Source organism: Miscanthus floridulus, chromosome 19 (assembly GCF_019320115.1).
Source record: "Miscanthus floridulus cultivar M001 chromosome 19, ASM1932011v1, whole genome shotgun sequence".
NCBI classification, from domain to species: Eukaryota; Viridiplantae; Streptophyta; class Magnoliopsida; order Poales; family Poaceae; genus Miscanthus; species Miscanthus floridulus.
The window spans coordinates 86,259,232-86,329,346 of record NC_089598.1 but is presented as its reverse complement, the minus strand read 5'-3'; the positions used below and the strand labels follow the sequence as shown (position 1 = coordinate 86,329,346).

The following is a 70,115-nucleotide window of genomic DNA, read 5'->3' as shown; positions in this document are numbered from 1 at the left end:
CGCGGGAGCGGGGCTCTACTAGCTACTAGCTACGACCGGCCGATGCGGCGTCGCCGTCGCGCGAGCTGCCGCGCGCCGTGCCCTACCTGTCGAGCTAGCTCGCGGCCAAAGCTCCTGTACGTATGTTTCCCATGGCTAAATGTCTACTAGTATATGCTAGTACACATCTCATGCCAAAATTCAGCAGGTGCCAGATTGGCAACTTGCATTGCATGGCGTTTTCATTCATTTTGTTGTTGGTTGTGGACTTCAAAGTTTGAGTGCTAATGAGTAGTACTAGATCTTATTGATCCCACTTTTGCTGTTCAGCCAGCTGCTTAACCTGTTGTCACGTACAACAAACTTAACACCTTGAGACTGCAACCAAACACATCCATAAATCGATCGCGGTTAGAAGAGAAAAGGTCACTATTCCAACACCAAGGTACCAGATGAATACTATATCCGTCCATAAAAGAATGTAATTCTCGTTTTTCGAGAAATCAAATCATATGAACTTTAACTAAATTTATATAAAAAACTACTAGCATTCATGGTACAAAATTAGTTATAAAATATATTTTTATAATAAGTTTATTTAAAGACATAAATTCTAATACTATTTACTATAAATTTAGTCAAACTTAAGCCAGTTTGATCGGCACGGATCCTATAATTATATTCTTTTGTTGACGGGGTGAGTATTACATATCGACATCCGTAAACATGGCATTGACGATCCATCGTTCTAACTAAACTGTGCTGAATAGTCTTCAATTTTTTCTTGTATCGTTGAAGTGAGTCACCGTACATCGCTACATTGAGTTTACATAGCTCCAAATGCAAGGCGACATTGTTTTTGAAACGGTGATTACGTGCGTGGGTCCATCTGCTGTGTGTACGTCCGGCATCACACCCTGGCCTACTACCACCTGCACCTGGCCACCTACTCTACTGACCTAACACTGCAGCTACCCATGGCGGTCCGGTGCCACTGTATATAAGCAAAGCAAATAAAGCATGGTTCGATCGCCTCCAAGCAAACGCATGTACTACTGCTCTATCTGATCACCAGCGCGCTGTAGTGGCTCTGCAGAAACGGCAACAATCCATGATCCGTCAACAGGCGAGCTGCTACGGCCGAAGGATAGGCGGCCGCTGGGGGCTGCGAGTGCGCCATGGCGGCGTCCGGCTGCGCCTGCTGCTCCGGGTACGCCTGCGCTTCTCCGGCATCGTCGGACTGCTCCTCCGGAGCGTGGAGGAACTCAGGTGCCGCCCCGGAGGCAGGGCCTGCAGGTGGTCGGCGCCGAGAGCGTCATCAGGGCCTGCGCCGTGTCGCCGCGCCCGGATACCCGAGAGGGACCAGAGCTCCTTCTACGCGGAGGCCATCGCCGACTGCCTCGAGTTCATCAAGAGCAGGTCGTCCTACCGTCCTGTGAATGATGGTAGGGTTTAGACTCTGTCACTTCATTTGTCTATCTTGGTTGGTATAGCCTTACTAATTGGTGTGATAATTGTACCTAGATTTCTATGATTGATATGAAACAACAATCATTTCATATGTCAGCCAATGAAGTTTAGGCTGTGATTGCCCCTGATGCGTGTATATAAAACAACAATGTGTGATGTCCTTGCCTTTAGTCTTTTCTATTGTTTTCTCTAACCTAATGGTTTCTTAAGGGTGGTAAAATGAATACATTTTTAAAACAAATTCCAAAACCAAGGTAGAAGCTCTGCTATACATTTTAACAATCAGAGATCCTTTCATGATGTTATATCTAACAGAGGCGAAGTCAGACAACAAAGCCATTGCGGTCAACTCCACTAATCATCACCTAAATACGTACACTAGCTAACAGTACATAAGGTTTGTCAAACTTTATAGGGGGTCAGCTAACCCTGATAAGACCCCTAGCCCCGCCCTTGATATATAATACTATCCTAATTTGACTAGCATAGCATTAAATATATGTGTCAAACCAACTTATACACAATATATTGAATTGTATTATTGTTTCCTAGGTCACTCAAGACAATTATCTGTTCTATATCATGTCTACGAGAGTAGATCCAATATGTGAGCACGATTTAGTCTTGGATTTTGAGTCCAAGCTATATCTCCACATTTTTCTCGTCTCTCTCTCTTCCAAGTCACTAAAAGAATCTATGTCCAGTTTGGAATTTTTGACCTTGATCGGGGCATGGACCCTAGCTAATTTCTAGTCTTGAGAGCGACAGAAATCAACCAATCTACAAATTTGACCAATGAAACTTAGATCTAGGGTTACCACAAGTGTAGAGGGGTGTGATAAGCATATTCCACAGGTTGAAACACCTTTGCAACTTCACAACACGTAGATCGAGCAAGAACAAGTGAAGAACAAACACAAACACAAACACAAACACAAACACAAGAACACCCGATTTAATATGAGATTCGGCCACACCACCAAGGCGTGCCTATGTCCTCCTTGTTTGAGGAGACGACAAAGGTCTTGAGTCTCTCTAAAGTCCCTTCTTGTCAAAACGACCACGAAGATCGAGCTCAGCAAAACCCACTAGAAATATTGAGTGATACAAACTTCATGGAACTATACCACACGAGTTGTTGGGAGTTTTAGGACAACACCTAGCCATCTAGGATCCGAGAAATCCAAGAGTAACAAATTAAATCAAAACCCAAGACTTAGCTATGAGAGTGCTCAAAGATTAGATGAAGTCCACGATCACCACGGCTCAAACCATCTCAAAAATCAACAAATCCAAGCACTAACTGAGATTGGAGAGGAAATGAGGAGCTCTAAATGTTTTGATATGAATTAGATCTATTGGTGGGTGTAGAGTGAATGAGGGAGAGGGTGTGGGCATATAAATACTTCCCCTCTCAACTAGTCATTACAATGAGCAACAGTTATGGACTGAACATTTCGACGGTCACCAAAATTTCTGACTCCTGGGAATATTATAGTGTATGTGCAAAGACACACGTGAACAAAACAGTCCCAACATCTCTTTTTTTAGTTCGTTTCTTTTGAGAAATTATACAAATAAGTGGTTAGATTTCGATTCCTCTTTATTATAGCTTTTCAAGTAAATTAAAAAAGAATCTATAAAAATTCCCTTATCGTCGTACCTTTATCATATATGAATTTTGGGGTCCTTTTTTCCATTTGCACTTTTCACCATGACAAACACTTAAATACTTCATAAATCTTATTAGACCTTTATTTGTATTATCGTTAATTCACCAAAGCACATGATAGGATTAGGTGCACTTTCACTATGCTTCTATATCACGGTTTACGCCATTTGGTGCTTTAACCTTGTAATACAACTTGTTATGTTTTTTCAACATGTTTGAAACTCAGGTAAAAACACAACAAGGTGAGGCTTTTCTGGCACAAGCAAGAAAAAGACCGCGAAGGCTCGCATATTTAGAGAATTTACTAGAAGTGACCGAGCCAGGCCACAGCATGGCTTCCAGGAGAGTTGTAACGACCAAATGGACCAAGAGGCGGCGGCTCGGGCGTGGGGTGGCGGGAGGTTTGCTAGAGGGGCCACAGCCCGGGCGTGGGGCGGCGAGAGCCTTGCTAGAGCAGAGGTAGCTCGAGCATGGGGGTAGTGGCAGCCGGTGGCTCGACGGGTGCTAGAGCAACGACAGCGACGAGCAGGCTTAAAAAAAACTCGGACTGCGAGGGGTAGATACCCCCGAGCTATTTTAGCTTAAGGTAGAGGATTTCTCAGCTTGGATCCATGTTGTTTTTCTTTTTATTTTTTTAAGTCCCATCACTGCTCGTTGTAGGATCAGTAGTGCTAGCCCTCACCATCTTTGCTGATTTGAGCACACAATAGAGCATCTCCAAGAGTACCCCATATGTTGTTTCCCAAAACATGGTGTTTGTCAACTCCTAAATAAAGTATGGGGAGGAATAAAAGAGACCATCTCCAAGAGTACCCTATATTTGACTTCCAAATTATCAAAATTGTAGACCCACACACTAATTTACTGCGTGTTTTTTCCGTCACGAGGTCATGACCCCCGTCGCATCTAGGTCACCACCGCTCGCCTTCACCCTTCTACTATACAAGAAAATCAGACCACGCTCTGAATGTCTCGTGGTTGTTCCAACTCACCCTGGTCGATATGGATGCCGAGCGAGTGCACGATGTGGGACGCGTGGCCGCCGCCTCTTCGCGGAGAGCTAGAGCTGTTGCCCCAGAGGCGCACCACCTCCGCGTGTTCTAGCTCACCACCGCCCTCGGCGCCGCGCTCTTCTCTGCCTCGACGGTGGTTCACGGCGCGGACGGCTAGCAGCTCTTCCCCGATGACATCCTCGCCTTCGCTGGTCTGCTCGTCTCGCTGCCTCTGGCATACGTGTGGCAGAACCGCTCGAAATAACACACCTTCGGAGGCGCTCGTCTTCTACCAGACACTGAGCACCCCGACAGCGAGATACTTCAAGCAGTTTCGTCGAGCACACCCCAAGGGAGAACTCGAATAATCCACGTTTTCCTCTAGGATCCAATAATGAGAACGAGTTTATAACACTTAGTCCATTTCATACAACCAGCGTTCTTAAAAATATATTATTATAGTACCAAGTTCAGAGTGCGGAAATTAAATAGCGGAATTAAAATAAACATCTAATGGTAGAATACAAGGATCTATCTATGCTCACCAAAAGAATCCTCCACACAACAGCTACTCTTCAAGCTGCACCTGCAACAGGGGTAAATAAACCCTGAGTACACAATGTACTCGCAAGATTTATCCGACTAGTGGGAATAATTTCCCGACTCCAAAGGATATGATAAGCTTTATGGTTTGCTGGATTTCCTTTTTAGCGGAAAGCAATACTAGTAGTGAATCCTTATGTATGTTTCTTATTAGCAGTCATGATTAGTTCATTATCTAGCCATTCTAGGTAAGCACCTGTTCTACTTTCAAGCAAGAGTTGAGCAAACAGATCCATTTCACCATCTTTCATCTTCTAGTTCTTACTATGGTGCTAGATTATAGACAAGTCGTACCGGATTACCCGGCGATTCGTGAATCAATGTGCCCAGCTAGGTACCCCGAAACACATGCTCCTCTTGTACCCCAGGCACAAGCAGGACCAACCCATCACTCTCCTATCAAGGGGTCCAGGTCCCTGTCCAAACTTGGACTCCAAGCCCCCACACCTGAGTCTCAGACTCAGTGTGGTGCTTAGACCTCCACCATCCCCGCCTCCAATCAGTCGGTCTGGAAAGAGCCAGAACCCACGATAAGAGAGCAATGAGCCATACCTGCTCCCATAAACAAGTATGTGCTCAGGATAATAAATCTGTGACCTAACTAGAATCCAATGCAACGGCCGGTCCTTAACCGACACGGACAGAGAAAACAGTGTAACCAAGCTATGCCCCATTAGCCGCAGGACACAACCTCTTACACCCACCAAAACCCATACCATATCCCTGTCCGGTCTCTATTTTCCTTTCACCATTCTATCATAAGAGTGATAATAATAATCACCTATTGTGAGTAACGACACGTTACTCACGCTACCGAAAACCCTAAGCATAGCAGCTACTCGACCTATGCTAGTAGGACTCATTGGTAGGTATATCTATGCATGTAGTTTCAATATAAATCCTGTAACATAATGCACATCATATATATATTTCCAGTAAGTGTTCAAAATAATGGTTATGCACTGGGGCTTGCCTTGGGCAGGCGTGGTGTCAGCAAAGTCAGTAGCTGTTGGCTTCGGGGCTCCCTCCTGGATGAGGATCTTCGCCTCATACTCTTCAATTACCTCCTTGTACTCCTGCTTGCCCGCGTCATGAACTCTATCAACTCATTATCTACATGCATGAAATGATGATGCAACACTTACTAATACGGCAACAACAACTCTTAAAATAAGAATACATCTACCAAGCTAACTCTAATAACTAAGATGCTAAGCTACCCATCCTTTCCACTAAACATGTATGAAATATTCGAGTATTATCTTAGCAATCAAAAATGCATTCCTTACTTTATTTCTGATTTCATATATACTAAAACAAGGAGTACTTGACTACCCTATTTATCAACCGATTCTACGGCTACAAAAATTACAGTGAGCGCATAACAATAGAATGAACCTACTGTAAAAATTTCATGGTCAAAGCTATTACCAATTTGCCATAAAAATTCCTACAAATATTAAACTAAATAATGCTAAGCTTTCCTAAATGAATTAATGATCCTAACATCCTCACAGATAACTGTAAACTAACTACACCAACAGATAGCTCACATTTTTGTGAACCTAACAAATTTTGTTTCGCTATTTTTGGACACCAACATAATTTACTATAATTTTCCAAAGATCGGCTCAAAACTAAATTAGAAAAGCATTTGCTAATTTGTTGGAAAAAGAAAAACCAATCCTTGCTCAGCCCACACGCGCGTAGCGCGAGCACAACCGCGACTCGTAGACATGGCCCACGTGCGCAAACGGCCTGCGACAGGGGAGCCCACGTGCGCGCTGACCAACTTGCAAAAACACCCCTAAACTCTAGACAAACTAACCCACAGTCCATGTCGCTATTCTGTGGTAGAACCGACCGGAATAGCATACTTACGCAGGCGCTCATCTTCCACCAGACACTAAGCACCCCGAAAGCAAACTACAGCGGGCGGTATCCGTCGGGCACACCCCAAGAAAGAACCCGAAAGATCCATATTTTCCCAAGGATCCAATAATGAAAACGAGTTACAATACTTGTCCATTTTATACATCAGAGTTTCTTAAAAAGTACATTATTACAATACCAAATATCAGAGTGCGGAATGATAAACAACAGAATTTAAAAATAAACATCTAGCGATAGGGACGAGGATCCGTCTGAGCCCACCAGAAGCATCCTCCACACAAGGTACATCTCATGCATCACCTGCAATAGGGGTAAATAAACCCTAAGTACACAATGTACTCGCAAGACTTACCCGACTAGTGGGAATAATTTCCCGACTCTAAGGAATATGAGAAGCTTTATGACTTGCTGATTTATTTTAGCAGAAAGCAATACTAATAGTGAGTCCTTATTTAGGTTATTATTATTGGCCGCATTCATTTATTATCTATGCAGTCTATATAAGCACCTATTCTACTTTCAAGCAAGAGTTGAGCAATCAGTTCCATTTCATCACCTTTCGTCTTTCAGTTCTTACTACGAAGCTAGAGTTAAGACAAGTCATACCGACTCGGCGGCGATTCATGAACCAATGTGGCCAGCTGAGTGCTCTGAAAACACACGCTCCGCTTGTACCCCAGGCATAAGTAGGACTAACCCATCACCCTCCTGTCCCGGGTGTCTAGGTCCCTATCCAAACTTGGACTCCAAGCCCCCACTCCTGAGTCCCGGACTCAGTGTGGTGCCAGGACCTCCACCATCTCCGCCTCCAATCAGTCGGTCCGGAAAGAGCTAGATCCGCGACAAGAGAGCAACAAGTCTTTCCTGCGCCCATACCCAAGTATACGCTCAGGATAATAGATCTGTGACTTGCCTAGCGCCCATTGCAACGACTGGTCCTTAATCGGCACGGACAGGAAAAAAAGTGTAACCAAGTCATTCCCTGTTGGCCGCAGGACACAACCCCTTACACCCACCAGTACCCAAACCATATCCCTGCCCGATCACCATTTCATTTCCACCATTTTATCATGAGTGATTATATTTTATCACATATTTGCGAGTAACGATAGGTTACTCACGCTACCGATATCCTGAGCATAGCAACTAGTCGACCTATACTAGTAGGACTCATGGGTAGATATATTTATGCAGGTAGTTTCCATAAAATGCCTGTAACTTAAATGCACATCACACACACACACACACACACACAAAATAGGGGTTATGCACCGGGGCTTGCCTTGGGCAGACGGTGGGTCAGTAGGGTCAGCACCAAACTGCTTCGGGGCTTCTTCCTGCACAAGGATCTTCTCCTCGTACTCCTCAACGACCTCGTCGTACTCCTGTTCGTCGATGGGCACGAAATCTACCAGCTCGTGATCTACATGAAATGATGATGCAATGTTTAATAATATGACAACAGCAACTCGTAACCTAATAGTACATCTATCAAACTACTAAGTGAGGTCTACCCACTAAAGGCTAAGCTACGTACTGTCACCATTAATAAGTATGAAACATGACATACATTCTTATAGCAACTACATGTATTCTTACTCCTAATGTTGATTTACGCTATATACAATAAAGCAAGGCTAATAGCTACTCTACTTATCAACCTACCCTAGGGCTACAAATTTTACAGCAAGTACCTACCAACCTAGCAAGCCTACTATAAAATTTTTATATCTACAGCTATCACCAATCTCCCACAAAAATTTCTACAAATATTAACCTACATAATACTAAGCTCTTTAGTTTGAATTTATGAACCTACCATCGCCACAGCTAACTGTAATCTAAATACACTAACAAGTAGATGGTATTTTTGTGAACCTAACAAACTTGGTTTTACTATTTTTGGACATCTACAAGATTTACCATATATTATCAAAGTTTAGCTTGAAAACTAAATTGAATAAGCATTTACATCTTACTGGAGCTTGGAAAACGAAATCCTACTGCGCGGTCCAACCTGAGCGGCTCGGCCCAGCAAGGCGGGCGGGGTACGCGCGTGAGCGACACGGCAATGGCGAGCATGCGCGAGCGCGGCCCGGAGTGGCAGCGTGGCCCAGCAGCGGCAGGCGCGCACGAGCGCGGCGCGGGCAAGCTAGCCCACTGTAGGGGCGCGGGCCACGGGCGCAAGCTGGCCCAGCAGCGAGGGCGCGGCGTGGCTGGCCCAGGCGACTGAATGGACGCAAGCTGACAGAGCAGGCGTATTCCTAATGTATTCGGGATTTATTTTCCTACACGAAAACGGCCTTAAAATGGGTGTGACGCAGGGGTGATGTCAGGCTGATGTCAACAAGCTAACAACAACAGTACGCACCGCCGGCTACAGCTTGCTCTGCTCGATTGTGGTTTCGATTCACGTCGTTCGCCGAGAGGACGTCCCCGACGGTTTGCAGCACCGTCAGCGGAGCCACTGCACGGACGTAGAAAATGAGTCAAGGAGAGGCAACCGCCATGCCCGATTGAAACAAATGAGCGAGGAGCAGCGCCCTGCCCGAGAGCTCGTCTAGCCGGCCATGACAGCCCGCCGAGGGAGAATTCTCCCCATTACCTCACCGTAGGACATAAAACGGCCGAGATGACTCCAATAGGAAGCTAACCACTCTAGCTGCTAAGACACACGATGAATTGGAAGGTGATGGACTGGACCTCGGCCAATTTGAGAGCGACGGCGTTCGGCTAAATGGATTCAACGGCGGGGAAAACACCAACTAAGGCCCCCGACAGCGTATGACTGCAACAACGGTGGGCTTGGCATGACGCAGGACATCATCGCGACCCTCAGATGTGCGCACGAGTTTGGCATTCCGGCGCGCGACCGTAGCTCCACGACACGGCGACTGTAAAACAGGGATGTTAGGCTCGGCGCTGAGCGTGGCAGCGAACACGGTCGTGATGGCACAGTGATGCAGTCGTCCCACGCGCGTGCAGTTGCACTGCATCAATGGGAGCAGTGAAGGCCGTGCAGTCGATGCTCATGAGCGCTCGGGAGAGTGGCGACATTGGTTCAGACGAGCTGAACATGCAAGCAGGCGCGGCGGTGGCAGTGTTGCAGACGGATGTGACGGAGGAGGCAGCATCCAGGTCCGATGGACCCAGTACATGTGTGTGTGCACACGAGTTGAAAGCCAGGCGCGCAACAGCGGAGCGGACCGAGCGGCAGTAACGGTCGAACGGTCGGCGAGCGATGACGTCGGGTGAGCAGCACATCAGGACTCATACGGCGTGCACGAGCTGCGCCATAGTGGGCGGAAAGGCGGCCAACATGGCAACGCAGGGCCACACGCACGGCGTGCTTGCACAGGCACAGTAGTGGGGACGCTGCTGGCGAGGCAGTGTGCTGGGCAGGCCAGCGGTGGTGCCAGGCCAAGGTGGTGACCACGCCCAGAGATGGGCAATGTGTCGTGCATGCTTTTTAAAGTGGCTCAAGAACTCGAATCCGATGCTCCAAACGCCAAACCAGTTGTTCTATGCTCCAGAGGGTATATAGGGCTATCAAACTAATGTAAAACACCTCACCACTTCTTAAGCCGATCCTCCCCTAAAAACGTCCAAACTATGCCTCGTCGACACACCCTCCAACTTAAGAAACGACTATGTTATTCGTTTGGATTCGTGTTACTTTTGGTTTCCAAGCTACCCACTAAGCTAGCTAGTGACTCACGTGCTCGACAACGGTTAATTCCCCGTCTAAGCGATACAACATGACATACCATGTAACATTCGGTTCACGTTTCAATTTCCAAAAATTGATTTATACCCTAGATTACACACATTCACATACAAGTAAGATGCTCATGCAGTGTTTTGCAAAAACAGAACAATGTAACACCGATGGTGTTACATATTCCTAGAGAGAGCAACTATGCAACAAAACCCTCGGAAAGACCCTCCTTTACAATGGCGTGGTCCTCAGCCACCCGTGCATGCGGCGGCGATGGCATTGGACGACCACGTCGGCCAGCTAAGACCCGCGCGGGCTCCATTAATAGGCTGACCCCTGTCTAAAACCCTATTGCCTACACAAGCCTAGGTTACAGGAGCGGCGGAGCTCACGCAATAGGCGACCATGGCGCGCGGCCCTATGCGACAGAGGCGCGACCATGCCAGCCACCCACAGCCACCGCGGGGAGAACTAGCTAATGCTATAGCATCACTATCGTACCCTGGTTGCGGCTGTGGTGATGGTTTGGCCAGGGATTCCCCAAACCAGGCTGGCCACGTGCGGGTGGTGGAATGCGGCGATGCTCCGAGACGGCATGGTCGAGTCAGCGGTGGGGTGGAGCTGGTAGCGACTAAACCAAGGCATGCATGACGAAGAGGAAGGCAAGGCGCACCTACAATTGGGCTTAGGTGGAGAGGTGAGAGGTCTGCTCTTGGTCATGGCCGCGGCGCGGCCTTAACGGCATACTGGTGGGAAGACACGCCGTCATCAAGATGGTGAGGGGTCACACGATGAGGGGACATGAGGGCGGAGGTGTGGACGAGTCGAATTGCATAGAGGTGACCTATCTCTTGCGCACTCATGGGCGCAAGGCGACGGCGGCGACGGAGAGAAACAGAGGGGAAATAGGAAAAGAGGGAGACAGCGCTCCAGTGAGCTTGGCTCATCCACACCTTGGCGGGACGTGAGCGGCGAGACCAGGAGGTCCACACACCGGTGCTAGCCGATAGTCGTGCATGCTCGACTGGTGTGGCCTGCGTGGCCATAGTGCCATAAATGGCATAGCGACGGCGGCGCGCCCACGTGCGTACGACATCAAACTGGGCCAGCGGCGAGGAGTGGGCGCAATAGACAGATGCGAGCTCGATGGATGGGACGGCAATGACAGTGACTGAGGCATGGCACGATGCGGTGGCAGTGCGTCAGCGCATGGAGCAGGGCAGAGCCATCCCACCGTGCGAGCGGCAGCAACGACGGCTCCATGTAGTCGTGCCAAAGCGGCCTATATTGGGTAGCTGTGGCCAACCAATCGTGGCACATGCGCGCGTGCACGGAGCGCACCTATGCGGTGGCGACACGCCCCCGAGGCACGGTGACCGCGCCCACGCAAGGAAACCGTCCGAGAGCGTGTTGTGCACGATTTTTAAAGCGTTCAAAAAATCTAAACCGTTGATCCAATCCCCAAACCACCCTTGCTATACCTAATAGGGTATATTAGGCTACTAAAACAAGCCATAATACCACACCACTCTTTAACCTAATTTCTCAATAAAAATTACCAAACATAGCTTTGTCAGTCTATTTTCAGACTTAAAAAATTGACCAAGTCTGGTGTTGGATTTGCTTTAAATTCAATTTCCATGCTATTAGAAATGTTAGCTAGTGATATAATTTTTTGACCATAGGTATTTCATCGTCATCTACTAAGTTTGTACTTCAAACTTTATTTAAATGTCACATACATGTTCTATAGCATTTTTACTTAATAAAAATTGGTTTTAAACCCTAAGTGATATAACATGACTATGGAATTAACTTTCGTTTCGCACTTCCGTTGATTGTTTTAATCCCCGACTCAAAACTACAAAGGCCTTCTTCGCTTGTCAGCATAAGTTTTTTGTTGGCTCTAAGCTGCCTTCAAATGACTCTGAATAATACTGACTTGCTCTCGAGCTTTCTTGATAAAATTAGGTCCAAAATATCCATGGTCTCCCACTTCAACCCTGTTAAGTGGTGTCCTACATTTTCTTCCATACAAAGCTTCAAAGGGTGCCATACGAATGCTTTCTTGATAGCTATTGTTGTAAGAAAACTTAGCTAAGCTCAAGCATTCATCCCACTTCTCAGAAAAAGAAATGGCACAAGCTCTCAACATATCCTCAGGTACCTGATTTACCCTTTCTGGTTGACCATCAATTTGCGGATGATAAGCTGAACTTCTGAGGAGACTAGTACCAAGACACTCCTCAAGTTGCTCCCAAAAGCGAGAGACAAAGACTGACCCTCTATTAGAGACGATAGTAAGAGGAACTCCATGCAGGGTCACAATCCGTTCAAAATACAACTTGGCATACTTCTTGGCCGAGTATCTGGTATCCACCGGGAGAAAATGAGCAGACTTGGTAAGGCGATCCACAATGACCCAAATAGAGTTATAGCCCTTGGATGTGCGGGGTAAAACCACATTGAAATCCATGGAAATATCTTCTCATTTCCAAACAGGAATAGATAAGGGCTGCAAAAATCCTAGTGTACGCATATGGTCTGCCTTAATTCTACCACGAGTATCGCACTCCATGACATACTTGGTGATATCCTACTTCATATTGGACCACCAATACAAGTGGCGCAAATTATGGTACATGTTGTTACTTCCTGGATGGATGGACAACTTGGAATTATAAGCTTCATCCAAAATCTTTCTTCTAAGCTCCTCATTTGATGGAACCACCAATCTATTCTTGAACCTTACTACACCTTGATCATCAACACTAAAATGAGGACCACGCCCTTCAGCAATTAACTTCTTGATATGTGAGATTTCTGAAACATCATGCCTTTGCTCTATAATAATTTGCTCAAGTAAATCCGAGACTAGAGCAATATGGGCTAGCACCTTAGCATGGTTGAGAGACAAGGGTGCTTCTTCAACTTGATACGACTTCTGGCTTAAAGCATCGGCTACCACATTAGCTTTTCCAAGATGGTAATGAACTTCTAAATTGTAATCCTTGATTAGCTCCAACCATCTCTGTTGCCTCATGTTCAACTCGGACTGAGTGAAAATATATTTGAGGCTCTTGTAATCCGTAAAAATGTGTACTTTATTTCCCAACAAATAATGCCTCCAAAATTTTAAAGCGTGCACCACAGCAGCCAGCTCTAAATCATGGGTGGGATAATTCACCTCGTGCTTTTTTAGCTGGCATAAAGCATAAGCTATCACACGCCCATCCTGCATAAGCACGCATCCGAGTCCAATCCTTGAGGCATCACAATACACATCAAATGGCCTGTCAATATCTGGTTGGGTAAGAACAGGAGCAGTGCTAAGAAATTTCTTCATAGCTTGGAAAGCTTCTTCATAAGCTGGACTCCATACAAACTTGACATCTTTCTAGAGCAACTTGGTCATCGGCTGAGCTATTTTGGAGAAGTCAGGAATGAAGCACTGATAATAACCAGCAAGATCAAGGAACTGACGAATCTGATGCACGGACTTTGGAGATTTCTAATTTAACACATCTTGCACCTTGCTTGGGTCTACTGAAATACCTTTAGGTGTCAGAATATGTCCCAAAAACTGCACTCGATCTAACCAAAACTCACACTTGCTGAATTTGGCATACAGCTTGTGTTCCCTTAATCGAGTCAACACTATCTGAAGATGTTGGGCATGCTCTTCCTTGTTCTTGGAATATATCAAAATATCATCAATGAACACAACTACAAACTTGTCCAACTCCGGCATAAAGACTAAATTCATGAGATACATGAAGAATATAGGAGCATAGGTGAGACCAAAGGACATGACTAGGTACTCATATAGCCCATACCTAGTAGAGAAGGTTATCTTCGATATATCTTGAGGTCTAATCTTAATCTGATGATAACCTAAATGAAGGTCAGTCTTGGAAAACACCTTAGCACCAGCTAGTTGATCGAACAAAGTATCAATATGAGGTAACGGATACTTGTTCTTAATGGTTACCGCATTGAGAGGGCGGTTATCCACACACATCCACAAGGTACCGTCCTTCTTCTTCACAAAAATAGCTAGACAACCCCATGGTGAAGAACTAGGATGGATAAATCTCTTTTCCAACAACTCTTCTAATTGCATGTTCATTTCAGCCAATTCCTTCGGGGCCATGCGGTATGGGTGCCGAAAGATTGGGGCAATGCCAGGTTCTAACTCAATGGAGAACTCCACATCTCTATCCGGTGGCAACCCAGATTGATCTTCAGGAAAAACATCCAGGAACTTACAGACCACAAGAATAGAGGCAAGATCAGGAGAATCTTCAACATGAGCAGCAACTGGTAAGGCTGGATCTGAGGGCATAAGAAGAGACATCCTATTCTCGGACGAAGGAAGCCATAACTCAACAACACTCTGCTTAAGATCCAAGACTTCCCCATATACTCAGAACCAGTTCATGCCTAGAATTGCATCAATGCCTTGCCCGGGTAGGACCATGAATTGGAGGCGGTAAGTATGAGTGGCTAGCACTAATCTAACTGTGTCCATTCGAGTATTAATGCACAATTGCGCACCTAGAGTACTGATTCTATAGGCAATAGGTATAGCCATAAGAGATATATTGTGCCTCTGTGCAAACCCCATGCTCATGAATGAATGTGATGCATCAGAATCAAACAACACATATGCTGGGTGGGAATCAATGGTAAACATACCAGCCATCACTGGTTCATTCTACAAGATTTTCTCAGCCTTAGTGAAATGAACTTGCCCAGAGCGGCTTACTAGCACCTTCTTCTTGATAATTGTCCGCTTGATCAGACGGGAGTTCGCTGAGGGCTGAGTAGACTGTGCAGGCTGGTTCTACGGACACTCTAGAGCATAGTGGCCTTCCTTGCCACACTTGAAACAAGCACCAGGCTTGTTCCCCTGCCCCTGACGAGATGGAACCTACTGTCCCTAGGGCTGCTATTATTGCACCTGCTGTCGGTGCATGGTGCTGAATGGGAGGTGCCTAGTAGGTCTGTTGAGGCTGGCAGAACGACTGCCCACCTAAAGACTGATAAGGCACCCGCCTGATAACCTATACCTTCTGAGCCTAGGGGTGACTAGAAGACCCAATAACCACCCGCTTGCGCTTCCACTCAGCCTGAGAGCCATGCTGAAGTCCCTCCATGGCAATAGCAGCATTCATCATAGCACCAAAAGTCTAGTAGTTTCCTATGTATAGCTCCTTCTATAGACTGCAAGAGAGGCCGCGATAGACATGGTCCCTCTTCTTCTCATCAATATCAATGTGGGTCCCAACATACTATGATAGATGGTTGAACTTATTTACATAGTCCATCACAGACATGCTCCCTTGCCTTAGGTCCAGAAACTCCATCAACTTCCTGTTCAGAACACCAGTAGGAATGTAATACTCTCTAAAAGCAACGGTAAACTCCTGCCAAGTCACACGGTGATCCACCGGCTGCATGGCATTGAACGTGTCCCACCATGCACTGGCAGAACCCAATAGCTATTGTGTTGCAAAGCGCACCTTCTGCTCCTCAGTTACAGTGAGTAGCAGAAACTTCTGCTCTAGAATACAAAGCCAATGCTCCGCATCTAGAGGCTCAGCAGTCAGCGTGAATGTGGGTGGGTGCATCTTCAAGAAATCCTGGTAAGAATAGGGTCCCTCAGGACTGTGGGCACCACCCTCGTTCCCGCCATTGCCCCAGTGGCCTCCACGGGCGAAGCCATCGATAGCCTATGCTAACAGCTCCATGGCATGGGCTGACTCACGACGAGCAGCCAACATCTCCGCCATTATCTCTGCATGAGTCATTGGAGGTGGCGGTGGTGGAGGAGGAGGAGCCAGAAGTGGGGCTTCATGGCTCTCCCCATTGGCGTTGCCAATGCCCTCACCATGACCGTTATCGCCCAGGTCCACCCTAGCGCTGGTACTCCCACGACCAGACCTTAGGTTCATCTATAAATAGATAAGAACCAACCATTAGGGACAACCCTCTAGATTAGGAACAAGAGATTAGAGAAATGATAAGCTTTTATTAAAGAATTCTTTTAGGTTATCCTATCAATTCACTAATCTAATTTATATGCGTAGGGGAGTTTAATTTAAGCAAGATTGTTTTTTTCATGATGCATGCATTGGCCTACCTGTTCACTCAAGCCAGAATATAGCGGCATTCATAAAAAATTTCGGCACATCGCACACTCACTTTCCGTACGCTAAACGATTTTTATGCAGCGTAAGTTATTGTCGGTGCAGAAAGTGACCAACACATAAATATTTGTAGTTTTGCCATACATTGTGATTGGATGTGGCCTAACACTCAATGACATAGGTTTTATACTGGTTCAGGCAACATGCCCTACGTCCAGTTTGAGTTAGTCGGTGACTTTATTCTCGAGCCAAGGTGCTCGAAGTTTGCTGTGGGGTTACAAACGGAAGGGAGAAAGATGGGGGTGCAAAAGGTCCGGTCGGACTCCGGTCTGAACAGCTGAGAGTGATGGGAGCTCTGCTATGCGCTAAGTGTTCGAACATCTATTGTTCATTGGGATCCTTGGTCGTTCGGATCGTGTGTGTGTTGCTTGAGTTGTGAACAGATTGATCTCCCTATTAGGAGAGAGCGCATCCCCTTTTATAGATGAAGGGGACGACCTTTACAATTGAGAGAGAGAGAGTGAGAGTTCGTATGCTACTAAGTCTTGTTGTCCATGCCATCGGGTACAAGATGATGGTAGGCGCCCATAAGACTGTTTGTGTTAGACGCATGTGGGAGGTTTTACCGTATTCACCATGTATGGCAAATGACGGTGCCCACAACACTGTCGATGCCCAGAGGCATGAAGGGGGGTTTTATCGTGTTTGCCTGGTATGGGAATTGATGGCGCCCACAACACTATAGGGCAAATCATCGGCGCCCACAACACTGCTTGGGTTCTACATGCCTGGAAGGTTGCAGGACACCCTTCTGGCATGTCCTGTCAGTACTGTCCTGCAGGTGTATAGGGTACGGTCCTTGGTTTTGTGGTTGACTTGAGCGTCCTATTTTACTTGCTCTACCCGTTTCCTGGTCCTCACCGAGCGAGCGTCCCTGGTCGGTTGGTCCCAGTTGGCTCCGACTACGCTAGTTGGAGAAAAGCTATAAGCAGAGGTTCGATGTATCGCGGGTCGGAGACATGGGTCGGAGTTGGAAGCGTTGTTGGCTAGGCCTTTCGGTTGGAGAGGCGGGTCAGAGACAGAAGTGAGGCCTTCCAGTCGGAGAGGTGGGCTAGAGTTAGAAGCTGGCACCGTTCCACCCTGGCCAGGCCTTCCGCTCGGAGATTGGATCACCCTTCTGGCCTGTCGTTAGGTTTTTGGGCCGGCCTAGGAGTTGTGCGTCATTCGCAACACTGTCTGTTGGGCCAAGCTTTTGTTGGGAAGCAGGTCCATGAGGGACCCCAGGTTTATGAACCCGACAGGAGCCCCCGAGTCCCCAAGCCCCAGGCGATTTGGGAAGAATCGTCTGGAGGATTTTTGTCTTTGACAGCGGGTGAGCGCGAGCGCACCCGCGGGTGTAGCCCTCAAGCCCTCGGGCGATTCGGGTAGAATCGTCTGGAGGGTTTTTTCATGTTGCCAGCGGGGAATTTTTTGTTTCAACAGCGGGTGCGAGCGCACCCGCGGGTGTAGCGCCGAGCCCCCAGGTGATTCAGGCAAAATGGCTTGGGGGGGTTTTGTCAGCGGACGTGTGTGCGTGCATCTTGGTGGGCATAGCCTCCTCTTTCTAGTTTCTGACCCATCATTTCTAGGAGTGTGGTCCCAGGCATTTTGGGCATGGTCGCAGATCTAGGCGCTGGGCGCAACGAGGGATCACGCGAGTCGGAGTCATGGACCCAGGCGTCGGACGTGCCGAGGCATTTTGGTTGTGTCGAGGGATTGGACGGATCTAGGCGCTGGGCACAACGAGGGATCAGGCGAGTCAGAGTCCTAGATCTAGGCATCGTACATGCCAAGGCATTTTGGTCGTATCAAGGGATCGGGCAGGTTAGAGTCACGGATCTATGTGCTGGGCGCAATGAGGGATCGGGCGAGCCAGAGTCATGGATCCAGGCGCCAGACGTGCCGAGGCGTTTTGTGTTTTCGTGCGTTACCCCGTCCATGGTTTTTTTTCAACCAGAGGGCTGAGCTAACATCGCTGGCCTCGATGGCTCAAGTGATGCGCTCGGTGAGCTCGTTAACGGATACGTTTGAGTGAAATCTGGGTCCATCGTTCATGACGGGGTCAGCATAGCCCTCATGTGGCATTCCACTGCTCTTTAACCCGCGTCTCGATAGATTCCTAGGTCGTTCCAGAGACTGACCCGGGTGGCCCGCTAGCCTCCCCTCGATGGAGATTCTATGGACATGGCACGAGGTTAGGATCGAACGAGAAGGTTGAGATGACCCTGTCTGCTTCAGGGCAGACTGGGCGAGGCCGCTCGGGGCTCATCTGCGTTTTCTCCCCTAGTTCTGTTTGATGCGGGGTGGCCTCGAGCCCTTCGTGGGCTGGCCTTCGAACCCCGGTCGGTCGTTGCTCATGTAGAATGAGGCAACTGCCGCTTCATGACGCAACATGGAGCGTTGTGATGCATTTAACTGCATATGCGATGCTTCGAATGTATGTTATGAATGAATGATTTGTATGAATGAATGCGTGAATGCGTGTATGAATGTATGAATGACAGTAGATGAATGAATGGTGATATAAAGAAATAGTGGGGGTTGGTAATGCTACCTTGATGACTCGAGTGACGGGGTTTGAGGAGCTCCTATCAGATATGTCCGACTGGGATCCACGCTCGTCATTCGTGATGGAGTCAGCATGGCCCACATGGGGCATCCCTCTACTCCTTACCTGTCTCTTGGCGTTCACCTGAGCTGTCCGATAACTCAGGAAGCCCGTTGGTCTCCCCTGGGCAAAGATCCCATAGTTGGGCCTTTCCAAGTCCCACCTAGGAAGGCGGAGGGCCGCCTATGTGCGGTTGCGCCTTGTTTCCCATGCCTGGCGTGCGGTAGTGGTGGGCCATGCCCAAGCCACGTCCCGTTTGACCAGGCTCTGTCTCGTCGGGCAGGGTGCATCCCCTCGATTAGGGCGTGTCCCGTCGTATCCCATCCGCATTGAATAGGGGAAGGGATAGGGTTTTTCGCCCCAATCCCCTCGCATTTCCCCAACTGCTGTGCCTTCTCCTTAAATAGGGGAAGGGAGAGGGCTTCTTGCCGCAATCCTTTGCCTATTCTCCAACTGCTGCCTCTCCTCCTTCTTCCTTCTAACCTAGAGTGCTTGCATGCTGTGGTGGTTCCTAAGTGAGAGAGAGGAATAGCGAGGGGGAGAACTCATAGATCCGTTCGTGAATCCAGAGCGTAATGTTGAGCTAGAGGCCACCCGTGGCCGTGCTGGCCGCCTTCGCCGAGAAGGGGCTGCTTCCACCGAAAGAAGTGGCGCACTGGATCCTATGCAGGCTCCTTGATGAGTAGGGCCTAGAGTCATAGTGCCTCAATCTAGCTAGGGTGCTACGTGTCGCCGGCTTTGTCACCATCTACGAGGCCTTCTTCGGGATGGAGCCGTACGTGGACTCTTTTCGGTGGATATTCCCCGAGCGAACCTTGTCAGAGGAGAAGCCACCCAGGACTATGCTGGTGGGGGGGTGTTCGCCCTTACAGCTACTCAACTCGGCTAGTTTATAAAGTTTGATGAGTGTCAGAAACATCCTCCCACCATGGCGGCCATACTACGGCAGGCAGCGTCCCTATCTAGGGGCTGCCCTATCTATATGGGAAAGTCTGGAACTCCATGTTCTTCTACTGAGCATCTATGGGTGCGACGCCCTTGAGGTACCCATTGCACTCACCGAAGTCGAGGGAGCGGAATCGGGCGGGGCCCTTGCGAGCGTGACTGAAGGCGTGCATCAAGAAGATGTCACCCAGCATGCGGATGGAGTGGAGGTCGGGTCGGAAGCTCTGCCTGAGCCAAGCGTTGCCCCGTCAGAGGGCGAACAACCTTTATCTTCGTTGGTCGTGTCGTCAACCGATGTCGCCGAGCGGCCAAAGTAGAAGTAGCCAGTAAATGTAATTGTTTAAGTTCATGGGGGAGCCCCCGTGTGAATAGTTGTATTGACGAATACATCAATTTTCATTTTGTGATGAGTTACTTCATTCAGGGAAGCTTATTTTTACCTTAGCATAGCTTTGTTTTTTTATTCTTTATTTTTCGCACCTGCCCGTTCGTCCCGTAGGTTGTAACCTTAAGAGCCCGGATGTGGCCTATGAGGCTCAGCTTGCTCATAACCGTAGGTAGAGGTGGGGTGCGATCGGTCGGAATGTTGAAGCAAAGTTTACGTAAGATAGTTAAAGGAATGGACTACCCTTTTGTTCGGGTAAAAAATGTATTTGCCATATGATATTAAAAAAAAGGTGGTGTCACACCCTCGTGGAGCCCCCAAGTGACCCGAGCCAAAAGTGTTCGGGCCAAGGTGCTTTGTAGGAGCGAACGTTGAATGAAGAAAAAACGGTAAAGATAGAATTTTAGGGGAAGAAACGATGTAACTGTTCGATGCTCCAAGTGTTGGTGAGAACATCACCGTTGTCGTCCTTCAGTCAGTAGGCTCCCGGTTGGGTCACTTTGGTCACCGTATAGGGTCCTTCCCATGGCGGAGAGAGTTTGTGCTTTTCCTTGGTCGATTGGGTCCTTCAAAGCACGAGGTCTCCGACCTCAAGGATTCTTCCTCTGATTTTCCTCTCGTGGTACCTGCGAAGAGTATGCTGCTAGCGAGCGGAGCGGATGACGATCATCTTGCAGGCCTCCTCGAGTAGGTCGACTGCGTATTGTTGAGCCTCCGTGGCTTGGTCACAGTCGAAGGCCTTCACTCTTGGGGGCCGTGGTCGATGTCGGAGGGCAGCACTGCTTCAGCTCCGTAGGCTAGGAAGAAGGGTGTGAACCCTATGGATCGGTTTGGGGTCATTCTTAGGCTCTAGAGGATCGCTAGGACCTCTACAACCCAATGCCCGACATACTTGTTGAGTCGGTCGAAGATATGTGGCTTAACTGCTTGCAGGACCATGCCATTGGCACGCTCGACCTAGCCGTTAGTACATGGATGTCTGACCGAGGCCTAGTCTATCCTGATGCTATATCCATCACTAAAGTCTAGAAACTTCTTTCCGGTGATGTTAGTTCCGTGGTTAGTGATGATACAGTTAGGAATGCTAAACTGGTAGATGATGTCGAGGAAGAACTTGACTGCCTCCTCCGAGCAGATGTTGGTGATGGGCTTGGCCTCTATCCACTTGGTATACTTGTCGACCACTATGAGTAGGTGAGCGAAGCCACCTGGGCCCTTTTTGAGGGGTCCTATCGTGTCGAGGCCCCAGACCACGAACGGCCAGGTGATGGGGATGGTTTGGAGCTCCTATGTCGGCAAATGAGTTTGCTGAGCGTAGAACTGGCATCCCTCGCACCTATGGAGGACCTCCTCTGCATCTCGTAGTGCGGTGGGCCAGTAAAAACCTTGGCAAAAGGCTTTTTTGATCAGTGATCTTGGGGCCACGTGATGTCCATAGATTCTGGCATGGACCTCGAGGAGGAGTTGTTTCCCTTGGTTGGTAGGGATGCACTTCATGAGTACCCCCAATGGACTTCACTTGTTGAGTTCATCACCGATGGCGACGAACATTTTGGCGTGTCAAGCGATCCATCGAGCTTTAGTTCTTTCGGGTGGGAGAACCTCCTCCAGGAGGTAGGCGAGTAGCGGTGCTTGCCAGTCGGTTTGATCGGGTGCTAACACGGCAACATCAGCGGGTGACGTCATCATGGAGGCACTGGGTTGGAGCCCCCGAGCGCCGGTTTGGCATCAGGGTCGGAGCCCCTGAGCGTCAGTTTGGCGTCAAGGTGTGTCTGGGTCGAACCTTCTAGGATGCGAGCGGACGGCTCGTGAAGGTCTTTGATGAAGACCCCGCTTGGAGACGGATCCCACCTAGCAGCCAATTTTGTGAGAAAATCGGTGGCATCGTTGTCCTTTCGAGGGACATGATGCAGCTCGATCCCCTAGAATTTATCCTCAAGCTTACGCACCTCTTGGTAGTATGCTGCCATGAGGGGGCTTTTGCAGGAAGACTCCTTCATAACCTGGTCGACGACTAGCTCCGATTCGCCACGAACGTAGAGTCACGCAGCGCCGAGCTCGATGGCAATGCGTAGTCTGTTGATGAGGGCCTTGTACTCCACGGTGTTGTTTGAGGCTGAGAAATGGAGGCAGATGGCATAGCGGAGCCTACTCCTATCTATGGAGATTAGAACCACTCTAGCCCCCGAGCTGGGTGCCATGATGGACCCATCGAAGTACATCGTCCGGTACTCGTGGGTGACGTTTGGGGTCGGTAGCTGGACCTCCATCCATTCGACGACAAAATTCATGAGAGCCTAAGACTTAATAGCGATACAGGGGATATACCTAATGTCGTGGCCCATGAGTTTGAGTGCCCACATGGAGATCCATCTCTCGGTGTCGCGGTTGCGGATGATGTCTCCGAGCGGGTATGAAGTGACGACCATGACTTCATGGTCGGTGAAGTAGTGCAGGAGCTTCTGGGTTGCCATCAGCACGGCGTATAGGAGTTTTTGCACCGAGGGGTACCGGACCTTAGGGTCGGTGAGTACCTCTTCGACGAAGTATACGGGTCATTGGACCTTAGGGTGGTGTCTTGGCTCCTCCCTTTCGATGACTAGGGCGGCGCTTACCACGTGGTTGCTTGACACGACATAGAGGAGGAGGGGTTCTCTCCGTTCGGGAGCGATGAGGATTGGGGCCGACATCAGTGACGCTTTGAGGCTCTCCAAAGCCTGTTGTGCTTCCTTATTCTAGACAAACATGTCTGTCCTTTTGAGTAGTTTGTTGTCGACGAAATATGGTCAGCAGTCTACCTAGGGGTATGCCCAAGGTAGTAGATTATCGGTAGACAGGTGCGCAAGCTACGAATGAGATGGTGACGCAAGATAGACTCGAGGTTTTATCTTGGTTCGGCTGCCGTGAAGGCGTAATACCTACGTCCTGCGTCTGATTGTATTATTGTATGTAAATGAGATGATTTTTTGAGAGGGGTCCCCTGCCCGCCTTATATAGTTTGGGGGCAGGGTTACTGATCTGGAAACTAATCCCAACCAGTTACAATTGCCATAGGTGGCCGGATAAGGATTCCTATTCTAACCGACCAGGATCTTGCTTGATCTCCAAGTCTGCCTTGATTCCTTGCGTGGGACTCCGAGCAGATCGGCCGAGCTACGCGTCGTCTTCTAGTGGGCCAGACCCCCTGGTCCGGGCCGGCCCAAACCTAGCCGTAAGGGTATAGGGGTGAATACCCCCATAGCTAGTCCCCGAGCACCATGTATTATGTTGCAACACGCCATTTGATCTTCTTCGGCTAATGCGGTCTGTCTTCATGTTATCTCCAACTGGTTGAAACATTGACCAAGCAAATGTGCTAGTATTCTGGTCAGCACAGAGAGCAGTAGACTACGATTATAGCCAAAGATTCCAGTTGTCCGAAGAATGCATGGTGCTCTAAAGAAAAAAGAAAAAAGAAAAAGATTTCTTTCCTGATCAAGTGTGCCCACTTGTATTTCTGATCAAGTGTCCGGAGGTGATGTAAGGAATTGTTTCAGCTGTGTAAAAGCAGCGACTGCTTCCTCCAACCACTCAAACTTCTTGGATGCTTTGAGCAGCTGGAAAAATGGTAGTCCTTTTTCACCTAATCTAGATATGAAACGACTGAGGGCAGCCATGCATCCGTTAAGCTTCTGAACATCCTTCACCTTTTTGGGCAGCTTCATGTCCAAGACAACTTTTACTTCCTCTGGGTTAGGGCATATGTCGTCGTGACTGACGATGTTGCCGAGCAGTATACCAGATGGAACACCAAAGATGCACTTCTTTGGGTTTAATTCCCATTGGAATGTGTTAAGGGTTGCAAAGGTACGTTCTAGGTTGTCGACAAGGGTGTATGCTTCCTTGGTTTTAACAACTACATCGTCAACATAAGCCTCAATGAGGTCATCTTTTATCTCGTCTTTGAGGTAGGCCTGTATGGCACGTTGGTAGGTAGCCCCAGCGTTCTTGAGCCCGAACAACATGGTCGTGTAGCAGTAGGCGCCGAAGGGCGTGATGAAGGATGTCTTGATCTGGTCGTCCTTTTTGAGAGCGATCTGGAGATAACCAGAGTAGCAATCGAGAAAGGAAAGTAGCTCACACCGGCAGTTGAATCTACGACCTCGTCTATGCGAGGTAAGCAGAAGGGGTCTTTAGGGCAGTGTTTGTTGAAATCAGTGTAATCAACGCGCATTCTCCATTTCTTATTCTTTTTGCGTACAAGAACTGGGTTGGATAACCACTCCGGATGATACACTTCTTTGATAAATCCGGCTGCTAAAAGCCATGTAACTTCTACCCTAATAGCCTCCTTTTTGTCACGAGCGAACCGTCGTAGCTTCTGCTTGATGGGTTTGGCCTTGCCATCGACATTTAAGGAGTGCTCGATTAAGTTCCGAGGTACACCGGGCATGTCAGCGGGTTTCCATGCGAACACACTCACGTTGCTCCTCAAGAACCTGACGAGCGCGTCTTCCTATTTAGGATCTAGGTTGGCCCCGATAAGGGCCATTTTGTTGGGATCACCGTCGACCAGCTGGATCTCTTTGTGCTCTTTGGACTTGATCTTCTTGCGTGGGGCCACGAGCTCTAGGATCTCTAGGTGGTCGGCTGGGGTCTGCTTGGCATCGAGCGTTGTCTCGGCCATGCGAATAGAGAGGTCATGAGCCTCTGCTATTTTGAAGCTGTCATCCTCGCAGGTGTAAGCTGCATATACGTTGCCCCTGAGAGTTAGAACCCCCATCTTAGTAGGCATCTTGAGCACCAAATACCTATAGTGAGGTATGGCCACGAACTTGGTGAGCGCTGGTCGTCCAAGGATAGCATGGTAGGTGCCTTCAAAGTCGGTGACCACGAAGTTGATGTAGTCGGTGCAGAAGTGGTCTGGGGTACCAAATTGCATAGGTAACGTGATCTGCCCAAGAGGTGTGGAGCTCTGTCCAGGGAGAACACCCCAGAACTGTGCCTCGTATGGCTTGAGATCAGCCTAGGTTATCTTTAGGGCTGGCAAACTATTCTTGAACAGTATATCGATGGAACTGCCGCCGTCAATCAGCACTCTATCGAACTGAACCTTGTTGATACAAGGATCGAGAACTAGAGGAAAATGCCCTGGCTCAGGTATCGCAGCCCATTGGTCCTTTCTGCTAAAAGAGATCTCATGGTGAGACCAAGGAGGGAGCCGCGGATCAGCGATGAGGTTGTCGGCATTGGCCATGTTCAAGCAAGCGCGGGCGAGCAGCTTGCGCTCTCGTTTGTTGTCGATGGATACTCTGCCCCCAATGATGGTGTGGACCCGGTCGGTTGGCTTGACGTACTTGTGACGGGGATCTGTGCCTTCATCATCGTTGTCCTCGTTACGCTGCTCCCCTACGTTGTTAGGCTTGTCGGATTTATCCACAGCCTGTTGGCGCGTGTAGATGGATTTGAGAACACGGCAATCCTCCATGGTATGGTTTGACTTGGGATGGAGCTGGCAGGGTCCTTTCAATGCTTTGGCATAGTCTTCTTTGTAGTTGCGACGTCCGCCACCTTTTTTAACGATGTTGACTTCGCTGTCATCTTCCCAAGCACGCTTGCCCCTGTAATTGTCATGGCGATTACGCCGCTGATTACGCTGGTCGTGGTGGTCACAAAAATCGTTGCGCTGGTTGCGGCGATCAAAATTGTCATTCCGACCACAGTTGCCGTGGTAGTCGTCGTGGTGTGGGGGGTGGTCGGAGCGTGGAACCCTTGCTGCTTCTTCGATGATTATCTTTTTAGCATCATCAGCGTCCGCATATTTTTTAGCAGTAGCTAGGAGCGCTGTGACTGATTCAGGTCTTTTGTGGAGGAGCTTGTCCCTTAGGGCATCGTAGAAGCGGAGACCAATGATGAAAGCTTTGATTGCCTCATTGTCGGAGATTGATGGGACCTTGATGCGCATCTACGAGAAGCGTCGAACGTACTCGCGCAGTGGCTCATCTTTGCGATCTTGAATCCGCTGCAGATCATATTTATTACCGGGTTTTTCGCAAGTAGCAATGAAGTTGTCGATGAATGCTTGCTTGAGATCTTGCCAAGAATCAAAGTAGTTTGCTGGCAAGCTAACCAGCCATTGGTGGCCTGCATGGCCGACGATGACTGGGAAGTAATTAGACATGACGTGCTCGTTAGCCATGGCTGATCTGCACGCAGTTTCGTAGAGCATGGCCCATAACTCGGGGTTCTCCTTACCATCGTACTTCTGGAGTTTTTCGAGCTTGAAGTTTTTTAGCCACACGACTTGGCGAAGGTGAGGAGTAAACTGCTTCAAACCCAGAGGGCCGTGGGTAGTATCATATTCCATACGGCGATAGCTTTCGTGGGATGCACGATCATTGGCTCTTTGGTTAATGCGATCGCGCAGATCGCGTTCTCCGAGGGAATGGCGGAGATCGTTATTGCCATCACGGTGATCCCGATTGCCACCCTGGTTGACCCTGTGACCACGGTTATCACGGCGATTGTCGCGGTTGTCTCATCGATTGTTATCCTAGTAGTTGCGGCGGTTGTCGTCCCGGTAGTCGCGGTGGTTGTCGTCCCGACCACCATCATGACCACCGTTTCTGCCTTGATGGTTGTCTAGTGGGTCGTTGTTGCGCGAGCCACGCTGGTTGGGTGACTGTGGGTGACTTGAGTACTAGCGACTGTGGCTTGATTCGACTGAGGCGGACAGAGCCCGGCTTGGTTTGCAATCTCTGTGGTCTGGGCTATAGCAGCCGTCAGGTAGGCTTGTACATCATCATGAATTGCCTAGATTTCTGGGGTATTGGGTAGTCGTTGCATTGTCGCCATAGCAACAGCTACGTTGGCGCTTGGAGTCCTGAAGAACTGCTTTTCCCCTACCCTATCAAAGGCTTTGTTGAGATCACGTGGCTAGAATCTTATGCGTCGTGCCTCCTCTTCTGCCTCGTCTTCGGCTTTTCTGCGATTAAACTGGTCAATATTGTGTGCTTCGCGTGCTAGCCTTTCTTGTTCTATTTCACCAATTGTCGGTGGTTCATCGTTACTGACAACATTGATCAAGTCTCCTCACCTTGGGGGGAAGGATGGGAATCATGGGAACCCCGGGGAGTGGTCTGGGATATCCAGATCGTATTCAACTCTTTCATTGTCATGATGCTGAAGCTCAGTGTGGACGGAGCCAATAGATGCGATGCTGGACGGGGAGCTTGAACCACCCTCTTGAACTGTGTGGACCGATCCTTCTTGATACTCCTCAATCCGAACCATGTTGACGAAGTTGCGAGGTTTTGGCCGAGGTCGATGTATAAAACACAGATCCGAGCAGCATTGTATATTGTATGCGTAGTTGGAAGCAGTGTTTCGAAGGCCGTAGGGCTGAGCCTGGTAATTCTCCATCAAGGCTTCTCACTCGGAGAGCCGGAGACCCGTTGCGGGGGCTGGTCGGCGACGAACGGAGCGCCCTTCAGGAGTAGACGTGACCACGAGATCCATACCGAGTCGTGCAGGACGACTGGCCCGAGCTGGTCGGGTAGATCTGTTGTGGGTAGTGGTCACCTGCTCGATAGGTTGATTTTGAATTGAATCTACTAGAGCTAGGGTTTCAGTAAGCTTGGTGCCGACCTGATCGATGGAGTCAAGCAGGTCGGTGTTGTCGATCTGCCTCCCTTTGTAGCGAGGAAGCGAACGATGGGTTGTCGGTGTGGTTGAAGACGATGCTAGTGTGGCCGGAGCGAGATCCAACGTGGTCGGAGCCATAGCTGATGCTGGTGAAGCAGTGGTCGATGCAGATTGGATCTACGCCTCCTCCGTGGTCATGGCGATGAAGTTGTCGGAGCCAGTGGTCCAGGTGATCTGGCTGATGGTGAACGTGAGGCCATTCGCCGTAGCCATGGAACCAGGGATGATGACCATCTTGTTCGTCTGGGGAGCAGTACGCACACCCCCTACCTGGCATGCCACTGTCGACGAAATATGGTCGGCAATCTACCTAGGGGTATGCCCAAGGTAGTAGATTATCGGCAGACAGGTGCGCAAGCTACGAACAAGATGGTGACGCAAGACAGACTCGAGGTTTTATCCAGGTTCGGCTGCCATGAAGGCGTAATACCTACGTCATGCGTCTGATTGTATTGCTGTATGTAAATTAGATGATTTTTGAGAGGGGTCCCCTACTCGCCTTATATAGTCTGGGGGGCAGGGTTATAGATCTAGAAACTAATCCCAACCAGTTACAATTGCCATAGGTGGCCGGATAAGGATTCCTATTCTAACCGACCAGGATCTTGCTTGATCTCCAAGTCTACCTTGATTCCTTGCGCGGGACTCCGAGTAGATCGGCCGGGCCGCGCGTCGTCTTCTAGTGGGCCGGACCCCCTGGTCCGGGCCAGCCCAAACCTAGCCGTAAGGGTATAGGGGTTAATACCCCCACACTTGTAGAGAGGCATCCCTCGCTCGCCGAGCTAGGAGATGAATCGGCTCGGGGTGGCCAGATAGCTGGTGAGCCTTTGTATGCCTTTGACGTTGCGTATAGGGCCCATGTTGGAGATGGCCACAATTTTTTGGGGTTGTCCTCGATACCGTGTTCAGACACGATGTATCCCAGCAGCTTCCCTTCGGAACCCCAAAAACATATTTTTTGGGATTCAATTTGATGTTGAACGTCCGGAGGTTTGCGAATGTCATGGCCAAGTTCACGACCAGGGCACAAGCTTGGGCCATTTTGACCACTATGTCATCAACATAGACGGCGATTGTTGGTTTCGGCCATTCAGCTTGATCAGGCTAATCGAGCGAGTCGATTTGATCAGCGAAGCATTGCTGCATGCACCTTTGGTAGGTGGTGCTAGTGTTCTTCAGACCGAAGGGCATGGTTACTTAACAGTACGAACCGTACGGGGTGATGAATGAGGTTGTGAGCTGACCAGTCTCTTTGATCGCAATCTGGTGATAGCCTGAGTAGGCATCCAGAAAGGAGAGGATCTCGCATCCCGAGGTGGAGTCGGCTATCTGGTATATGCGTGGCAAAGGAAAGTGATCCTTTGGACATGCTTTGTTGAGGCCAGTATAATCGATGCACATTCTCCATTTTCTGGTCTTCTTTTTAATAAGGATAGGATTGGCAAGCCAGTCAGAGTGGAATATCTCTCTGATGAATCTAGCTACCAGGAGTTTGGTGACCTCCTCGCCTATGGCCCTGCGCCTCTCATCATCAAAGCGGCGTAGGCATTATTTGCTGGGCTTCGAGCCTGGGATGAGGCGCAGTGCATGCTCGGTTACCTCTCGTGGTATGCCTGGCATGTCAAATGGTTTCCATGCGAAGACATCACGGTTGGCGCGTAGGAAGTCGATGAGCTCGCATTCCTATTTGGCCAGTAGCTGGGTCCTGATCCGCACCATCTTGGTTGGGTCAGTGTGGTCGATCCCCACCACCTTAGTTTCCTCGAGTGGGCGGAAGGCCGTCGAGGCAGTTGGTTTGTTGCAGTCTGGGACTATTGGGGTCGATAACTCTTCGAGCCGCGGGAGCTCGGACGAGTTGATGTTGGTAGTGGCGAGCTCGTAATGCCTGTGGTCGCACGTGAAGGCGTGCGAGAAGGTGCTACTCACAGTGATGACGCCGTTCGGTCCTGACATCTTTAGCTTTAGGTAGGTGTAGTTGGAGACCACCATGAACTTGGCACAGCATGGCCGCCCCAAGATGGCATGGTAAGACCCCGGGAAGTCCACCACCTCGAAGGTAAGCACCTCCGAGCAGAATTTGGCTCGGTCGCCAAATGTGATGGGCAGGTCGATTTGCCCGAGCGGGTATGCCTACGCTCTCAGGATCACGCCATGGAAGGGAGAGCTCGCCAGTCAGAGTTCCGATCGGGGGATGAGCATGGCATCGAGGGTGTCGACATAGAGGATGTTGAGGCCACTACCTTCATCCATCAACACCTTGGTGAGGCACTTTTTTGGACAATGGGGTCAACGACGAGTGGGTAGCGTCCCAGTCTAATGACGTGGGATGGATGGTCCCTCCGATCAAAAGTGATCGAAGATTCCGACCAGCGAAGGATGGAGGGGACGGCCATTTCGGCGACGCACGCCTCTCGGTAGCGCACTTTGTGTTGGCGCTTGGAGTAGATGGCATTAGATCCCCTAAAAATCATGATGCATTCCTTGGGGTTGGGGAAGCCATGCCCATCCCTGCCCGCCGTGCCTCCCTTCTTGGCTGCTGCCTCCTTGCCCTTTCCTTCTTTTGGCCCACCAGCCTGTTGCAGGAAGTGCTTGAGGAGCTCACAGTCTTTGTAGAGGTGTTTGATGGGGTAAGCGTGGTTGGTGTAGGGGCTATCGATGAGCTTGCCAAAGTGGTTAGGCAGGCTCTGTAGGGGCTGCTTGCCCATGCAATTAGTTGTGGCGACCAATGTAGAGTTGGGCGGTCGGCACCGATCCTTCTTATTCTTCTTGCCCCTCTATGAGGAGGGGCCCTCATCTTGGTCCTCGCGCTTGGCCTTGCCCTTGTCCTGGCCTCCATTGAAGACCGCTCCGACCACCTCCTCGCTGGAGGCATGGTTTGTGGCGACATCGAGCAGGTCACGAGTGCTTCAGGGCTTCAGGCAGCCAAGCTTGTGGATCAGAGACTGGCAGGTCATCCTAGAGAGGAATGCGCTGATGACATCCACGTCGACAACATTAGAAAGGGAGTCGCACCACTTTGAGAACCTATGGATGTAATCTCATAGGGACTCGTTGGGCTCCTGCTGGCAGCTCTTGAGGTCCCAGGGCGGACATACGTCCCCTAAAAGTTCCCAACAAAGATCCTCTTGAGATCCACCTAGTCGCGGATGCTGTCGTGTGGGAGGAATTCGAGCCATGCTCAAACAATGTTCCCCCATGCAGATGGGGAGGTACTAAATGATGAAGTGATCATCATCCACTCCTCTGGCTCGGTAGGTGAGCCAAAAGTCTTCGAGCCATATACTAGGATTCGTCTCCCCGGTATATTTGGTGATGTTGGTCGGCGGTCGAAAGCGTTGTGGGAATGATGCTCTCTGGATGCGCTGGCCAAAGGTCCATGGTCTCGGGCCATCCGGGCTGGGACTCCTGTCGTCTGGTCGATGACCACGCCTGGGGTGCGTCTCCTCGGTCTCCTCAATGGTCTGGTTGGAGCCCGTGTTGTCTGCTCTCACTGCCGCCCGATGGACGTCATCATCATGCTAGGCCCGATGCTGGTTGCTGATGACGCTGTGTGTGGTTTGGTGCCACCCAAGGCGTTCTCGCACAGGCGATCGGTGTGGAGCGGGTGCTAGGTCAGGCTATGGCATAGCTACGCCCTCCTGTTCTACGCCTGGTGGCTGTAGTGGCGAGCGGATGGAGCGATTCGTCTGGTGCGTCTCCTCTCCTCTGGTGGGGAGAGAGGCCACGAGTCGGTGTCACGACGTGGAGCTCTCCGCCTATCGAATGGCGGTGGTCTCCACCAGTGCTTGGAGGTTCCGGTGGATCAACTGTTCTTAGGGGTTGTCCGGCTCAGGAAGGCCACGCAGTAGCATTGCCGCCGCGGTGATGTTCTGGCTTGCCCGAGCGAACTGTGAGGGATCGTTCCCCCCATGGATGATGTTGCACTGGACCTAGTGGGCGTGACCCCGGCTGCCGCTCGCCGGGTTACGCACATGGGGGTATCGTAGTACGTCGAGCGCACTGGCGCAGGTGGCGGCTAGTTCTGCCACCTTTGTCATAGCTCCTCGTTGTGCGCCTGGGCATATGCGAGGGCATCTACGCGAGGGTCTAGAGGGGTGTGGGTATGAAGAAACTCCACTACCACCGGTGGCTATCTCGGAGCATCCGCCATAGCACACTCGCAGGACAGAGGGTGGCTAGGTGCCACGATGTTGCCGATGCTAGAGTCGTCGCTCTCAACATCACCATCCATGAGGCCATGAAAATAGGCGGGAGCGTAGCTCGCCATCCCCATGAATTTGGATGTGAGAGGGGGCGGCACCAGCATCCTTCGGAGCCCCCAGGCATACGCATCCACGGGGGACGCGAGGCCATAGGGGAACCGGTTGGCAGGGACAACGGGGTCCCTCCGGAGAGTCGGCGAAAGGCAGTAAATAGCGAGTAAATAACAAAGTGTACATTACTCATAGTGGGGTTTGAGCAGAGCGTATGCTTAGAACGAAGCGCATGCACCTCACCGTTGAAGTCATCGGGTGTCCCAGAGCCGATGGAGGACGCATCTCCTCCAACAGGTGCCGAAACAAGTGCCTCCTCACGGAGGTGAAGCACGCTGAGCCGGTCGGCGACGAAGTCTAGGCTTCTAAAGAGGAAGGCCTGGGATGGCTCGAAGATGGGTGGAACCCACATCCCAATAGGTGGGAGTGTGGGAAACTCCAGTGAGCCAAAGCGAGTCGTATCGCTCGAGCCCGCCATGGCGAAGGTGGTGGAAAAGTGGGCCATCCGAAGACCAAAAGTGTGAACGTACAACATCTTCCCCACAGACGGCGCCAACTATCGATGCAGAAAGTGACCAACACGTAAATATTTGTAGTTTTGCCGTACGTTGTGATCGGATGTGGCCTAGCACTCAATGACATAGGGTTTATACTGGTTCAGGCAACATGCCCTACGTCCAGTTTGAGTTGGTCGGTGACTTTATTCCTAAGTCCAGGTGCTTGAAGTTTGCTGTGGGATTACAAATGGAAGGGAGAAAGATGGGGGTGCAAGAGGCCCGGTCGGACTCTGGTCTGAAGGGCCGAGAGTGATGGGAGCTCCGTTGTGCACTAATTGTTCGAACGTCTGTTGTTCGTTGGGATCCTTGGTCATTCGGATCATGTGTGTGTGTTGCTTGAGTTGTGAACTGATTGATCTCCCTGTTGGAAGAGAGCGCATCTCCTTTTATAGATGAAGGGGACGGTCTTTACAAGTGAGAGAGAGAGAGTGAGAGTTCGTATGCTACTAAGTCTTGTTGCCCATGCCGTCGGGTACAAGATGATGGTAGGCGCCCATAACACTATTTGTGTCAGACGCATGTGGGAGGTTTCATCGTATTCACCATGTATGGCAAATGACGGCACCCACAACATTGTCGATGCCAGAGGCATGTGGGGGGGTTTTACCGTGTTTGCCCGGTATGGGAATTGATGGCACCCACAGCACTATAGGGCAAATCATCGGCGCCCACAACACTGCTTGGGTTCTGACATGCCTCGAAGGTTGCAGGGCACCCTTCTAGCATGTCCTGTCAGTACTGTCCTACAGGTGTACAGGGTATGGTCCTTGGTTTTGTGGTTGACTTGAGCATCCTGTTTTGCTTGCTCTACCTGTTTCCTGAACCTCATCGAGCGGGCGTCCCCGGTCGGTTGGTCCCAGTCAGCTTCGACTACGCCAGTTGGAGAAAAGCTATAAGCAGAGGTTTGGTGTATCCCCAGTCGGAGACACGATCGGAGTTGGAAGCGTTGTTGGCCAGGCCTTCCGGTTGGAGAGGCGGGCTAGAGTCAGAAGCGAGGCCTTCTGGTCGGAGAGGCAGGCCAGAGTCGGAAGCAAGGGCCGTTCCTCCCTGGCCAGGCCTTTCGGTCAGAGATTGGATCGCCCTTTTGGCCCATCATTAGGTTTTTGGGCCGGCCCAGGAGTTGTGCATCGTTTGCAACGTCATTTGCTGGGCCAATCTTTTGTTGGGAAGCAGGTCCTTGAGGGACCCTGGGTTTATAAACCCGATAGTTAGTGTACCTACAGAAAATTGATTAGATAAAACCAGTGCCGCTATCTTAGATAGACCATATTGCTAGGGCCTATACTTATTTACCTAATTTTATCGCATCCTACTTTTCACAAAACTTTTGTTGGTCAAATTTTAGGTTTTGAAAAGAGTTATGAAACTTGTAGACTCGTTATTAGCTCTGGTACCACCTATGGTAGAACTGCCCGAAATAACACACCTTCAGAGACGCTCGTCTTCCACCAGACACTGAGCACCCCGAGAGCAAGATACTTCGAGCAGTTTCATCGAGCACACCCCAATGGAGAACACAAATTATCCACATTTTCCTCCAAGATCCAATAATGAGAATGAGTATACAATACTTAGTCCATTTCATACAACCAGAGTTCTTAAAAATACGTTATTACAGTACCAAGTTCAGAGTGCGGAAATTAAATAGCGGAATTAAAATAAACATCTAACAGTAGAATACAAGGATCCATCTGTGCCTACTAGAAGAATCCTCCACACAATAGCTACTCTTCAAGCTGCACCTACAATAGGGGTAAATAAACCCTGAGTACACAATGTACTCACAAGACTTATCCGACTAGTGGGAATAATTTCCCGACTCCAAAGGATATGATAAGTTTTATGGTTTTTTGGATTTCCTTTTTGGCAGAAAGCAATACTAGTAGTGAATCCTTATGTATGTTTCTTGTTAGGAGTCATGATTAGTTCATTATCTAGCCATTCTAGTTAAGCACCTGTTCTACTTTCAAGCAAGATTTGAGCAAACAGATCCATTTCACCATCTTTCATCCTCCAGTTCTTACTACGTTGCTAGATTGTAGACAAGTCGTACTGGATTATCCGACAATTCATGAATCAATGTGTCCAGCTAGGTACCCTGAAACACGCTCCCCGCTTGTACCCTAGGCACAAGCAGGACCAACCCATCACTCTCCTGTCAAGGGGTCCAGGTCCCTGTCCAAACTTGGACTCCAACCCCCACACCTGAGTCCCAGACGCAGTGTGGTGCTTAGACCTCCACCATTCCCGTCTCCAATCAGTCAGTCCGAAAAGAACCGGAACCCACGATAAGAGAGCAACGAGCCTTCCCTGCTCCCATAAACAAGTATGTGCTCAGGATAATAAATCTATGACCTGACTAGAATCCAATGCAACGGCCGGTCCTTAACCGACACGGACAGCGAAAATAGTGTAACCAAGCTATGCCCCGTTGGCCATGGGACACAACCTCTTACACCCACCAAAACACATACCATATCCCTGCTCGGTCTCCATTTTTCCTTTCACCATTTTATCATAAGAGTGATAATAATAATCACCTATTATGAGTAACGGCAGGTTACTCATGCTACCGAAAACCCTAAGCATAGCAGCTACTCGACCTATGCTAGTAGAACTCATAGGTAGGTATATCTATGCATGTAGTTTCAATATAAATCCTGTAATGTAATGCACATCATATATATTTCTAGTAATTGTTCAAAATAAGGGTTATGCATCGGGGCTTGCCTTGGGTAGGCGTGGTGTCAGCAAAGTCAACAGCTGTTGGCTCTAGGGCTCCCTCCTGGACGAGGATCTCCTCCTCGTACTCTTCAATTACCTCCTCGTACTCTTGCTCGCCCGTGGTCACGAACTCTATCAACTCGTTATCTACATGTATGAAATGATGATGCAACACTTAGTAATATGGCAACAACAACTCTTAAAATAAGAATACATCTACCAAGCTAACTCTAATGACTAAGATGCTAAGCTACCCATCCTTTCCACTAAACAGGTATGAAACATTTGAGTATTATCTTAGCAATAAAAAATGCATTCCTTACTTTATTTGTGATTTCATATATACTAAAACAAGGAGTACTTGAATACCCTATTTATCAAATGATTCTAAGGCTGCAAAAATTACAGTGAGCACGTAATAATATAATGAACCTATTGTAAAAATTTCATGGTCAAAGCTATTACCAATTTGCCACAAAAAGTCCTACAAATATTAAACTAAATAATGCTAAGCTTTCCTAAATGAATTAATGAACCTAACATCCTCACAGATAACTATAAACTAACTACACCAACAGATAGCTCACATTTTTATGAACCTAACAAATTTTGTTTCACTATTTTTGGACACCTACATAATTTACTATAGTTTCCAAATATCAGCTCAAAACTAAATTAGAAAAGCATTTGCTAATTTGTTGGAAAAAGAAAAACCAATCCTTGCGCGGCCCATCCGCGCGACCCGTAGACACGGCCCACGACGGGGGACCCACGCGTGCGCCGACCAACTTGCAAAAACACCCCTAAACTCTAGACAAACTAACCCGCAATCCATGTCACTATTCCTAGAGAGAGCAACTATGCAACAAATCCCTCGAAAACACCCTCCTTTACAACGGCGTGGTCCTCAGCCACCCGTGCGCGCACCGACGTGGTGGCGATGGCATTGGATGGCCATGTCGGCCAGCTGAGACCCACGCTGGCTCCATTAACAGGTCGACCCCCATCTACAACCCTAGCGGCTACAGTAGCCTAGGTTACAGGAACAGCAGAGCTCGTGGAATAGGCGACCATGGCGTGTGGCCCTATGCAACAGTGGCGCGACCATGCCGGCCACCCATAGCCACCGTGGGGAGAACTAGCTAATGTTATTGTAAGGAAAATGGACCCTAGGCCCATTTACTTTGGATTTTGGTGTTTGATGACCAACACAACCAAATTGGACTAAAGAATTTGCAAGTGTTTATTTTGTAGTTCAATAGGGTGCAAGACGTGACTTGGACAAAGGCGACGTGATGATCCGATGATCAACACCATAAGCTAGACCCAAGAAGCACAAGAGAAAGACCCAAGATATCAAATAAAGTCCAAGCACGAAGATAGGAACCAAGCCGTATACAAGATCGTGAAGAAACAAGCTCATAGAGGTGATCGGACGCTGGACCGAATGCTGGAAGGAAGCGATCGGACGCTCTGATCAGTGGCTTGGCAACAGCAGGCGTCAGTAGCAGTGACCAGATGCTGAACAAGTGGATCGTCCGGATGCACTGATGGCACTGTTCATTAGCCCGGCAACACATTCAGCAAGTGACCGGACGCTGGCGGCAAATCGACCGGACGTAGGACAACAGCGTCCGATCGAGTACAGAGAGGTTCCAGAGCAGCGAACTTGCGACCAGACGCGTCCGGTGGCAAGTGATCGGACACTAGCAGCGTTCGATCAGTTGTTCACGACTCCAACGGTCGGGACGACCGGACACGTCCGATCAGGACGACTCCAGCGTCCGGTCAGTAGCAGAAAAGCGGGGCTTATAAATACAACCCAAACCGGCCATTTGGTAAGTGTGGAGCTGAAGAAACATACCAAGGGTGTTGATACACCATTTTAGTGATCTCCACTTGCATAGTGCTCAGTGTTTTATTAGGTGATTAGCGTAGGTGCTTTGCGAAGTGCTTAGGTTGATTAGACCACCACTTATGCACTTGCTCTAGGTTTAGGCCTAATGTTTAGTGAGGTTTGCATACCTCTTATCACTCGGTGCTTGCGCGCACCATTGTTGTACATCGGAGGGGCTTGTAGTCTTGTGAGATCACACCAACCGTGTTTGTGGTGTGGCCTCCACCGTGTACCAGAGGGAACAAGACCCGCGGTGTTTTGGCCGGAAGCTTGATAGTGAAGCCAGCGGGGAGCATCCGGGAGAGGCTGGCTGGAAGGCACGTCGAAAACTCACTTGCGCATGGGGAAGGCCCGAGGCTATCCACGGAGTTACCCGACCGGGAGCTTGGCCCTTGCGAGGGATTCCTTGCGAGGGGCTCCAACGAGGACTAGGGGAAGCTTGCGCGCTTCTCGATACCTCGGTAAAAATACCAGAGTCGTCGACGGGAGTTTGCATATCTCTACCTTGCTCTTTAGCTTCCGCATTTACATTATTTGTATTACTCCTTTTGCGGTAGAGATAGAAACACACTAGCAAAATTATAGTTGCACATTTAGATATGTTATCTATTGCATAGGTTTTGCTAGGGTTAGAAAAAGAGGCCATAGTTTAGAGTTAGATTTTTAAGTTGCCTAATTCACCCCCCCCCTCTTAGGCGTCACGGTCTCACTTTAGTTATAGCATCACTATCGTACCCTGGTTGTGGCTGTGGTGATGGTTTAGCCGGGGATTCCCCGAACCAGGCTGGCCACGTGTGGGTGGTGGAATGCGGCGACGCTCCGAGACGGCACGGTCGAGTCAGCGGCGGGGTGGAGCTAGTAGTGACTAAACCAAGGCACACATGATGAAGAGGAAGGCAAGGCGCACCTACAGGCATGGGCAATTGGGCTCGGGTGGAGAGGTGAGAGGTCTGCCCTCGGTCATGGCCGCGGCACGGCCTTAACGACATACTGGCGGGAAGACGCCAAATTGGCGCCTGGTCGGGCTGTCATCAAGACGGTGAGGGTCGGACGGTGAGGGGACGTGAGAGTGGAGGTGCCGATGAGACGAATTGAATATAGATGACCTATCTCTGGCGCACTTGTGGGCGCAAGGCGACGGCGGCGGCGGCGGAGAGAAACTGAGGGAAAATAGGAAAAGAGGGAGACGGCGCTGCAGTGAGCTCGGCTCGTCCACGCCTTGGCGGGACGAGAGCGGCGAGACCGGGAGGCCCACACTCTGGTGCTAGCCGACAGACGTGCGCGCCCGACCTGCGTGGCCCGCGTGGCCACAGTGCCATAAATGGAAAAGCGATGGCGGCACGCCCATGTGCGCATGGCATCAAACTGGGCCAGTGGTGAGGAGCGGGCGCAACAGACAGACGCGAGCTCGACAGATGGGATGGCAACGGCAGCGACTGAGGCATGGCGCGAGGCGGTGGTGGCGCGTCAGCGCTCGGAGCAGGGCAGAGCCACCCCACTGTGCGAGCAGCAGCAGCGATGGCTCCACAAAGTCGTGCCAAAGCGACCAATACAGGGCAGCCGTGGCCGGCCAATCGTGGCACGCGCACGCACACAGAGCGCACCGGCGCAGCGGCGATGCGCCCCTGAGGCACGGTGACCGCGCCCACGCGAGGAAACCGGCCGAGAGCGTGTTGTGCATGGTTTTTAAAGCGTTCGAAAAATCTAAATCATTGATCCAATGTCCAAACCACCCATGCTATACCTAATTGGGTATATTAGGCTACTAAAACAAGCCATAATATCACACCACTCCTTAATCCAATTTCTCTACAAAAATTACCAAGCATAGCTTTGTCAGTCTGTTTTCAGACTTAAGAAATTGACCAAGTCTGGTATTGGATTTGCTTCAAATTCGATTTCCAAGCTATTAGAAATGTTAGCTAGTGATATCATTTTTCGACCGCAGGTATTTCATCGTCATCTACTAAGTTTGTACTCCAAACTTTATTTAAATGTCACATACATGTTCTATAGCATTTTTGCTTAATAAAAAATGGTTTTAAACCCTAAGTGATATAACATGACTATGGAATTAACTTTCGTTTCGCACTTCCATTGATCGTTTTGAGTTACGGAAATTGACCTACACTCTTTATTACATGCATTAACACATAAACATGATGCTCATGACATATTTTAGTAAATGATTTATAGTGTGACACCGAGGGTGTTACAATACTTAGCGGTCACATGGCTTCACCGGCCATGGCACCAGGGAACAAGATCCTGAACCAAGCACACCGGCCCGGAGGATCTCCCTCCTCACCGTACGCCGCTGCTTCGTTCCTCTAGCGCGCGACCTTCAGCTGGATCAACTCCCTCATCAACTAGGGCTACGTAGTAGAGTCCCTCAAAACCGAAGACGTGCTCCCGGTCTCTGCCGGCCACCGCGCCTAGGCGGCGCACGCGCTGTTCATGTCCAATTGGCCAGCGTCGCCAGGGTCTCGGCACCCGGTTGGCGTGGCACTCACCCGGTTGGCGTGGCACTCTAGCTGTCTTTCTGGCCGCAGCTCGTGCTAACTGCATTTCTTGGCCTCGCGTGCCTGGGTGCCATGTACGTCGGCCCGTCGCTCATCGACCGGTTCGTCGAGTTCATCCACCGCGGCGGACTCGACGAGGAGGTTGACCGCTGTCGTCTCCACCCACGAGTACAGCACAAAGCCGGAGGTCGGACGTGCTGTAGGTCGGAGCCTTCGCGATGGCGCGATGGAGAGGAGGCGAGGGAAAGAGTCGCGGTGCCGTGCAGGAAGGAGGAGACGGCGCGGGGAAGAGCGGATGCGCGCGAGAAGGCTACGCGCATTTTGACGCACGATGTCAGCCTTTTTGCCAATTGCCAAAATATGGAAAATGATACGGGGTACTCTTGGAGATGAGTTTTTCTCTTTTTTTCAAAAAAAATATGGATGGGGAAGGAAAATGGGGAACTCTTGGAGATGCTTACGAGTTTTAAAGTCCTGATGGGACTTTTGGGAACAGGTAGTGTTTGTTTTTTATTTTTGTAGTAGTGTCTAACTATTTTTAGTTAGCTAAATTTTAACTATAACTAATAATTAACTTTAGTCCATTCAAATAAATCCTAAGTTAGGAAAGGAAAGGTCATGGTTGCTTTCTTTTATGTGGGGACTGGAGAGTCACCTCGATACTGACATGCTCAATGCCGCTGAGCTGAAAAATTGGAACGTTGTGTAGGAGTCCTGGCCTCCTGGGTACTGACTGGGTCAGCAAGTAACCCAATTAATCAAGTGGGCCGCCGTTGCGTGAAATGGGGTTATCCGTTCTTGTGTCTCATCTCTGTGCTTTAACATCGCCTAGGAAGGAAAAAAGAATGTCTGTGCTTCTATACACTACAGGAGCATCAAAGTAAAGCAAAGCTCATTGGGTCAATAGAGAGCAAGTGCCGTTACTGTTGCATCTTCGGCTACTGTTGAATGTTGACCTGTTTGGCGATCCAAAAGAACTCTACTCTCTCCGTCCGGTAGAGAATGTAATTCTCATTTTCCGAAAACCAATCGATTTAAATTTTGACTAAAATTATAAAAAAAATTACTAACATTCATATATAAAATAAATAACATTAAATTCGTTATAGAATATATTTTCATAATAAATTTATTTAGAGACATAAGTGTTAGTACTATTTTTTATAAACTCGGTCAAACTTTAGCTAATTTGACCGGCACACATCTCATAATTACGTTCTTCGGCTACTGTTGAATGTTGACCTGCTTGGCGATCCAAAAGAACTCTACTCTCTCCGTCCGGCAGAGAATGTAATTCTCATCTTCCGAGAAACCAATCAATTTAAATTTTGACTAAAATTATAAAAAAATTACTAACATTCATATATAAAATAAATAACATTAAATTTGTTATAGAATATATTTTCATAATAAATTTATTTAGAGACATAAGTGTTAGTACTATTTTCTATAAACTCGGTTAAACTTTAGCTAATTTGACCGGCACACATCCCATAATTAGTTCTTTTATGGGTCAAGGAAGTATTTATTATCAAAGCACCCCAAAGCTAACTCACCCTAAAAGGGGATAAAGTTGCCAGGCACATGATTAAGAGAAGAGGTCGCCTCACTAGACTGTCGGAGACTCACGAGACCCAAATTTAAAATGAGTCTCCAACATAATATATATAGTCTCTAATACAGTATCTATATAAAAGACTTATTTTAGATGTCAGGAGAGATATAACCTAAATCTGAGTATCCTCACTCCTTGAAACTTATTTGTAGAAAGAATTCTCTTTTAGATCTTGTTAAAGAAGATAAAAATAGGTATTAAACTAGCGTTATCCAACCGTGAAATGGGCTTAGTAACGGGTGTTTAGAGACAGTAAAAACATCCATGATGCGTGCCGCCCGCACCAACCAAAAGTCCGAAAGGTGTAACCACTGGTCACTTCATCGATCGCGTCAGCGTTCATTTTCACCTGCGACCTGCGTCAATTTTCAGCTTGTGAATTTGCACGGGCAGACAGTAGTAGCAGCAGCCAGCACGCAGGCAGAGTCACGCGTCATCGCACGGATACAGAGGGATTTCAATGGCCTGGGCAGATATGGTCAAACCAGAGTCAAAGCCCTCCCTCTCACAGTCACACAGGTCACACCCGTGTCGTAGTGTTGGGGACATCTTCTGCCCGTGGTCAACCTGTTGAAATGGTATTTTTTATGTTCGGCTAGATCAAAAAACTGTATTTCAACAGGAAAAGGCTAGCGCACGAACCTCGTAACGGAGATGGAGCCTAGCGTCCTTGGCACGTCCGCTTTAAGGCTGGGCGAAAATAATAGTGAACCAAAAATCGAATCGAAAGAACCGGAATCGAAAATTTCGGTTAGCTGTTCGGTTCTCAGTTCCTAGGGACCGAATTAACTGATCAAATTTCGGTTCCTAGGCTCGGTAGGAACCGAAATTCACAAACAATCCCAATAAACCTTACAATCTAGGTCTAATACCAACTTAACCCTAGATATAAAAGGTGGATGACACCCCCTCACAGCCTCACACCCTCGTATTTTTTAAAATCTCAGCATTGTGCTTTTTTAAAAATCTTTTTTTTTCTATTTTTTCTATTCTTTTTTTTGTTGCTTGTGTAAATCCTCGGTTAGTTCGGTCGGAACCGGAACCGAACCGAACTAACCGAAACCGATTTTGCTCGGTTCCAAGATTTGCGAAGAACCGATCGGTTCCTATTTGTAGAGAACCGAATTTGTGTCATAAACAGAAGAACCGAATCAATCGGTTTCGGTTAACCGAACGCCCAGGCGTAGTCCGCTTAACATGAGGTCCCGCGCTGTTCCGTGTCCGCGCCACTCCAGATCACACGCTCTGTCTGCCGTTCGCGCCCTCTTCGTAACCACGCGCATGCAGGTAGCTGCTATAGACGGAGTTCACTGCAACATGTACAACACTAAATCTACTTTTATAATATCTAGAGAAAAACATTTACAACATATGTCCGAAACAGTTAAAACACTTGCAATATACGTCTGAAACACGAGGGAAACACGCGTGTAGCCATTATGCAATATTTAAATAAAACACTTACAACATATGTATAAAAACATATGCAACATCTGGATGAAAAATTTTCAACATAAGTGTGAAACATATGCAACTTCCGTCTAAAAACAGCTGAAAATTTTGGATAAATGCTTACAGCATACGTGTATAGCCATTGCAACATATGCAATATCCCGATCTACTTTTACAACATCCACGTGAAACACTTCCAACATGCATATGAAACACCTGAAACACTTGAAATATACGCTTGCAACATCCGAGGAAGGAAGGGAGCGCGAGGTGCAGTCAGAGAAGCCCGTTCCGGGTCTGGACACTTCGAATCTCGTGATGTCGTGAGTGAGGTCGAGAGTCACGGTAGCGCCGGCGTCGACATGGCGGGGGATGGAGCACGGCGCGGCGGTAGAGGTGGTGTGGCTCGACGTGGGATGGGGGCGCCGTCGTGAGGCAGCTTGGGGCGTGCGGACCACGCGGTGAGCCGCGACAAGTGAAGCTAGGAGTTGGGGATTTTTGTCGACTGTTATAGTTGTAGATGGAGTAGATAGAGGAGAGGGCATAGATGGGCTTGTTGGGCTGGTCACTGTGCTGGAGCGAGCGCGGAGCAAAGCGTCCTATTTTTTTCAGACTCTGGATGTATATTCCGTAGCATTACCGATTCCAATATACAGGAAATGAATTACCAGAGGGCAGCCAAACCCGAGGGTAAAATGGTCTTTTATCTATCCTATAGATTGAAAGTAACTAATTTATTCGGTGTAGTGCGTTGTATACTAAACCATGCTTTTTTTAGTATGTGGGAGATAAAAATCAATTTTAACAATATGTTCTACTCTGTCTATCCTAAAATAAGTGTACGTGCCCGTTAAACTTTTTTAAATTTACTTAGATTTATCACAAAATATTAGCAATATTTTTATCTTCGAATAAGTTTATTATAAAAATGTATTTAGCAATTAATCTAATAACATTTATTATGCTTCATAAATATCATAAATTTATATATATATTTGGTTAAAATTAAAAACGTTTGATTTCTTGTAAAAGTGAGAATGACATTTTTTGAGTCCGACGGAGTACGTAAAATCACGCTCTCTGTCCGACGGATAAAAAATTCCCATTTGTCAACTCGTTTGCGAGCTCACAACAGCTGTGTCGTCCTCGGTCCTCTTCCTCTCTCGTGTCTCACAGCAATGACAGCATAGGCAGTGTGACCTGCAGTCCGAGACACACCAGAAGAGGTAGCAGGGTGTCAGGGATATGTGTAAGATTGGAATGTCAGGGATATGTATAAGATGGACTGCTAGGTGAGGCCGGGCTAAAGCAAAGGCAAGGCTAAATCAGTACAAAGGGCCGGGATAACAAGAGGAAGGGCATCGAATAATTATGAGAAAACATAGTACCTCTCCTAGTTATTGTTCTTCTTCCCAACTCTCTATCTCTCTTGTACCCGGATTCCTATCTTCAGTTCCTTCTAGACCTATAGCCTAACACCTTATTCCCTTGCTTGCTGATTCCGACCACCTTTTCCTCTTAGGTCTTGTACTTTCCTTGCCTGAATCAAGTTATCTGTGAACCAATCTAGTAGAGTTGCTAACATTTGGTATCAAGAGCTTTTCGATTCTCTTCCTGTTTCCTATCTTCTACTCTGATTTGCAATTTGCCGTGGTTGGTTGATCTCGTCGTGCCGCAGTGAGCTGCTGTAGCGCGATTGAGTTCCTAAAATTCCTCGGTTCCGCGAGTTGAGCCGAGAATAGGCGTCCTGGATCGATCACCACCGCCACCACCATCGAAGCCTCCAATCCGATTCCACTACACCCGCCGAGCCCCGCAGAGTGAAACAATGAACCCCGACACGCAACTTCTGCTAAAGGAGATCCAGAAGCAACTCTCCGACCAGAAGGACCTTCTCGAGCGCAAGTGGGATCGGAGATTCACCGTGCAGGACGCCGCGTGCGAGGCCTCTCCAGGCGTCCTCGTCCCATCTCTGTCTGCTGCGGACGGAGTCGAGGTGGTAGCCGACAGTTGGGGCGGATTCTTCGAGCAGCCCGCCGACAACTGCTTCGACAACTGGGGTGGGTTGTTCGAGCCAGGGTTTTCAATTTCGGTATTGCAAAAATTTCGGCCACCATCGAAACTACCGAATTTCGTGAAATTCGGCCGAAATTTCGGCGAATTTTTTTTAGAGACTAGCACATGAAGTATGCTTTTTCTATAAAAACATTTAAATCTAAACAAATATTAGTATGATTTATAACTACACATCTATTGAATACAAAAATATGCAATATAAACAATAAAAAATTGAGTCTAAAGTTATATAACACATGTATTAGTGTATTACAAAATTTCAGATTTTTCTTTCGGCCACCACCGAAATTATCGAAATTCGTGAAATTTCGCCGAAATTTTGAACCCTGGTTCGAGCAGCCTGCCCACATCCTGGAGGAGTCGGCCGCCACCGACGCTGCTGACGGCGCCGACATCACCCTCGAGTTCGACCCCGCTGACCATGGCTTGCTCCCGGGCGCTGACTCCCTCGCCGACATACAGGTCCACAAGTTCACCTCCACCAACCTCGACGCGCCGCTCGACGTCGTCCAGAAGCTCGCCCAGTGCGGCCCCATTGACATCGAGTACATCCCTGCCTCTGCGGCCTTCTCCACCAGCTCCTTCATAACCGCGCATGCCTCGATCCTCACGCGCGAGGAGTTCGTGTCTAGAAAAGGCAACGACGCCACGACTTACCCCGCGCCCAATGCCGCCATCTTCGCTGACCAGATCCGCTACAATGGCGACGTCGAGCCAGACCCAGAGCCCGAGGCCGAGGCCTCCATCGGTCGGAGCACGCAGATGATGCTCGTGAAGGGCCAAATCCTCTCCGTCTCCTCCAGTCCAATCGTCTCCAACCCCGCATCCTCGTCGGGGCCTGCCCGCCGCGCGCCACACCCCGCTAGCGCCACGCCCTACCCACTGGTCGCGCTCAAGGTTTGTGCCGCCGCCGACTCGCCCTACGGGGTCTACTCCGAGCACATCGCCGTCTCCCACATGCTCAGCATGCGGGCCCGTGCGTGCCTGACTCTGAGGAAGCAGCAGGCTCACGGATAGGTCCCCGTCCCTCGTCGCCGGCGCTCCATCGGCATGAACGTCATCTTCGTCGACGCCGAGATGGCGCCGTGGAGCACGACCGGTGGCCTCGGCGATGTCCTTGGTGGCCTCCCGCCAGCCATGGCCGTGAAAGGGTCCCACGGGATGACTTGGTCGACACACGTTGTTGAAGCTACTCCAACGTCATCAACAACATCTACACTTCTAGGTGCCTCAACCCCAAGCCCTGCCATGTTGAGTTCGATATCTCTGGAGCATGCCAGCTTGGGTGCACGCCAGGTGTTCGAGGAATTGTCACTGCATGTAGACATCTTCTGCAACATCTGCATTAGCTTCGAGCTGCCGAGTCGTATGTCACTGGGAGTCGATCAACACCAACCATGGCCACCACCTGACGAACTGAGGTTGACGAGTTGTGATGCTGAGTTACGGCCTACACCATGGCTGTCGTTCTACATGGCTGTGAGGAACTCTACCACGGGTCACCCTGGACGACTCTGGAAGCCCCCATGGTATGTATCAACTCAACAACAAATCTGGTGTGTGCTTCCTGTACTTGTAGAGTCTTGGAAATGCTTGATGAGACCAAGGAGATTCGTTGTTTTTCATGTACCTCTTGGTATATCATTGCTTGATCCTGAGGTGATGAATGCATCTGGTCTTAGCAAGCTGAAAATAGTTAATCATGGAAGAAGTTGTGACAGAGGTGTTTCTAGTGTGCACATTATAGTTCATACCAGTATAGCTTCTCAACCATGGCTGACACCTACACAAGGTCAATTTGTTCAGATGAAGCTCTGCATTGATATCAGTTTTGATGCAGTCCATCTCAGGCCAATCCCTTGGCCATGTTTCTGTGGTTATGCAACCCCTATGCACTTGAAGACATCACTTTCAGTGAATACTATGTTTGTGAACTCCACTCAACTCTATTTGGGTTTCTGGTCACTGATCTGTTTAGGATGGGTTGTTGTGCAGTACAAGCCTCCATGGCCCCCACCCCAAAGCAACGGGACATGGTTTCAGTTATCTGTGAGTTTTGTGATTAGCTGCTCATTGCGTCAGTCTACAGTTCCATTCTTACATTATGTAAGCTGTCAAGAGTGCTGGAAGCTTTGGCTGGAGTTACTTCAAAATGCAGTGCAAGTTGCTAGACTCAACGATATCAAGTTGTCATGCACATGGTTAAGGGTATACATGATTCAGTTGTTTCCTGGAAAGCTTCAGGCTCTAGCTATAATTCTTCTGCATCTCATCAATGATAGAAGAGCTATGCTGCCACTTAGTGTTGGTCAATGGGGCATGATTCTATCACGTGCATACACGCTCAAAAGAGAATTTCTGGTGGAAGGTGAACATCTCGTGGTTACAGTAACATCTAATATGCAACAACTATTTCAGTGTTGTCCACTTGAAGTAGCAGGAATGCACGCTGTTGGTGTGTCAGCAACTCTGATGAAAGCTGGACTTCTTCAAATTACAATTGTTCGCTGTTCTTGCCATTTGCTTGCACTGGTAGCACTCATGGATGGACAAGCTAATTTTACAGTCACATATAATTATATACACACTTGCTGGGACTGCAGTTCCCTCGCAACCCTTGTATATGACAAGTATTTGGTAAATGTTGCTTTACTCAGGACCAATTCAATTGCTAGCAAGATGAGTACATTTGTTGCCTGCTCTTGTCAATGGCATCCTTGTTTCTATTCTGCTCCAACTGAACGTGATCGTGTGATTCATCACTCAAGGATGACGAAAAGACATGGACAACAAACGTGTGATGTCATTCTGCATGCTGCTCCAACCGCAGAGGCAAAGGAACTTCTCCAATTACCTTCTTCTATGGGGATCAAGATCACATTTCTGATCCAAATAAGGTGCTCGCAGTTTCCCTGGGATCCTAGTGGGTCCTAACTTCTCCACCGGCTTGGGGGCAAGCCGAATTTTAAGAAGGGGGGAATGTCAGGGATATGTGTAAGATGGAATGTCAGAGATATGTGTAAGATGGACTGCCAGGTGGGGCCGGGCTGTCAAACAGAAGCAAAGGCAAGGCCAAGCCAGTACAAAGGGCCGGGATGGCAAGAGGAAGGGCATCAAACAATTATGAGAAAACGTACACCTCGTTCGGCTGATAGGTTGAACAGTAATTTTTGGATGGTTTCGGATGATTCAATAGTATTCTGTGAGAGAGAATAAGCTGAAACAAACGGAAAGTAGTACAGCCGAACGCCCTCGTAGTACCTCTCCTAGTTAGTGTTCTTCTTCCCAACTCTCTATCTCTCTTATACCCGGATTCCTATCTCCAGTTCCTTCTAAGACCTATAGTCTAGCACCTTATTCTCTTGGGCCTCGTTTAGATTGAGGTTAGGAATCAGTATTTGACACTGTAGTATTTTCGTTTGTATTTGATAATTATTGTCCAATCATGACCTAACTAGACTCAAAAAATTCGTCTCGTAATTTACCATCAAACTATGTAATTAATTATTTTTTTATCTATATTTAATACTCTATGCATGTGTCTAATTATTGTCCCATTCCTCAGAGATGCTGTACTTTCCTTGCCTGAGTCAAGTTATCTGGTAACACAGGGACACTAGCTGCACAGAGCCGACACAGGAGCACGCTGGCGCTGCACCTGCACGCACCGATCCTCCTGGTAAGAAGCGATGCAATGCAAGCAAAGGAGGAACTGACAACCACTGATGACGGGCCCATGCATACAGTACACGGAACCGAGCGAAAACCCAGCGGATCGATAAAAGCTGCAGAATCTTTCGGTCAATCTGGGTCCCTGATGCACCGAATCTTTGGACTGCTCTTTCTCCTCCAGCCCTGCTGCCCCAGCTGCCCTGACCTCTACACTGGCAATCTGGCATGGCCTACTATCTTCTCCTCTCAGGCCCCGTTTAGTTGCCGAAATCGTATATCACTGTAGTGCAACGTAGCATTTCATTTGTATTCGATAATAATTGTCCAATCGTTGACTAATTAGACTCAAAACATTCGTCTCATAAAGTGCAACCAAACTGTACAATTAGATTTTGATTTCGTCAATATTTAGTACTCTATGCATGTACCGCAAATTTGATGTGACGGAAATCTTCTTTTTGCATAGTGTCAAAGTTTGCATAGTGCCCCAGGCGTAGCGAGCCCAGCTCCCAGCGGCGCAGCATCCCAGGCCTTGTTTAGATTGAAGAAAATTTCAACCTGATGAATAGTAACACTTTTGTCTTATTTGGTAAATATTGTCCAATCGTGAACCAACTAAGCTCAAAAGATTCATCTCGTGATTTCCAACTAAACTGTGCAATTAATTATTTTTTTTACCTACATTTAATGCTCCATACAAGCGGCTAAAAATTGATGTGATGGAGAGAGAGTGAAAAAACTTAGAATTTGGGGGTCATCTAAACAAGGCCCCAGTGGAGAAGAGAGTGGCAGCCTGACAAGCAAACAAATTCAGACACCATTACTGCTGCCGCTGCTGCTGCTACCTTTCGTGTCCAACGACCCAGGCGGCACCCAACCCAGCGATGGCATCTTCGGCGGCATCAGCAAAACTTTAGGCTTTTTCGTGGACAGATGATCGATCAACAGTAGATCGTGCCGTCTTTGCTCCTTGGCGCAGTTCAACTCTGCCGTTCGTTGCTTTGAGACCTGTACTGTAAAGTTGCAGGTCTCGCAGTATCCGAGGTAAAGAGTTTCGGCACTGACAGCGTGCGTGGAGCAGCTGTTCGCTGATGGGTTTATGGGCTAGTTTGGGTTGGGCTGGCTGGTGTTGGTTTTATGTGAGAGAAAAACACTGTTGGTTGGCTGGTTTGGGCTGGTTGAAACCAATAAGCGAATAGGGCTGGTTTGGGCTGGCTGGTGCTGGTTTTATGTGAGAGAAAAACACTGTTGGTTGGCTGGTTTGGGCTGGTTGAAACCAACAAGCGAACAGAACCAACAGTGTTTTTCTCTTACATAAAACCAGCACCAGCCAGCCCAAACCAGCCCATAAACCAACCAGCGAACAGGCCGAAAGACTTCAAAAGCGAGAAAATGGGATGGAAGGCAAGGATTCTAGGAGTACTGCACAAGCACATACAATGGCTCGCTTTGGAAGCTTCAATGGCAGGCTGTATCTGCTTTACAAAACATCGATACGATGATGCTTTTACCATAAAAGCAGAACAAAGACTAGCCCCAAGAACTGTTCGCTCAAAAAAAAAAAGACTAGCCCCAAGAACATCTACTGAGGCCTTTCAGGAATTTTATAGAAATCATGCATGAATTTTGTAAAAAATCAACTTAATTTTACAGGTAAACATAGAAACAAGAATTCCAAGCAGACGATGCTGGGTTGTTATTCAGGTGAGAGTGAATACGGTTTGTTTGGCAGGTTGTGTTTATGGCTGCAGCCTGCAGCTACAGCAGCCGAGCACGCGAGCAGCTGAAAATCATGATTCTCGTATATGCTATGGGTGTAAAACTATAATATCTTCCATACCAAGGTAATTGTCTAAGTAAGCATATGAACATCCAGATATTATTTGTATTGCTCCTACTAGTCATCCCCACATCGTAAAAAGGTGGTCAACAATGAGCGAATAGGTGGCTCAGCGAGGAAGTATGTGGCGGAGATGGATCTTTGATCGAACGGGTGGTGTGTACGCTACTAGGTTGTCAGCTATGTGGGTTGCTCGGTGTGTGGGCGATGTGGGTTGCGTGGTTGCTGCTACTCGGTTGGCTGGCTGCACTCATGCTATTGTTCGACTGCAGAGTGTGCCAATAGTTGTGGAGGGTAAGCCTGCTGGATACTCCTCATATGTACCTACGTCTCAAGTGAATAGATTTTTTTCAAAGTTCCAAGGTTGCACACTAGTCCAATATTCTACATCATATGCTCAGTTAGAGGCCATAAAAGGGAGCAACTAAATCTCTGTCCAACTAAGAGAAAAGATAAATTGTTTTTTTTTGTCTATTAGCCAAGACTATCGGAATATGATCAACAATGGCGTGAAAACAGATTAAAATCTATGAATAGTTGCTAGGATTTGAAAATTTTATGGCACAGCTGTTATAAAAGTTTTTGCCAAAGGCATATAGAAAGAATTTTCATTGTTTGTAATTCAAGTCAATCTATAGTCATTCCTAAGATGAGTCAAGCAGTTCGGGAAACCTTAAACATTTGGATAATGCATTTGTGGACCTCATCACACTGATCTCAAACTTACTGAAGCTTTTCGAGTTTGATCACACTAGGCTCGCCAGTTTGACTTAAGCTTGATCTTAGCTCTTGGCTTATGCTTGACCGTAGCTATAACTGGCTCCACCAGTCTTGAGTCCTTTTTTTCACAGCTTCTGGGACCATAAGCAGCAAACGCCAGCGTGGACAGTGAAAGACACTTGTAACTTTTAACAAAATAATAATGATACTAAGGGGAAACTATAGTATAATAGTATAGTGATTAAAATAGAAGTGCGTAGTACTCCTATTAGTAAAGAAAGAGATATTCTAACATGAAGTTCAACTCCACGATTTTTGAGAAAGAGACAGATATATTATGTATTAAAGAAATACAATAAACTACTGACAAATAAAGTGTAGAGAAATCCTAAAGATCAATGGCGATTAGGAATGGATATCTCAGATTCGGAGAAGGGAGAAGAGCACGGTTGGCACCCAGCCAACACAATGACCGGCCGAAAGGCGCCCGGGTGGAAGGGCCTAGCACGAAAAAAATATAACCCACTAAAAATTGTTCAAAGAAATTAATTGAATCTTTGTTGGAACAAAGGGGTGAAATGGCGTGCTACTAATCTATAAGAATTTGCAATTCTACCATGATTTTAGAGGAATTTTTTACATGAACTTCAAGCTCATGTAAGATTATATCCTCTCTTTGATTTTTTTTTATTTTGATTTCTTTCTTCCTTTCTTTATTTTGCTTACATTTCTACATGGTTAATGTTTTTTTTCTTCTTTCTTCATTTGTGCTTTCAAAAAGGCCCCAAAATGTGAGAGGTGAAGAATACAAAGCATGTGGTAGCAACCTAGCATAGTACTAACTAGGATTTGAGATAGGGAAGTACATGCATTCTGCAAACCCAATCAGAAAGTGCATTGTACCATGGGTAATAAAGTGGGATAGAGCATGGCAAAATGGAAGCGATGGATTTAAAAGCAAAAGCAAAACCAAATTATCATGAAGTTCGGAGAACGAAGCATGCCAAAAGCTAGATGGAGTAATCAAAAGATCAAATGAAATCAAATCTATGTATCCGGCTAGCTGGGGAGTAGTGAGTGACACAGCAGCATAATTTAGGCCCCGTTTAGATCCAATTTTTTTTGGATTTTGGCTACGGTAGCACTTTCGTTTTTATTTGGCAATTAGTGTCTAATTATGGACTAATTAGGTTCAAAAGTTTCGTCTCGCGATTTCTCACCCAACTGTGCAATTAGTTTTTTTTTTGTCTACATTTAGTACTCCATGCATGTGCCGCAAGATTCAATGTGACGGATCCTGCGCAAAATTTTTTGGGTTTTAGGGGCATCTAAACGGGGCCTTAGCAACGGAATCTCAGTTTTCTCATGAGTGCATTAATCACATGTAGACAGCTAGTGTTGCCAAATCAAAAGAGAAGAAATGTGATGTAGTGGTAAGTGAGTTTCGTTGACTCGCCTAAATAGAGTACCAATCTCCATTAAACAAGAACACTCACCTCATTTAACCACAGAGCTAGCCCATCACACAATTAAAACACTTGGTTCCAGCCTACCTGCTAAATTTGCTAGAGTAATTTGCAAGCACCAGCATGCTGATCTAATGCTCCATGCACCAAATTCTTTGGCTCCCTGTGGCCAAATCACTCCATTTTCCCACAACAAAATCACAAATCGAAGGAGAAGGAAATTACAGGAGCCCAACAGGAAATTTCAGGAGCCCAAGAAGGTTGGGCTCCAATGAATCAATTCCATGCATGCTGCATGCAGTACCAGCCCAACAATTACCTTGACAAAACCTAGTTCTCTAGTCAATGTTAGGACCAAGAAAACCAAGAACGCCGCCGGGAAGGATGATACATCGGTTGCGGCTCATCTCATACGCCGCCTCCCCACGGGTACGGCGGCGAGCGGTGGTCAGCGTAGCCGCCCGCGCCCATGGCCAGAGGAGGTTGCTGGGAGGGCACCATTGGCAGCTGTGGCTGCTGCACATCTTGCCCACCAGCCGAGGTAGCGGTGGAGAGGTCGGGCTTGACGTCGAGGAGCTCGGGGGCATCGGCGAGCGGGAGGCGCTCGTAGACCGCGTTGGCGAAGGTCGCGGCGAAGATCGTGACGGCCCCGGCGGCGACGAGCGGGCCCACGACGCAGCCGCCGAGGACCTGGCCCTGGCCGGCGGAGACGAGCACGGCGAGGCCCGACGCCTCGGGCGGGGCCGGTGGAGGCAGCACGGTGCCCGTGACGGAGAGGAGCTCGAACCGCCCCCGGAGCGGCGCCGCGGCGCCGCGCACGGCCACGTCCCCGACCGCGCCCGACGCGCCCAGGACGCAGACGCCGCGGCCCCGGCGGCGCGCGTACTCCGCCACGCACGCGGACACGTCGGCGCCCGGCGCCACCTCGAGCACGTGCGAGTGGAGCGCGTCGGGGCTGTCCCGCGTGATGATCACCGGCGGCTTGGGCTTGTTCTTGGACCCCAGCGGCCGGCCCCGCGGCCGACGCAGCGGCACGATGGCCCCCGCCGCCGCGCCCGCCGCTTGCTGCTGGCCCTGCTGCTTGCCGCCGCCCTCCGGCGAGGCCCCCGCGGGCGCCGTGGGAGCTGCTGGCGCCGTGGCTAGCGCCGGCGCCTGGTGGTGTGGCTGCGGCTGCTGGCGCTGGCGCTGCTGCGGCGGCGGGAAGTCCAGAGCCGCCTGCTCCCACCACTTGCTGCTGGCCATGCACGTACCCTCCTCCCTCCAAATCTGCCACTGGCTGGATCTACAGTGTTCCTACAGCTCCTCCAAAGCTTCCTGCCTTCTTGCCTCCTCTTCTTGGATCTAGACTAGACGAATAGGATAGGGAGCAACTGGGGAGAGAGAGAGCGGGGTCTGTGGGGAGGTGAGCAGTGCTCTGTTGCAGGTTTGGTGCGTCTGTGGCGCTTGCACTTTGTGCTGCTGCAGTTAAGCTGAGGGGTGAAGTTTAGTAGCTGTCTCGTCGGATCTTTGACACGTACAACGAGTATTAAATATAGACTAATTATAAAACTAATTTCATAGTTTTTGACTAATCTGTGAGACGAATCTTTTAAACCTAATTAGTCTATGATTTGACAATGTGATGCTATAGTAAACATGTGCTAATGACGAATTAATTAGACTCGATTAATTCATCTCGTTGATTACTGACGAATTCTATAATTTATTTTTTTATTAATATCCGAACACTCATGCTCGTAGGAGCACACTGTTCCATTGGGTTGATGACATGATGAATAGGAGTATTATACAATCAATCTTCAGTTGTTTGGAGTTATTGGGCCATGGTTTTGCGCTGTGAATAGTGTAATCTTGTTGCCCACATGCTTGTTTCATCAAAATAACAAAGACTCAGCTGAAGTTGTCACATCTTATATCGGTGAAACCGAAGATGCATGGAATTGTCTATGAATATAATAGAAGATTTATTTCCATTTGCCATGACATTATTGATTTGCAAACTGCAAAGGTCGGGACAATGCTATGGTACATCCTTTACTTGCTAACAAATTTGAGTCCTTGATTCTTTTTTTTAAATAGACTAATTAATTAATTGAAGTAGGAAAAAGAAAAAAAATCTTGCCAAATACCCAAGTCACGGTTACCTCGTCACGGAGACAGGCTTATAAAAAATTAGATAAGAAATTAAGGAACCTATAAAAAATTAAGGAAATCTTCATTGATAAATATGTTTCAACTTTCAAGACCTTTTACGTTTATATTTTAAATCTCAACGTGCCGATTTCAAGTTGATATCTGAATGAAAATCTGAATTCAAACTAGCCATTGTATTCATATACGATATGTCCATATCTGTATTCGAAGTCGAACTATAGTAAGGATAATGTTTTCTGAGTTTGATTTCACGCACATTTGTATTCCATAGTCTACCTAAGAGAGCAATTTTCTATTTTATAATAAATACTAGGTAGCGTGCCCGTGCGTTGCTACGGGACAGCTAAACTTTTGTACTAAAAACACACGGATCGCACGATAAGATAACAATACCGTGTAATACAATTTTTTATGACTGTAACCTCCAAACGCAAGGAGCTAAAAAAATCCCTGTTTTACCTGTCCAGCACGAGCTTCTCCTCATAGTGTGCCTGATTGTCCCCATCACCTCACTTTTTGTGCTCCATATTGGTTGTACCTATACCACCATCTGTGGAACCCTCTAGTCCTAACAACATCTCCATATCATAGTTGGCCTCCTCACCGGGTGGCTCATCCCTATCATTACTTTGTCCCGTGGGGACATGTTCTTCCATGGTTTTTTGCACATAGTAAATGGAGATAACATAAAGTCATCAACCTAGATCCCAGCGGCTAGCGAACCACAGGCAGCGAATCAAATCCAGAGTATATGTTCTGGCTTTACTTTCAAAACTATAATGTGCAAAGAAGCAACTACAACAATATGCAGGTACTATAGGTAGGTTTAAAACTCCATCAAATTAAAAACAACAAAAGTGAAATGCCTTAGTTCTAATCAGCACTGCAATCGCATTGCTAAAATTCATTAAGATTCACGTCTTATATATTATATAACCAAATATTTTTATCACAGTAAAATATATAAGATTCTACAATTATACCGTTATAGCATAACATTGAGCGAAAGATAATTTTATCTCTAATTTGAAGAATAAATATTGTTCTTTCAACCAAACTATCCAAAATACATCAAAAGAAAATTGATCAACCTGTAAATTTTGTAAGCATCAACCAGTGACCGATACAAAAGGATCATGTCTTGAACATTGATGGATATTACAATAATTTACATACCACTATTTTGTAATAAAATAGTTCTGATTCCCTCCACTACCGGCATGTGCTAAAATCACCCGACATGTGCTTACATGGTCAACAAAGCAGGAAAGCACCTTAGCCCAATACGAGTTATCCTGTAGGCTTTCATATGCAATTTTGACAGTATCCAGCTTTGCCTGTTTAAAAGGAGTCGGTTTTAGGCTGCAGTAGATGAACAAAAAGGAAATTTACCATAATTTTGACAATGGTCAGATTAATGATGACAAGGAGTTGGACCCAAAACCAACATCACATCGAGGATGAAAAATGAGTGTATTATCTCAAGATATAATTCCAGAGGTAGTAAATCATTTCATATTTGGCATATTATCAGATTGCAAGCAGATAAAAAGTAACACCACAGATAGTGACTCGACAAAGTATTTATATCGAAGTCTAAGGGGAGGCACCAAGGCAAGTCAAAATGTATATAACCCAAAATATTTGTATTCAAATCAACTTCATGTATCCCAGCTCCTTTTTCAGTAACTCAAGCTACGTAGCTACCAAGTAGCAACACTTTTTGAGTGGATCTGATCCTTGGTCATCAGGATGAGGAATGCAGTGTTCGGAACTTGAATTGTTTCTCTATAAAGAATTGCAAAGAGGGATTCATTGAAGGATATATAATAATAAAAGAGCATGGCGTATTTGATTCTTTTCCTACTGCTTGGGCTAACTGTGTTCAATGTTTCAGTCTTTCAGACTTCATTGTAATATCACAAGAACTATATTTCTTTTTCTTTTTCCTCGCAAAAAGGAACTATATTTCTGCTAAAACAAAAACAAAAAGACCCTGCATAGAAGGTACAGATGAAAAAGAAATTATTGGGTATTGTTCTTCCAATATTTTTTAGAGTATTATATTTTCTAGCGTACGGGGAACAGTGAAAAAAGTAGGGGGGCAAATTTACCTTAGTTGACTTGAACATGATTTGCGCAGGGCAATTGAGGAAGGTGAGTGAGGCCTTGGTGAGGCCATTGGAGCCCATGAGCATGGCCGAGAGCCGGGTTCACCATCTGCTTCACGAGCCCCTGCACAAACGTGAAGTACCAGCTGAGCTGCAGGCACACGGTGAAACAATTCAGAAACGCTTAGCAGCAAGTGATCACTTGCACTTCTTGCAGGTGGTACGGATGGAGGCATGCATGCATTGTAGTGCAGTAACAAGGTCACATGAACTGAAGCCTGTTGTACACGTACTCTTGAAGCAAGACAAGAGCAGAAATTAGCTGGCCACCTAAGATGGTAATGTAACTGGGAGAATAATTGTGAGCTGAAAAAGTTTCACTGTCAAGAAAATTTGTGCAGGCAGTGAAATTAAAGCATGAGGAAATTCTTCTGGGCAACGCTTGCGGCAGTTTCAGAAAACCACGCTTGTAAGTTAATAAAAACAATTCCTACTGGAATAGTTAAATCAGCTTGTAAGTTAGCTTAAGCAAAATTTATTGGTGTAAGGCAAATATGATATTGCGTCCAGGAATCAAGTAAATATTCTAACATGTGGATTAAAACAAAGATTGTCACTCTGGTGCATGGCTTAGAAATAATCAAATATATCAAAAGAAACCTTACTACGAAAATAATTTACTAAAAGAGACCTAAGATCCTGTAGAAGCTAGGAAGTTACCAAAAGGCTTGCAGCTAAATAATTCCCTAGTATATTTGTTCGTGCTAACGCTACGGGCCACATTAAGTCCAAAGTTAATTCTATCAAAATTGAAGTACTTAGCTAATTGTGTTTTGTCATAGTTGTTTTCATAGCATTGGCACAAGACGCGTTGATTTATCTATGCAGTCCCTACAAACCAGTGCAAACACTCCATGACTGTCTGTCGATGTTTGACCACCGATAGCCTGCCACGGGGATACCCGAGGCAGTATGTTCAGGCTTCAGCGTATGCAGAACTCAACGGTTAACGCAAGAGACAGTCGATTTATCCTGGTTCGGGCCCTCGACCGTGATCGAGTAATAGCCCTACGTCCAGTCGGCGTTAGCCTTTGCGTTGGATTGATTGTAAAGTGTTGTGTACAATTGTTCTGTCGAACTCTCCGATCTAAGGAGCCCTGCCCTCCTTTATATAATCAGGAGGGCAGAGTCCTAGTCGGTTTACAATGAGGGTTCCTAGTAGGATTACTGAATAATACTACTACTAAGATTACATGGGAAGAATCCTAGTTAGACTAGTTCTTCTCTCTTCCTTGCAGGATATCCTGTGGGTCCCGCATCGACACTGTCCCTGTCTTCCGAATAATTCCTGCAAAATCAACAAAGACAGATGGTCAGGCATGTACATTTTGCACGTAATGCTACTTACAATTTCACAAATAGCTTACAGGACCTAGCTTCTAATGTAAACCAGCTAGGCCTAGGAGCACATAAAGAAAAAGATTATAACACGCAGAAAAGTATATATGATTGTTACCAACTATAAGCTGAAAACCAAAAGAAAAGTGTCATTATCATAAAAAAGGAAGAGCTTCTCATAATTGTCAACACAATCTAAGACAGCTCGTATAAGTACTTTTGGTACTGCATTTCTGAGCCATATGGACACTGGCTTATATTTTTATTGCTACTGCCAGTATTTGGTTGGCACAAGCTAAAAAGGCATGCTAGATGATATCAGTACGCGTCCTTTTTTTTGTCAACACAAGACCATGAGGAGCACCAACAGAATTATCTAGGATACACTGAAGAACCCCAACAGTAATAACATAAACTGAACAACAGCTTGGCATGTTGCGACGTAGCTGGTTGATGACATTTTGCCGTAGGTCCAAATCGAAACCTCAATAAGGATACCTATGAAAAGAAAGGAAAAGCCTTAGCACTCTGATAAATTTACTTTGTTTAAGAATGGATAAAATTCACGTTACATGGTACCAATGATCTTGCCAATAGTTAATGAAGATGAGCAATGTAACTGAGATACATGTGCATCTTTAACTTTAAAGCAACATATTCACTGAAACATGTTTTGCCTGCATCAAAGTGAAAACCAATATTATGGAGCAGATGAAGAAAACAATGGCCAAAAAGTCTCACTTTATACTACCAAAGATCTTTTTTTTGGTCCTTGTGGCAGCAGCTTGTACACATGAATCATATTCCTTTGATCGACCTCGTTAGAAAATGGCAGGAACTAATTCAATGAAGTCAATTAACGAAATTGGATGAAGGATGAAGAAAGTTTTGAAGAATCTAGAATATGAGAACTGCATACTATACCTGAACCATCCACAGCTGAATCATTTAAACAGAGGTAAGCCCGACAAACCCCTGCGAGCCCAATATCTGATTCCGTGGACTGGATGTAGCTCGCGAGAAACCCCCGCAATCCCAATCTTGAGTGAACCATGGAGAGCCAGGAAGAATTTCTTGTACAAAGAAAAAGGTATTTAAGTGCTGCAATGCTACAAAGTAGTTGATTGGAACTAAATTAGAAACAAAAAAACATGGAACTTTAAACCATTCCTTCGCGTGGCCCTAGAGGACGTTGACGGCGGCGGCGTGGATGGCCGGGAGCCGCTTCACGGCCTTGTCCACCGACCGCGCACACGCCGCGCAGGTCATCCCGGACACGGAGAACACCGTCACCTTGTCATCCTCCTCATCCGGTCATCCCCCGCACCGACCGCGGCCTACAGGTGTCTGAGAGATGGAGATGAGGGTGGATCCATGGAGATGGTGCCGCCGATCTGATTCCTATCGGAAGTCAACAACATAGGAACCTCCACCAGCGTCGTCTCCTAGGTCGACAAGGGCAGCGACGGTGAAGACGGAGGGCGCGCGGCGGCACCCGACGTGGCGGCGTGGCTCCGTCCCCTCTGCTCGGCAGCAGGGGCGGCGTGGTGAAGGGGCAGGGAGGCCGTCGGAGGGCTTCACCGGCGTCGTGGACGAGATCTGGTGAGGGCGGTGAATCGACTGTTGCGACCTTTGACCGCTGGCTCGGGGAAACGCAAGCAGGTAGTGACTCGGGGAACCACTGGGGGGCGGAAGCGCGGGCCGGCGCGGGAAGCTCAAGCGGCCAGCGACGACGGCAAGGCGATGGCACAGCGAGGCCCAGCGACTCAGCTACCGAATGCGCGTGCCTGGCCGCGCCGCTCGATTCGCCGGATCCGAGCTCCGGTGCGACGGGGAACGGGCTTCCGGTCGGCTCGCGCGACGCGGTACTAGATCCGGCACACCGGCTGCTGCTGTGCTAAGGCGCAGCGAGACGACGAGCGTGATGAGTCGCCGTTGGGGAAGAAGCGGGCGGTGGTGGTGAATGGGAGGCGGCGGCGTGGGAGAGCGCGAATAGCGAGGTCGAGCTCCGGCGGCAGCGGTGGCGGCACGGCAGGGGGGAAGAGGAGGCAGAGGTTGTCGCGGCAACCTCAATCCGACGAACGACAAGCGGGGAACGGCGAGGTCGACGGCGCACGGAGAGGAGACGGCAGCGTGGGCGAGAGAGGGACCGAGAGCGTGATTGGAGGTGGATTTCCAAGGAAAGGGTGGGGGACCGGGGGTGGCGTGGGATTGCACGGGCCGGCTGGACGAAGGTGAGGCGAAATTTTGTCGCACAAAAAAGTGTTCACACTTTGTTCTTTTTACTTGTAGGAGATATAATAGAAAACATTTATGTGGTATCTTAGAGAGCATGTATAGACGTCTATAGATGCTAACACGTTTTGTATAGTAGCACGGTAACATGTAAGCACGTCCAAAATCACATGTGGCAATATGGCAAGGCAACACGGTACAAAATTGTGTGTAAATCAAGTGCATCAAGTCATATACAAAATTATATGGTAATCATAATATATCAAGTCTAAAGTTGCCAAATAAAAAGGATCTATCATATCTACCAGATCACACATGCATCAATCAAATCTAGAAAAAATATTTTCTATATCTCAAACTTTCCGTTTTTTATCATTTTTATAAAATAAATAAATAAATATATATATATTTCACATATTACCTTCTGTGAGGCAATAGGTGATCGTAGTTGTTCGATCTAAGACTAAGAAAATGAACGGCTCACAATTATTTGGGGATACCGTACCATTTCCCTTTAGTTCGGTCAAGCCAGGCCAAATCAACCAAAGGAAAAAATGTAATCATTAGTGAAGAATGCCCTAAACCCTAAACCCGACATTTGCTGTTACATTGAAGACTTCGACGTTGTGTGTGTGTGTGGGGGGGGGGGGGGGGGGGGGGGTACAGAAGAAAATATGTCTAGTTCCAGAAACCAACCTAGCCAGTTTGAAAAATGGCTTAGCCGATTTTTCCAAAAGGTCTGCAAAGAATTACAAATCCAAGACGAAGGTGAGGTCGGGCTTTTAGGAAGATTTGGACATGGTTACCAGGAAGACAAACAATTGTCCAAGCAAGAAGGATCTGAAGACATCAGAAAAACATCAAGAACAACCAGGTTGTCAATCACAAGGTAATCATGTTATTGCACCTTACCCTATTTATGGGTCATTACTATGCGCACTTGGTTATATCCTTGCACTTCCTCACTTTGGGATTATAGTAGTATGCATATGCCCTAATATATTATTCAATATCCAATTGCATACTCCAACTATACTTCATCACCATGACTGATTATTGTTAATTATAATCTGGTCAAAAGCACATCTCCTCATGTTAAAAATAAAGTGAGAAGAGAAGCAAGTAAATATTTAAATATCTACAGTCGAGGTGGTGTCAATCATCTCACACACAAAAAAAGTGATTGCAATGAATGCGCATAGAAAGACCAATGGAGCAACAAGTAGAGGTTATTCTAGCAGAGGCTAAGCAAAAGCCAACGTCTACAAAGAAGGTGTGGAAGCCAAAATAGGTTGCTTGTACATCTACTTGAGTTTGATCAAGAGTTATGACCGAAAACATGATTATCGCCCTTAGAAGAAAATATGGTCTATGAATATTGTTAATCATCATTATTAGGATGTTGTGGTCTATAATAATAATTTTTTAGTATGCAAGCTTTATAAAAAACATGGAGTATATGTTGCAACTCAAAAACGGCCAAAAGAGGCAAACTAGGATTGATTCTAGGAAAAAATGGCTTAGTCAGTTTCCCAAACATACCAAGCTGATTTTAGAACTTTCTCAATTGCAATTTGTACTTTACCATTGTGTTCTAGTTCTTAAGGCAATCGAAATGCATAATATAGAAGGCCAAATTTGGAGTCCAAATGAGGTAATTACGCTTTTGGAAAGATTTAGCCCGTGGAAACTGATTAAGCCGATTTTGGCAGCCTAGATTAAAATTGAGTTGTATTTGACATGATTTGTAAGAGATTTCGACCCCCACGAGATAAGTCCACTCCACCCTATAAATATAAAGTTCCACTATCATTTCAGGGCATCTGATCAATAAAAAAACAATCAATTATCTTCTCTGTCTTTCTCTTTTACTATTTTCTACCCTGATCTCTTCTAACCTCCATAATTATTGTTCTATAAGCATATAAATGCTATTTGTGAGCATTCTAGGTGGTCTTGTTGATTCTAGATCAACCCTAGGTGCGCCTCCTCGACGGGCTCCTTCCTAGGAGGTGTCTCTAGGTTCTTCGCGGTAAATCTACCAAAACTGGCTAACCCATTTTTCCTTGCTTCATCGTGAATTGATCCTCAAGAGTAAGTGATCCTCATGTGATCCGAGCATGCTAGCCCTTTAAGGCATGGGGCTAGATTTGTGTCAATAGAGGGTTGTCATTTAGGAGGCATTGTGTTGTTTGACTCGAAGGTTGTACTATGATGTCTTTGTCTGCTAGTTGTCTCTTGAAAGTAAACTCTCCCGAGGGGCAAATGGGTGGTGCTAGAGTGATTGGTTCGTTGGTTTCATTTGATGTAGCTGGTGGCAAGATGACTGCATTCGAGGGGTCACTTTGGGTATTATTTTATGTGTTTCGTGTAGAGGCTTGTGGATCTCCTTGGGATGCACTTGATGATGTATTTCTTGTTGTCCTTGGTTTGTTTGTTCAATACACAAATGGTGCCAAACTATTGGGATACAGATTCTCCCCTAGACACTCATGGGAGGCTCGATGGTTTCAGGGATCATGAGCTCTCAATAGTAAGTGAAAAAGGAAGTTAAAGCCATAAAAAAGAACACAAAAATAATAACATGTTTCTCTCTTTTTCAATCATCAAACATCATATTTATAGGAGAGACAAATGGTTGCCCTCACAACATGTCCCCGTTATACCAACTATATATTCCTGACATATTCGAGGCACAATGGTTTTTTGCCCAGATCTACCGGCTTTGTGGTCCCACTTGCTTGCTCTAGTTCTCCACCCTGAGGCGAGTTGTGAACCATCATGGAATAATGAAGGTTTAATTTCTCTCTCCCATGCTCATCGTGTAGCTTTGGGATCTCACAGGAGTTTTTGAGTCTCATCTAGAACCCTTCGGGAGCTTCCAATCACCATGTTGTTCCGGAGTTACCTGCACTCTCTTCACTCTCCCATGCTCTCCTTGTGGGTTGGTGTTACCTACGTACGCGGATGCTGAGTTTGATGCACCTTCGCATGCAGGTGCAATGGAGAGAGGCGATGTATGAAGGTGGATGGTATTTCCAAAGGTCTCAGCCCTAATAGAACATGTCCCCTATTCTTTCTTACCTTTGTCAGTAACCTTCAACCATAGTCGCTAGCTATGCATAAAATACAAAAAATATACAAAATCTTAGTTGATTTCTATGGGAACAATTTTGCTATCACCATTTTATTACAATTAGTTCAAAGAGACCACATCATAAAATACAAAAGTAGATATACACAGTAATTTTGATATCATAGTTTGCTAATCCTTGAGCTTCATACTACTTTAAAAGGTAAATTCCTATGGTTGTACAAATCCCTAACTTTTCTATCCTCCAAACTATTTGACAATCAGAGTGTTAAGGACTACTGCATGTAATTTATTTATAAGCTCATTCCACTTTGTTACCCTTTGTTCAAAAATCTCTTCTGAAATCCTAAGGGGCCATTTGGCAGCGCTCCTTGGAGCAGCTTCTCCTTGCTCCCTCTTCATCTAAACACTAAAAATCTATATAGTCTAGTGGAGGGTAGACAATAATCACTTCTCTATTGACACGGGGAGGTAGAAGCAAAAAAACTGTTTCTCACTCCCTATTCAAACCCCACCAGAATCATTCTAAATTCAATTCTTACCTGCTCCCCACTAGAATCAACTAGAATCACTCCATCAAAGAATCAAGGAACTAGATCTAAAAATCAGGGAGTGAAACTCTACCAAACATGCCCTAATATTATTGCCCTTCATTCTAACAACATGTTACTCTACAATGCATTATTCTTTCAGTGGTAGACGACATGTCTATTGATAGCAAGATACTTGTGGTGACTTTAATTTGTCAATCTTAAGATCTACTTGTTTAGTTTTTGGAAGGTGCTCGTAGAGGTAGAGTTTGTATGTGTATGTTCATAGAAGTGAGTGTGCATGTATGTATGTGAGTGTCTATGGCCGTGTTTCACAAAAAAGGTATGTCGTCTGTCTTCAATGAGTTCCAACAAATTTCCTCTCCTAAGCGAGAGGTTGGATATGTTGTTTCTATTTACATATGGAAGGACTTATTGTTCATCCCTGTTGTAGATTTTTGTTCAATGTTACCGGTTGTTCCACTATGGAATTATAAGTGCCATGAGTGAACTCTAGACATTGGATTTGTGGCTTACCCAATGTTTGGGGTTACTCAACAATTCTAGTGTAGTGATTGTGATTGTTGTGTGACTATGGCACTCCATGGTGTCTCATCCACTTGAGCCAAGGTGAAGAGACGTATACTCCTTCTGTCCCAAAATAAATCAATTCCAAAAATCACTCTAGATCAAACCATCTTAACTTTTTGCAATTTAGCTTTTTGTGATGTATTCAAAAATCAATTAATTCCTAGAATCATGTAAAGTCAAACTATCTTAAGTTCGACCAGTTTTGTAGGAATAGATAACGTCTATGCCACCAAATAAGTACAATATGAAAAATATATTTCATGATGTATCTAGTGATACTAATTTATTGTCATTAATATTGGATCTCTTTTCTATAAATTTGGTTAAAGTTATTAATAGTTTGACTTAGAACAAATATAAAAGTTTATTTAATTTTGAATGGAGGGAGTATATCACAAGAGAAAGACCAAACTAGAAGTGTAGATGCTTCTCAATGCCTCTATATAGAACAAAGAACTATTGTGAGTTTGTATGGCAATAATATATAACTCATATAATGGTTTAAGAGTTATCTTATACTAGTAGTCATTAATTTTAAAGATGAATATTTTTTGAAATAACTATCTCTTCTTCTCAGCACCTATTTTATATGGTATTGCATATGACATCCCTTGAGATCGATGCTGCTTAGCAATGTATTTGCCCATGTGTGTCCCCACTTGAGATTAGAAACAAGGGAGTAGTCATCAGCACAAAATTGAGCAGACATACATATCAAATGATACTCCCACGTTTAAAAACTATAAGTCCTTTTAGTTTTTGTTTCTAAATCAAACTTATTTTTTATATAAAAATATGTAACATCTACAATATCAAATAAATGCACAACCAACATATATTTTATGGTGTCTCTATTAATTTTGCTTGATGCTATAGATGCTTGTTACCTATTATAAACTAAAACTAGACAAGTTTGGAACACAGAAATTCAAATTAGAAGAATGAAAAAAATGTAGCAATAGAATATGAAGGAAACAAGAAAATAGAGGAATGGAAAATCAAAGAAAAAAATATAGAAAGAGGCGTTTATAACATAGGAACGAAAAATATAGGAAACAAGAATTAAGTGGGTTCCATGTATGAAAAAGACATTGTCACACCCCAAAATTTCTAATTTTGGGTTGTGCATAGAAAACACTAAATAAAATGAATTATTTTAATTTTTGGATAAAATTTACCAAGTTTAGTTTGAGCTAGCGCAAATTTAGTTATAGGAAAAATATGAATTTTCAAAGTTTTCTAATTTTGAAGGGCGTTTGGATGATGTGATGTTTGCTTGTTGCTTCTTTGTGTGTTGAGAATGAGCAAAGTCTTTAAAATGCGTTAGTAGGTCGATTTTCTTTCTCCGGCACACCTTTATCTTTTTCTACAATCAAATTCTTTGTTTCTTGGCTCAAGTTTTCATTGGGAACTTTCTAAAATATTTTCTTTGTAACACAAATAACTCCTTTTAGTTCCTCGTCCGTCAATCAATCTCTACAAATTTCCCGGGAGTTTTTCCAGCTTTTTCTAGAACTTGATCCTACTTATCTGTGAGCATAATTTAATTTTTAGATACTCCAAATTATATTATCATGGGCTCCAAATACTTTATTTGGGTTCCTCATATTCCATAATGTCTCTGAGAATTTTCCTCGAATTTTCAGAGCTTTCGGAGTATTTTTCGCGGCTTAAATAATAATTCTAGACTTTTCTAGAATTATTTTATCCACAAAATTAATTAATTCCAAAAATAATAAATCTCTCATTTTTCCCAACGCTCAAAGTCTATGTACAATAATCCTAATAAATTCTAAAAGCCCATGTATTTATTTACTATGGGCTTTAATGACTATTTAGGCCCATTAGTAAATATGGAGGGTGCAACATCAATTAGTACCATATTGCTAGTTGATATAGATGCGGGAAGTTTTTCTTCCAATAAATATGTACCAACCCCTTGAAAAAAGAACACCAAAACTACCGTAAAGGGAGCCCCTAGTTTGGGAAATTCCTCATATAGTAAATTAGATTTTTCTCCTCCTTCTCTCGCCGTCGCCGTCGCCGCCGCGCTGCCTAGCCTGACCATCTTCTCATTCGTGCAACAAGTCGAGCCGACCCCTACGCAGCTGTTGTTGCCATGGCCATGTGGTGGCTGTACGGGAGGCCAAAGAATGAAGACCAGGTAATTACGAAATTACCACCAGTTCGTAATATCGTCGTCGTATATTCGTTTTAAGTCTGTTTCAAGTCGTTCCAATTGCGTTAGATTCGTATCGATGTGATCTACATGCTAGTGTCGTCATTTTTCATGTCAAGTGACTTTTATATATATGCTTAAATATTAATTTGATTAATATGCATGTAACTAGTTTTTATAAATAAAAGTACCATAATTATATACAATGCTCTTTTGCAAATAAGTTTTAACATGACTAGTTGCTAACATAAATATGTTTCTAAATTATAATATATTTAGTCTAAACACACATCAAATTTGATTAGATGTTCTCACATGTCAGTTTGTATTTGCAAGTTAAAGTTGAATTGGCATAAATGATATCAAAATATTTATAAATAAAATATGTTTAGCTTCAACTCAGTTTTTAAGTATAAATATGATTTGTTTAATCTAAATCAATGCTACTCACATAGTTTTTCCTAATTAACATAAATCAAGCTTATAGTCCTCTCTTTTCTTTTATAATATAAAACCCTATAGTCGTTTCTTTACAACCCTATAGTTCCGATTAGCGTGCTTTTTATGTCTGTGTGTTCATAGCGACGTGTAGAACATCTTTAAAACATTTTTACTTGTTGTTTTATATATTTGATGTATTGTTCTAATTTAGTTCTATTGTTTGCTTCGTGTATGATTGTATGGATGCTTGTGTGGTACTTTATGATCATGTCCAGTCGGTGAGCTTTACGTGTTGATCAAGAATGAGTTCCATTGAAGGTTTGGACTAGAAGAAGGATCTAAGTTTAAGGCAAGTATAGCATGGGATCATCCTTTTTGTCCTATACACCTTTAATCATTTAATTCATACTGCATATGTCTACCTTGACTACCACTAAGAATTTCCTAGTATTTTGTTACTTTGTGCCTCGATACCTATGGGGTATTGTATTGGGTAGTATGATGCTAGTGCTCAATTAAAGACCATGATCTTATAACTTGACTAATGGTATATGCAATAAATATTAAAAGATGTTTTTAGCAACATGAAATAAGGGGGCTAGAGTATTGGGCTGTTTTTATGGTCCTCTAGATTCCTCTCCCTAAGGACTTATTTGTAAGTGATCATCCATGACTTACATTACAACTATAAGGGCTACATGGCTCTGGCTTTAGCTCAGTATGAGGACCTTTTTTAGCTTATTAGTGGTTACCTTTATTGGCGTAAGAATGACTTGCCAAATCGGGTATAGGACAACCTCTGTCCCTTTATGTATAGGTTGCGTATCATTGTGCCATCGGGAAGGGGGGGGTTCCTACATCTATTTGTCGAGTGAATCTAATGGTCCTAACTTGTTAGACAAACCTTTGAAATGCTTTATAGTGAACTCTGCCGACCTTCCTTGGAAGTGGGTCAAGAGATTAGCTACCTTGGGCGAAAGGGTAAATCACGACTCACAGTGAAAGTGTACAACCTCTGCAGAGTGTAAAACTAGTATATCAGCCGTGCTCACGGTCACGAGCGGCCTTGGAACATTTATGGAATAGATGATGAACGCTAATGATACTGATGATAAAGATACTCACTAATGATTACTGTTTATGCTATTCATTATTCATGTTTACCTGATCATGTGTGTACATGGGCTTATGATAAGCTTGTTGCTACTCAATTACTAAAATCAGGACTCATTAAAAGCTAATCGCAGTTAAACCAATGTCAGCCTTTTGAGCCTCATGAACCCCATGTTATATTTGTTGAGTACGACATGTACTTACACTTGCTTTATTTTTTTAATTATTTGGATAAAAATCCCAAATGGGTACCATATTGCTAGAGTTTGAATGAATTTGGCTTGTGATCAACCAGTTAGTTGTCCCTGTGGATTTGGAGCCTTCGCCTAAAGATCAGAGTTGTCTTTTCGCTGTTTGCTATCTAAGGTTGTATTCTTTATATTAAGTACATTATATATTGAGCATTGTCTTTTTATATTACCCTTATTTATAGCTATATATGAGATTTGACTTCCTGGGCTCACATATGGTGTGTATCTGGTTTTATTCTTAAAACCGGGTGCTACAGACATATGGGCACATAACTTCTTAAATTGAATCTCTTAGGCGTTGACATGTTGTCCCTACAAGCCTAGGTCCCATCATCGGTGTGAGAGGGTAGCAAGAGCTGTGCCCAGATTCTGTCTCCCTCAATGTGCTACTTTGTTTCTCTCTTCTTGAAAGGCGTTGCCTCGGGCAACCATGAAGGAAACGAAAGTGTCGGTGTTTCGAGTTGCCACTGACAAGTAAATTTCTAATATTGCGTGTTTGGCTCAGATGGTGTACTTAGAGGACATGAGGTTTATACTAGTTTGGGCAGAATATCCCTACGTCTAGTTTATTGCTGCTGCTCGTGTTACTAGCACTAGAAGTTCGTAGTAGGGGTTATAAATGGGCGAGAGAGGGACATATCACAAGTCTCTAGTGAAAGGAGTGAACGGGTGCTGAGAGAGCTCGGTTGCTACTCGGCCATGTGTTCGGGGTTCGATGGTTCATGATGGTTCGATCGGATCTAGCCTGAATCGATGTGATGTGTTGCGATGCCCCTTATGGGACAGCCTGCTTTCTCTTTTATAGGCCAAGGGAAAGCATAGGTTACAGCGGAGGAAAGAGAAGAATGAGAGAGAGAGAGCCAAAGGCCTTTAGGATCACCATGTCCTTCTTCTCCTTCTTGCGGGTCCCACCGACCCTGTAGATGTCAATAGGGATGGCTTCGCATCGTAGTCCTGTCCGTCACTAGCGTCATGCACAGGCGTCATATGTCGGTCATAGCGCTCCACTCCGTCCTGACGAACATCATGGTGAACTGACACGCCCATCCGTATTTGTACGGGGGTTAGGCAAAAAAGCACCGGTA

General features: G+C 46.6%; 2 protein-coding genes across 2 annotated transcripts; one reads left to right on the top strand and one right to left on the bottom strand.

Moving 5' to 3' along the window:
* The first annotated feature begins 46,285 nt into the window (after window positions 1-46,285).
* Window positions 46,286-50,694, top strand: LOC136526309 (uncharacterized). Its single transcript, XM_066519016.1, has 4 exons — window positions 46,286-47,918; window positions 48,847-48,914; window positions 50,561-50,611; window positions 50,659-50,694. Exons 1-4 carry the CDS (start codon window positions 46,286-46,288, stop codon window positions 50,692-50,694), a joined length of 1,788 nt encoding a protein of 595 aa, XP_066375113.1.
* A 2,624-nt stretch (window positions 50,695-53,318) lies between these two features.
* Window positions 53,319-54,221, bottom strand: LOC136529914 (AT-hook motif nuclear-localized protein 27-like). The gene has a single exon (XM_066522964.1). The coding sequence runs from the start codon at window positions 54,173-54,175 to the stop codon at window positions 53,342-53,344; it is 834 nt and encodes a 277-aa protein (XP_066379061.1). The 5' UTR covers window positions 54,176-54,221; the 3' UTR covers window positions 53,319-53,341.
* Between the last annotated feature and the right edge of the window lie 15,894 nt (window positions 54,222-70,115).

Excerpts from the sequence above, each read along its gene's own strand:
- LOC136526309 (XM_066519016.1), top strand. The coding sequence starts at position 46,286 with ATGAACGTCATCTTCGTCGACGCCGAGATGGCGCCGTGGAGCACGACC. Across the intron at positions 47,919-48,846 it reads TTCAATTGCTAGCAAGATGA|GGACACTAGCTGCACAGAGC; the intron begins GTACATTTGTTG and ends CTGGTAACACAG. Across the intron at positions 48,915-50,560 it reads TGCACGCACCGATCCTCCTG|GTAAACATAGAAACAAGAAT; the intron begins GTAAGAAGCGAT and ends TTAATTTTACAG.
- LOC136529914 (XM_066522964.1), bottom strand. The coding sequence starts at position 54,175 with ATGGCCAGCAGCAAGTGGTGGGAGCAGGCGGCTCTGGACTTCCCGCCG.